General features: G+C 47.5%; 2 long non-coding RNA genes across 4 annotated transcripts; both read right to left on the bottom strand.

The window, feature by feature from the left end:
• Positions 1-26,632: 26,632 nt before the first annotated feature.
• Positions 26,633-35,166, bottom strand: LOC134481019 (uncharacterized). The gene is made up of 2 exons (XR_015633758.1): positions 35,058-35,166; positions 26,633-26,971 (listed from the first exon to the last, which is right to left on the bottom strand). It is a non-coding gene; the product is annotated as an uncharacterized LOC134481019 (long non-coding RNA).
• A 3,752-nt stretch (positions 35,167-38,918) lies between these two features.
• On the bottom strand, positions 38,919-54,411 carry LOC148002656 (uncharacterized). 3 transcript variants are annotated; one of them, XR_015633755.1, is made up of 9 exons: positions 54,291-54,411; positions 53,837-54,061; positions 47,413-47,504; positions 47,228-47,311; positions 46,033-46,119; positions 44,089-45,023; positions 43,118-43,190; positions 42,875-43,012; positions 38,919-40,543 (listed from the first exon to the last, which is right to left on the bottom strand). It is a non-coding gene; the product is annotated as an uncharacterized LOC148002656 (long non-coding RNA). The 3 variants fall into 3 exon arrangements; XR_015633757.1 differs by lacking the exons at positions 47,228-47,311; positions 47,413-47,504; positions 54,291-54,411 and having other exon boundaries at positions 53,693-54,061; XR_015633756.1 differs by lacking the exons at positions 47,228-47,311; positions 47,413-47,504; positions 53,837-54,061; positions 54,291-54,411 and adding an exon at positions 47,940-48,142.
• Positions 54,412-71,578: the final 17,167 nt, after the last annotated feature.

Here is a 71,578-nt window from a genome sequence, read left to right as displayed (position 1 = left end):
TACAAAATAACTACCACCGGGAACAGTTTCCTTTAGATGTTCTCAAGAGGCAGGGTTTTCCGTACCTCTCTCCTTCTATTTCCTTTTTGCACAGTGTTGGAGGCCCAGAATGCACTGGGACAGACATCTCAGAGGATACATGAAATAAAGGTGCTTGAATCTGAGCTGTGGGGAGGGGGACCATGTTCTCAGAATCCACTCTCAAGGCACACAGACACCACTCCATGGTTTATCAATAGAGTTTACGTTACAATGTCGGAGAAACTGCTCGTGTCACATTGTAACAAATAGTCAGCTCAGACTTAAGCTCTTAAGGAAAAACCAACAAGCAAATCCATGTCATTCATATGCAAAATTAGTTCTTCAATAAATAAAATTATCCATATACCAAAGAATTGTTTTAAAATATTTTTTTTATGACTTAGTATCAGTAGCGTTTGATTAGAATACCTGCTTTATATACTTAAATACCTAGGGTCAGGGAAACATTTGAGTGGAAAGAGAAAAAAAAAAATCTAAGCAGCTCTACCTGGAGCTGCCTGCCGATAACTGCACTGTGTGCCATGCGCATCAAGGAAGGACTTCTTGCTTCCTAGACTAGGGTTTAGCCTGCATGGGTATTCTTGAACCCTAGGACATTGACAGGTCATGTGTCCCTAGAGAACACAACATGTGGCCCAGGGAACATTGTGTCTTCTCTTAGATACAATGGCAAAGAAGACAAAGACATCCTGAACTTTCTCCAATTGCAGAAGCCCTGGGCACAGAACATTAAGGACTGTGTGGTTAACATTTCTCATCACTGATTGAGGAACAGCCCAGGAACCAAGATGGCTTGAAACGAGCCCAAGACCATTGAAACCATAGAGGATGGTTTCCCGGACACTGACTTTCTTAAAAAGTTTGTTGGTGATCAGTTGCCACTCCTGCCCACGGGGTACTTAGCTGTGCTTCTATTGGGTCACCTGCAGTACCAAGTAAGAGTCTGCTGCTTTCTAATCCAGTGGTAATGGCGGGTCAGAGAAGTCTCTAGAAAAGTCCGAAGTATCCTGAAAAAAAAAAAATGAGACTTTGGTTAAATTCCAATGATGGTTTAGAATTACAATAGCCAGGTAGTAGAAAAGGACAGGAAGATGAGTTCAGGAACTCGGAGGCTGAGCCTGTCATTCTGGGCCCCCTGCGTCAACCTTGACGGTCCTTCCCTCTTAGGATCATCAAAGGAGTAGCTGGCCTAGAGAAGACATGGAATCTGAAGCATTGTGCTGAAGCCTACCTCATTCTGAACGGCAGCCTAGGAGATGGTCTACGGTTTAGAGACATCTACAGGCTTAGAGGCCATTCCCACAGAGGGGATGAAGTGAGCTTTGTTCGACGTCAGCATCACAAAGAAACCACATCCTCATTTAAAATGCCTGGACAAGGCAAATTACGACGTCTGATTAGAAGAGTGTAGACCAAGCAAAAAGCAGAAGACTAAGAGCACCAGGCAGGAAGTCAGGTGGAGATTGTGTCCCTTTCCCACTTGCTGGGGTCCGACCAATATTTCATGATTGACTAGAATTGGTGCAAAAGAAATGAAGAAAGGGTAAAGGGGCGGGCCATTAAGTCACTTATGCTCTGAAAAAGTACCAGGGCCTTTGTGTAAACAAGTAAACATTTGCATAATCTCCATGGTGGGTGATAAAAAGATTTGAATTATTTGTCATCAGCCCAAGTTATACAGCGTTTTACAGGAAAAATAATGTTTCTTAGAGCTTTTCCAGGGTCCCGCTGTGTTGGGAGGGTTATGATTTCAGGATTCCAAATCTAGTCTTTCACTTGCAGGCAAATCAGCCCCTGTCCTGGTAGAGATTCCTTTGAAATTCAATTAATAGAGAAATAAACACTCCACATTCTTTCTATGCCCAAGGATGGAGGTTGTATTTGAGTTTGGGGGTGGTTCTTTAACCTTTTCTTAGAACCGTGATGGGGAATAGTCTTGGTGTCTTGAACTTGGTGTTCATACTTGTTCCTATGTAATCCCGTGCGTGGTTCTAACAGGTTTTGTGGTTCCCAAATGTGCATCTCGATCTACTTTAGTCTGTACTTTAATTTTTTTCAAAGCCTACTTTTAATGATGGTTCTTAAACACCTTAACCTCCCTTGTAGCCCACCACCCACAAGAATGGAAAAGAATGGATACAGGTGAAGTGGACCAGTTTAAAAATGGTTCTTTGGAGCAAACCCCATCTGCATTATCAGGAAATCGGCCATTCAGTTCATAGGTCAGCAGCAGTGGCTTGATCCATTCGCATACACTTCACAGATACACCAGCAGCCCAGTTCACTAGTATCGGGATAGCAGCAGTGGTGGCAAATGGGCATGGTCATCAGGAGGGATTTGGACCATCAAGGATGCCAGGAGAAGTTCTCAACTGTGCCTCTCTTAGCGAAGTGAAGACCAGTAAAGCACAAGACCAAGAAGCTAGCTACACAAGCAAGCCAAGCCTAGCCAAGCCCCTTGCCTCATTGTGTGAGTCTTTCTCAACTGACATAATTTTGCCAATCATCCCAAGACAGAGGAAGTGGCAAGAAGCCATCAGCACACCATGAGAAGTTTTTCGGTGCATTTTTTTCTCTATGGAGTCCCGACAAAAGCAGGTCAACTACACCATGTAAGGCGAACCAATACATGAGTGTCATTAGGGAAGACTCCATCATGTGTCCTTTCACATGCTTGCTTTAGCAGAACATCCTTTCACTGGCGTCTGCTTCAGTGAAATGTTCCTTCATGTGCTTGCACCAGCAAAACATCGTCTGACACAACTGACTTTCCAAAGAACCCTTAAGTTTCCATTTCATTAGTCTCTTTTCTGTTGCTGTGACAAACGAAGGCAATCCTGAGTTAGTGCCTTATAATTCTTTAGATCAGAAGTCTTTTGGAATTAAACATCAATGCATTGACAAAGCTGGTTTTATCAGAGGGCTGTGGAGAGAATCCATTCTTTATCCCCTCCAGCTTTAAGATTCTGCCTGTATTCTTTGTCACGTGGGCCATCACTCTAACCTCTGACTCCATCATCACATCCATCATACCCAATCCATCAAGAATAATCTCCTCATCTCCCAGTCATTAACCACATATCAAGCCCCTGTTTCCACAGAGTGTTCATGGGTTCTGAAGGTAGGAGAAACACATATCACAGGAGGCATTACTGAACCTACCATACAATCTAGACTTCTGCTAGACTTTGTAAGTACACTGTTGCTCTCTTCAGACACACCAGAAGATGGCGCCAAATCCCATTACAGATGGTTGCGAGCCACCATGTGGTTGCTGGGTATTGAACTCAGGACCTCTGCAAGAGCAGTCAGTGCTCTTTTTTTTTTTTTTTTTTTTTTTTTTTTTTTTTTTTTCCCAGAGCTGGGGACCGAACCCAGGGCCTTGCGCTTGCTAGGCAAGCGCTCTACCACTGAGCTAAATCCCCAACCCCTTCTTCTAGACTTTGAATGTTCCCTATAAGCCCGGTTCATGTGCTGAGAGAGGACACCTCTATGCAGTGCTGAGGCTATGAGAGCTAGGTCTCAGGAGCAAGACATTACTGCTGATGTCACTGCCATAGATTGCTAGTGTCAGAGCAGCTGGCTGACGACAAAGTGAGATTGCCTTACTGTTGCAGTAAATCTCCAACCTAAATAAGCCCGCGCAAAGAAAACACAACTCAATATGAATACAAGCTGTGCGCCTAGATCGGGCAGATCTACCCCTACACTACTCTATTCCCCAGCTATGAGATCCCTTATAACTTGCAGTTTCTCCAGGCCACGTGCTTCTGCTCCATTTTCCTCCTACCTTCTCCTTCTCTGTCTCCTCTCTCCCTCCTCCCCTTGTTCTTCCTAAAACTTTTCAGCCCCACCTTCCCTTCCACTGCCCAATCACCGGCTCTAGCCTTTATTTTACAAGTTAAAATGGGGAGAAGGTTCACATGAAGTCGTGTCACATGAAGTCACATGAATGTCACATGAAGTCACATGATTCACTCTTCATCTTAGGTAACCCCTCCTGGGGAAGCAGAATTAGCATCAAAATATACAGCACCAAGCCAACCCACAACATTTCCCCCTTTTTGTCCAATTAAAAGGCTCTTTTCTCTCAGATATGTTGAGTACAACTATTACCATTCTACAATTTATAAAGATACACTTAACGCTCAGTCCATCAATTTTGTCAATTAAAGCACCCTGCCATATATCCTAACTTAAAAACATATACTTCTACACCCGGCTTATGCCCTGGTTTTAGATTCTATACTATTTGAAAACCATTCTCTCAAAACTAGATCATATTTTTTAATGCTAAAGAGCTTGGGTTAGCTATGAGACTATAACTAGTCTTCAACCTCATCAGAAATTCAAGAACAACTAATATTACCTGAAATTATGAGAAGCACAAAACATAGCTTCCAAACATAGCCAAATTATAGAGACTGCTGGTCACCTGGGCAATCAGTCCCTCATTCCTCAAAGTTTGGAACATCAGTCTTCAGCCTTCTGGCCCAGGATCATCTGACAGACCTTTGTAACGCAGAATTTTGAAGGGCTGATCACCCTGTCTTGGCAGAGATTATCAAGAGCAGTACCCGGTATACATAGGTGGTAGTGAATGCTACTGGGTGAATGAGAGAAAGGGAGGTCTTTCCTTGTAGGTGTGCTGGGAGTTAGAGACACATGCTAGTTACTCTATCTGTTCTTTCATTCACTTCTCCCAAGAAGTCTTTATTAAAGCTCCTGGTTGACGATACACACACAGGCTAATCTCATTACAAAGCAGGTTCCAAAGTGCTATCTTAAGAGTTCAAAATTCAATAGGACAAAGAGGAGATATAGCACCATCTATGCTGTTGGCTTTGTGTGACTAGAGGTGGCTTCCAAGAGGAGGAAGCCTTTGACCAGGCTTAGATGGATTCCTAGTTATAACAAGCTAAGGTGCCACTGTCTCCACCCAAATTCAAGTTGGCATTTCATACTCACTGTGTGGTATTGAGATATGGGTCCAGCTGGGATTTTGAGGGGCTTTTACGAGTTGTTTATTCATGGGTTGAAGATTATCTGAAAGGTCAGTTGTCTAAGCCAATATTGGCTCTGTCTCTTGAATGTGTCGTGACACAGAGCCCCTACCAGCAAGAGGACTGTCCCCAGATATAACCCTAAACCTTGGGCTATCAAGTTTCCAAAAATCTAAGTAATAAATTTCTTTTCTGGCCAAATTACACAGCCTCAGGCTTTCGATTCAAGTAGCAGAAAACAGACCAAGACCTATTGTGAGCCTCAGGATTCATGACAGTTTCCAATACCCAGCAGCCTGACGAGGAACGGAACAGAGTCTAAGAGACCTGCAGCATCCTCTTTTGTCATGACGGCCTAAGAAGAGAAGAGACTGAAGTATCACATCTGCTGAGCAGAAGGCAGCACCTCACAAGGTCAGGCCAGACTCAGTGTCTACATGATGTTAACCCGGGAGTCGGCAGGGAGCTGGGCAGGAGATCAGAGCCTTCTTAGGGAGGGGCTGGTGGGAGCCAGGCCAGCAGGGCTGCCTGGAATCTGGGCCCTGGCCTCTTGTGAGGGCCAAAGAGATTGTCATTCAAGAGCAAGGATAGAATAACAAGCTCATGCAGCCTTCAAAAGCAACTCTATCTCTCCCTCTCTCCCTTAGTGGCCAAATCCCATGTGTTCACAATAGGATGGAGACATTGTAAAAGGACATCTGACTGATGGCCCTGGCTATCTCAGATCTGACCTTCTGTTCCCGTTTCAGGCTTCAGAGTGGAGTCTTCTTGATCAGGCTGCTGGTTCTTATTTTCTCCTGCATTCATTTCCCAGAGACTTGGGCGGAAACCAGCCAAGTGGGGACCTGGTTTTAGAACCGTATGTCTCTGCCACTGCCTCCTCCCTCTTGCTGAACTCCTGGCATCACCAGCTTCATCACGGGTTTGAGCATGTGATGAGACTAGACTGTGAACAGAGAGCTTCTGAATAGATGAGTTCCCAGATGACATGACCGTCGGCGACCCAGGAGCATCTGCATGTCTGGCAGGGGTTTCAACCCTATATGGAGCTGCAAACAAAGCAAATTTGGTGTCAGTCCAGGTGGTGGATGGGACGTGCGGGCCTGAATTTTGGGCTGTTGGCTAAATCCAGGCCTCTTCTCCTAGGGTGGCCTGGGTAATGTGGTGCCCACAGCAAGTAGGGCTTAGCTTCAACATAGAAGGCCCTTGCTTGGTTTGATGATTTCTCTGGGCCAGAGTGAACATGCTGGCCATCTTGTTGAGGTCAAAGATGGCAACAGAGCCCAGGTCACTGCCTGCCCCATTCCCACATCAGCTCTAAGCCCTACTCCCTGGGAAGGAGGCCGTGGTAAATGATCCATAATCCCCAGGGGGACCCACTTTCAGTCAGCTACGAGGATGAAGAAAGAATTTGGAGCACTGCCCAGTCATCTGATTTAGACCATTGCTCTGCCTGAGGGGCAGAAAAGTGTCCTGGATGTCACCTTCTTACTGACCTCAAATGACAGAGAATATGGTGTTCACTCTTTTCACTCACGGAAGGCTCAGTTTAAGTAAAACCTGTGACCCAGTTCTTAGTTCCCAGCTGTGTATTAACTCTTGCCCCAGCTGTGGTGGGCTGGCGTCAAATGCAGTGTTTGAAGTGTCGATGAATGACAAAGGAGAGAGGTAGCTGAGGCAAAGGCGGGAAACAAGGTGACCAGTCAGACGCTGCCATATCCCAGCCTTGGGGCCCCATGGCAGGAGCCTGAGATCGAGATCAGCTTTTGGTTCAGACTCGGTTCCAGCTGCTACATAATCTCTGTCTGTAACTGATTTTGAGGTTATTTATTTAACTCTGAAATAAAAATGAGCTAAAACACCCAAACAACAACAACAAAACACACACACACACACACACACACACACACATACACACACACACACACACACACACCCCACATCTACGAGTGCACCCACACAGTTGGAACCAGACTTCCAGGGCTCAGCTCTGCTCCTTTCTGGACCACGATGGGTGATTGACAGCTCTCTGTGACTGAATCTTTACAAAGGTGGTAACCATAGAGACCATATTTTTGAGCAGCAAGCTTGTGCAGGTTTGTGGGGTTCTTAGAAGGGCCTGTGGAGGAAAGTGAAATAAAATTATCAGGACCGCCAAACCAACCCCTAACCCTGTGCCTCTGCCGCAGCCTTTCCCTCCCCCTTTCAGCCCAGGTATGTAGGAGTAGGGCGGGTGAGAGTCTGTTGGTCAGGGTAAGTTGCTCTTTCCCTGAGCATTCCAGTTGTGGACTTGGGTCAACAAACCTCATGCCTCTTGTTCCAGAGAGCACCCTCTCTTCATAGCTCCCAGGTCACAGGTATATAGGCTGGGCCTCCATTATAGTAGCAGTTCCAGGCAGGGCACCCACAGGTTTTCGTCTCCCATTCCTAATGCTGTAAAGCTTCCCTGGGCACGAGGTGTATCCCTTGGGACCTCACAGCCCTTGGAATGTAGGAAACACTCATCAAATGCTTGATAGAAACAAAACACATCAGCAGTCCTCCCTGATGTCACCTCTCCCATTTACTTCGTGGCCAGAGACCAGGAGAAGTAGATGTCAGCTCCATCTCGGAGGCCCAGACAGGGGATATGACTGTCGGAGCATCCATGAACAGCCAGTCAGAGCACAGCAGCTCTGTATCTACTGCCTTCTTTGTGGGCAGGCCTGGTCTCTAGCTCTCTCAGTATTGTTCTCTTACAGAGAGCCCACCAGAGATGACCAGCTGTATTCCAACTGGCTGGGGCCCAGGAATAGCCCTGAGTGTCTTGAACATGGGGTGTTTGGAGGCAAAAGCCACATCCTGGCATCTTGCTCAGCAGCTGCGGGGGGAAGGGGGGCTTTATAGAAGCAAGAGTGAAACATAAGCTGAACGGTTAGCTAGCTGGAGGGACGTTGGTACAAGTAGGCAGTTTAACAGAAAGGAAGATAAGCTAACTTATCTTAGGGGCATCTTGACCTCGGGTTCCTAGAATAGAGTTTGGTAACTTTTCATGGAATTCTCCAAGGAGATCGAATTCTGCCGACTTAAACCTGAAAGGGCCTCAGCAAGAATGTGAGATGGATGGAGAAAGCTCTGCACTGTCTTGCCCTGTCGCAGTTCATTCTGGAGGCCCCCGTTCCTTTTCGGGCCTTCTCTAACCCCATCAGTATGTCCTGTAAGGAGGAGACGGTAGCTCAGACCATGCAGTGGGTCAGGACTTGGATAGATGGACTGAGTGGTCTGAGACCCAGGCTGGAGCTCGGAGAAGAAAGCTGTGACAGAGGCGTGGCCACTCAGGGCTAGCTGCTGTCCTGTTATCAGTCACAGATTCCCAGGAAGCAGGCAGTCTGTGCAGCAGACATTTGGGCTCAAAGCCATCCCTCAGCCCACCCTGCTCCCCAGCCATGGTGTGGCTGGCATTCCTGCGGTAGATGTTTCTTGGTAGTGAGGCAGAAAACAAGAAAACATGCAGAAAGAATTGTGTTCCCTCCCCCCAACCTTCCCCCTCCCACCCCCCATTTTGGCTGCAACAAAAGGTTCCTGGCTTCCAAACCGTGACATGGAGACACCCAGTCCTTGCCTGGGACGCAGCCAGTCTCTGTTTCTGGCACTTGAGGAACAGCAGACCTGAGTCAGCACCATCAGCTGTCTGAGGGGGGGGGGGGGGGGGAGCTGCCACTGAACACGTGACAGGGGCCTCAGGAGAAAGCATTGATGGTGACTTGATTGGCTGCCACCTATCATTTTAAGAGCCAGTTTCTAATCCATTATTCATTTGATCCTCACAGCTCCCTGGCTAAGATGGCAGGATGTTACCCAGAATGAAAATAGATTTTTTAAAAATTTCCCATCCCTGTAGGTGTGCTGTGACCCTAAGGACAAGCCCTGGTGTATAAGCTTCAGGTTCAGGGACCCAAAACCCAGAAAGAAATGCAGCGCTGTGTGAGCCCCTTAGCCCCGCCCAGGCTTGCCTTCTGAACAAACTGTGAGCACCTTAGCCCCGCCCAGACCTGCCTTCTGAACAAACTGGGGCAAAGTACAAACCTCCCCAGGAGGTAGGGATGAGAGAACCCGCCATCTTTAATCCCAGCACTCAGTGGGTAGAGGCAGGCGGATCTCTGAGTTTGAAGCCAGCCTGGTCCACAGAGTGAGTTCCAAGACAGCCAGGGCTACCCAGAGAATCCCTGTCTTGAAAAAAAACAAAACAAAACAAGAAGAAAGAAAAAGTAAAGAAAAAAAATGGTTTCAGCTTTACATTTAAGATAACAGTACAAGAGGTAAATTTCATGATGACTTTATTAAATGTATTATCAGTCGTTTCAAAAAAAAAATCTAGATTTGACAGTGTTGCACTGTGAAAACGCTGGGAAGAATTCCTTAAAGTGAAATGAAAATGTATAGCCTTAGAAACGTTGTACTCATTGCTTTTGCATTTAATCGTATCATTGTTCTTCACCCTCCTTTGAATATTTTATGTTCTCGTTTTGTGCATTTTTCTTTCATTCTTGCTGAAGTTACACCTAAGTTATTTGGTTGTAGATCAGTGAAAGAGTGAAATCACTAAAGCAGTAACTTTATTTTTATACCTCAAACAGATGTAAGACGACTATTTTAATTATGCTAACAATTTTTAAATCTCTGTAAGAGATATTTGTTTTGAAGTAAAGAACTTAGGAGAAAAAAAATAGTTCTAATGACCTAACTTTTATAACTCATTTATATAATTTCTGGACCTTCATTTAAAAAAAAAAAAAAGCCTTTTACTATAACTCCTGAAAGCCAGAATACAACATAGACATTCTAGCATCTGCCTGGAAGGAGTGTGAGTGTAGAAAGAGTGAACCGAGAGGAAAGAACACAGAGAGACAAGAGCCTGGGACTCGGGTATCACTGACCACTGTGCTTGCTTGGCAAAGCCCTGGGTTCCACCCTTGAATTAACCAGGCAGACACCTGTAACCCTCAGTCAGTGCTGGGGAAACGGAGGCAGGATGAGAGGTTCAACTACATAGAAAGTTCCAGCTCAGCCTTAGCAACATGAAAACCTGTCTCAAAAAATAAATAAATAAATAAATACATAAATAAATACATAAATACATAAATAGTAAAATAAAAAAACACCACTCTCTGCCACGAAGCACAGAGGGATAGAAGACACCCAGAGGCTCACCTGCTGCTTGGCCCATTTGCAGTGGGAGATAACCCCTGTGTGCAAGTACGCGGTAGAGAGATTCGAGAGAGAGAGAGAGAGAGAGAGAGAGAGAGAGAGAGAGAGAGACGCAGAACGGTTTGAGTACTATGAAGAGAGGTGGGACTGGAGATAGAGCGTGGAGAGGAAGAGCCTGAGGTGAGCAGCCTGCCCTGCCACCTGAGGTCTTGGTGAAATCCCAGCTTGTGCTGCCACTCAGAAACTTGTCTGGGTCTGTAACCATGCAGCCGCAGGTTCATGTTACCACCAAAGGCCACGAGGATGTCCCTGGTCTAGACTGCCGCCTGGGATCGTGCTGATGTCCGAGGGCTGTGCAGAGCTGGCCTGGCCCCTCACCCTCACTGACAGAAGCCCTTGAGAGACCAGGCCCTGCGCCTCATCCGTGCAGCCGGGTAGAGCTGACCTTGGCGTTGGAGGTGCAGGTGAGCCAGCCCTGAGGGTTTGAGAGTGGGAGAGCTGGCCCGGCCTCTTGCCAGCCGTGGCACTGGGTGAGCCTGCACAGGAAGTATGGGGAGCGGGCCCCGATGGTGTGGGTGTGAGAGAGCTGGCGTGCTGACCACCTCAGCTACCACTGGGCCCAGATCCAGGGCTTTGAATTGACCCATCCCAACATGTATCCCGTCTATGAACTGCTAGAGCTCATAAAGGGGTGGAGATCCAGGATTGATGGTACAGTAGAAACCAGAGGCCTTGAACCAGACCAACGACTCATTGCAATGAACATTTGCAAGCAAAGATGTGTGGACAAAAGCGTATCCTGATGACACAGTGGCATACGGCAGATTCCAACACAAGATGGGCTTTTTTTGTTTGTTTGTTTGTTTTGTTGGTTCTCCTTTTTCTTTTTCTTTTTCTTTGGGGGAATTGTAAGGGCAGAGGGCTGGTGTGAAAGGAGGGGTTGTTGAGTGGGAGCATAGTATGAAATTCACGAAGAATCAATAAAGAGAAACAAGTGAACAAAAAAAACCCCTCAGTTAAAAATAAATAAATAAATAAATAAATAAATAAATAAATAAATAAGGTGTAATGGTTTTCACTATTAACCCCAAGACTCAGGAGGATGTCTGTGAGTTTGAGGCCAACATGGTCTACTGAGTGAATTTCAGACCAGTGAGATCTTGTTTCTTAAAAAAAAATGAAAGAAAGAAAGAAGAAAGGAAGGAAGGAAGGAAGGAAGGAAAAGAAAGAGAGGAGAAATAAGGATTATTATTTGTAAGCCTGGTATAGTGTCAAACACTTGTAAAACCAGCACCCTAGAGGTAGTAAAAGGAGTTAAGCTGGGAGAGGGGCTACTGGAGACCCCATCTCTAACAGTAACAATAATTTCAACAATAAAAACCGCAGACAGAACGATTAAAGAGACTAACCAGATGGCTCCACGGCTAGCACACGCTAGCCAAACATGCCCGTCTTGAGTTTTGATTCCCGGAATCCATGTAAAGGAGGAACAAGGGAACCAACTCCATAGACGTGTACCATGGGAAGCCTGCCCCTCCCTTATACAAACACAATAGTAACAATTAAAACAAGAGTACTGGGGTTGGGGATTTAGCTCAGTGGTAGAGCGCTTGCCAGCGCAAGGCCCTGGGTTCGGTCCCCACCTCCGAAAAAAAGAAAAAAAAAAAAACCACGAGTCCTTGAGGGGTCTCGGGACCCCCCGAGGGTCTGAGATCAGAGGAAATATGGGGTGCAGGGTTTCACCATTCTGTGCACCCACTGAGCCACCCAGGGCTCTCTGCTCTCTAGACAGCAGCACAAATGTCAGGGGCTATCAGCCACAACCCCCTCTCCCCTGACAGGGGGAAATAAGGTTGTTCAGAGCCCAGGAATGCAAACACTCAGGTCACGGTGAGCCGCAGCCCACACAACCGCCACCCGATGCTTCGTCTATTACCGCTAATTCCTTTCAGGTGTCGGGTATAAAGGGCGCTGTATATAAGCTCTGCGCCCTCCTTGCAATCTTTCATCTACCAATCCAGACGTGCTTCGAATTTTATGGAAGGACCTGTGGAGGCAAGCAAGGTTAATGACTCACCAAAGGTCATGGGGTAGAGAAGCAGGAACGTGGCGACTGTGCTATGGGCCCTGACAACCTTCCCACACCCAGTCTGGCCAAGTCACAGAGCAGTGGGTAGGATGGCCTTTTTTCTTTTCTTATCTTTTCTGAAGGAAGGGAAAGAGCGTCTGAGCCAATGACCACCTTCTCAATCTGTCGATAATGTGCGGAAGTGGTCTTGGGAAGGTCGCATGTGTGGTCGTAGTATTGTCCGTGTGTCCCCGCCACAGTCTTTTAAACCAGGAAGCCCCTTAAGGTTTCTCGTTTCTTAGGTCACCAGCCCTCTTCCTAACCCAGAACCCGATGTGTGAAGACGCTAGAGGCACAAGAATGGGCTGTGAGCTTAGCCAGGCTCTCCTGTCCCTTAATACTCAGTTTGAGAGCCTGGTGACCGTTACTGTTTGCTTTACCGCCCCTTACTCTCTAACAATTCCGTCCACGGTAGACCCTCAGAATAAGGCCCTCACAAACTCCTTCAGCTTAAGAGTTTCCCGAGACAGAGAGAATATTAATTTTGTTGACAAATTTCCTTGTCCCAAAGGCCCCGATGTTAAGGCTTTGTGCAAACGCACAGTACTGTTCTCTTGCTTGCCCTGCGCCCTAATCAGTCTTGTCATGAGTTGTTCCAGTATTGTTTTAACACAGCCTCATAGCCTGGGAGCCAGAGGAACCTTTTGGAGTGAGCCGTGCTGTATTTGTGTATTTAAAAAAAAAAAAAATGGTCATCGCCCTTCTCGCCGTGGCCGCCATCATTTTTCAATGGAGGTGTTGCCATAGAGATGTTGTCCGATCCATCTCTATTGATCGCTCCCTTGAAAGGGGCCTTGAATAGCCTCTGAGGTAGGTAAATGTATGCAGTGACATTGAGCGGATGATTCTATTCTGAAAAATTCCGGCACCATTTGTTTTGTGCTTGTCTGAGGGCTGGGACATGGTGTTGGGTTTTGTTGTACGCGCTCCCCTCACAGGCCCGGAGTTAATGCAAGCCTTGTTTGGAGTCACTGAAGCAGAAATTTCTCTGCTGCCGAGGACAAAAGCTTCACAGGCCACCTCGGAGGCTGCTTGGGGAAGGCCGCATCTCCAGGGCTCCCAAAGGAAATGGGAGATAACTGGGATCCTCGCCCTCCATGGTACCCAGCCTTTCCTGGCTGCCCTGGAGCTTCTGGCCTGTGGGATGCCCTCTGGTGAGGTGCACGGCGTCACCCATCAAAGGTCTTCCTCTGTTTGCCTTTCTGCTGCCAGCTGAAAGAAATCCCCTAAAGATGTGGAACTCTTCTGTGTGATGAGAAGGGGATTCACACAGTTCCCCACCCTATCTTCACTGGTTTCCTTGCGGTCCAACCCTTGTGTAGAAACCAAGTGACACTCGGTCTAGACAGCAGGGGACTGGGGAAAGGATTTATTAAGTGCCTCGGAACAGTGCCCCAGGCTTGGGACACTGTAACACATGAACTTTACTGAGCCCAGGAATGAATGAGCACTTAAGGACATGCATCTGCTCAAAGTTTCCAGAAATACAGTTTCCACTTATTCTCCCCAAACCCCGTGACACAGTAGTTATTAACCTTTTCTTGTTTTAAAACCAGAGGATGACGCGATTTGTCCTAGGCTGCCCGGTTATTCTATGGTAGCTGCTACATGGATTTGAATCTGGCTCCAGAGGCTGCTGGGCATTGTCTTGTGGTCATGGGAGCTGGGGTGGCGAACCCGTTTTGTCTAGCATTCTTTGCCCTCACCAGCCAGCCCCTGCTTGGTGTTGAGAGCATCTTAGAAGGAAGGTGTTAACATTCCGTCTAAGTTCTGCCCCCAGTTACCTGGCAACAGCCAGGTATGCCTGACACTATAAAAGGGGCTGGTTGCCCCCATGCTCCCCACCCCCACTCCCACCCCTCTCTCCTATCTCGCTTGCCCTTCCTTTCCTGCCCCTGCTCTGTCCTCCCGTTCCCCTTCTCCCTCTCTCTCAACAGCTTCTACTCCTCTAGTTCTCTACTCCTCTTCACTCTTTCTTTCTCTGCCTCTACTAGCCTCTTGACTCCCCTCCCCATGCTCCGAATAAACTCTATTCTATACTATTCCATCCATAGTGTGGCTGGTCCCTCATGGAGAAGGATGCCTCGGCATGGGCCCACAGAGGCACCCCTTCCCCAGACCTCACCACACCTCTGTAGAACATATCCCCCCCTCTCTTTATCTTTTTATGAACACATCAGAAAGGCAAAAGGACACCTTGGGAGAATGCAAGGACGAAGGTTTTTCCTAGACTTCAGGGTTAAGTACAGGACAGTTTCTGCAACAGAGATTCTGGGCCACAGATGCTTCTCTGGTCAGCTGCTGCACATGTGTATCCCATCCCTGAAGACAGGGAGGGCGGGGGTGGGGGGAGGACTGGCTTTGTCCCAGCCTTGAAGAGCTTTTAGGGTGTGAGTTTGGGACACAGAGTTCACAACACCCAATTTTTTCCACATTCAGTCGTTCAGCCTAACTCTTTCCTTCCTTTGTCTGCCAGTGTGTGCTGCTGAGCCGGACCCCACAAGCCAAACACAGGCATCGGATGTATCGGATGCAAAGGCTACAGATGTGACTAAGGCGCATTCCCTTTCTTGCGAACTCAGAAATGTAAACTAACAAGCATAACCATTAACATCTGCCCTTCATACCTCACAGAAAGCTTTCTTGTCTCTCCCCGGTCTTTACCACGTACCACGGAGCAGGAATCTTTCCTGAACCCATTTCACTGACAAGGTGAGTGATACCTGAATTACACAGAGTGAGTGAGTGAGTGAGCGGTGTGATAAACTTGAACCCCAGTCCTTTGATCCCAAGCTTGGCAAGGAGGAATTTCCCACAATCCTCAGTCTTCTTGTTAGCATCCTTGGCTAACAAAGCCAAAGTGGCTGGGATGTGGAGGCATTTCCTCTTTCTCTGGGCAGGGTTGTCTGCTCAGGAGAGGTAAAAAAAAAAAAAACAAACAAAAAACAAACAAAAAAAATTCTTGAGAGTCTCACCATTTTAGACTGAGTTAGTGATATCCAATTTTGACGGTATAGGGAGAGTTTAGAAACACTCAGACCCAGGTCCTATTCCAGAGGCAGGGATGAAGCTGGTCTGTGCTAGAGTGTCTGTTAGCATTCTAAGCTCCGCCCCCCCAGTTACCTGGCAACAGCCAGGTATGCTCCATCCCACAGTTACCTGGCAATAGCCAGCTGTGCCTGACACTATAAAAGGGACTGCTTACCCCCCTCCTCACTCTCTTCCTCTTGTTTCCTCTTGCTCTCTTGCCCTTTGTCTCTTCTCTCCCCTTTCCCCTCCCCTCTTCTCTCCTTGTATTCATGGACGGTCTCTACTCCTCTCTCTCTCTCTCTCTCTCTCTCTCTCTCTCTCTCTCTCTCTCTCTCTCTCTCTGCCCTATTACCCTCTTAGCTCTCCTCCCCATGCCCTGAATAAACTCTATTCTATTCTATTCCATCCACAGTGTGGCTGGTCCCTCAGGGGGAAGCGATGCCTCAGCATGGGACCACTTGAGGCACCCGCTTTCCCCAGACGTCCATAGAACACAACTCACCGCCCCCCTTACCCTTCCATTAACACAACAGTGTCCATCCACTCTGCTCTGAGCTCAGTGTGCACCTGTCCTGAAGGTGTCATTGGCTGCTACTATTGGAAAGGGAAATGGGTGTCTGGGCCTGGTGTTAAAAGCTAGAAAATCTATGGGACAGTTGGTTTGGCCATCAAAAGTTCTCACCTAACTAGCAATGTTCAGGGAAGTGGGTCTGGTAACCCAGATTAAAGGTTCCTTTAGTGGCTCAGGAGATAGCTGCAAAGTGTTAAAGTATAACGTCACCCCTTCCCTATGATACGGATACAGATAGTAAATAAGCCCGTGTCTGGGAATGGAGGCTCTCAGTCTGTTAAGACAGACACCCCTCGCCCCAGGAGTTCACAGTCTGGAGGGATGTGTACACACTTAAGACACAGAGAACAGGGCGGCAGTCTCTGCCTGCTGATGAGTGTGGCGGCTTGCACTTGTAGAGCCCACCTGGCTGAGTTCTGAAGGATGGGTTGGCTTTTCCTGGACTAAGCTACGACAGCCAAAGTCCCAGCCTGAGCAGAGGCTGCCATGCTTAGGAAGAGTGAGGCACCCAGTGTGCAGCCGGGAGCCTAGTGAAGGATGAGGTCACTGGTAGAAGACTGCAGCGTTGTGCTTCCTTCTAGAGGCCTGAAGGGCAGAGGAAAGACGTCGACTGGGAGTCCCGAGTCTTGGGAAAGCATTGTAAACAGATCTGCAGAACAGGCTGGAATTGCAGGTCCCCTGAGGGACAGTGCCAGTGTTGACAGGGACTAATAATAGCTGTTGCAGAACTGGTGTATGTAGATGGCGTTGGCTGCAAGTGGGAGAGAAAGGCCTCAAGACCAGAGAAAAAGGCTTCCTTTGTCATTCACAAGTGGCCCGCACAACCTGGCACCTGCTAGCTGGTTAACCCACAGGATTCTTCCTGCGGCTCTGGTTCCACCGTTTCCCACACAGAGCTTCCTGGGATAAGTCGGGCACATCAGGTAACAGCCTCGATCTGCATCTGAACACTCTGGGTGGACCTTAACTGCAGGGGGCCTTAAAGTCAGAGCTTTTTGTGGTTGAGCAAAGGCCCTGGGCACCCTAGGGCTGAGAGCTATTAGGAAAACAAAGGGAAGTCATTTAAAGTAGGCTCTGCAAGTCCCCGAAGGGCAGGGAGGGAAGGTTCAAAAGCTCCAGCGGTTTTGATGATTAGATACAACAGAGGGAAAGTTTAAAACATCTGGATGTGTTTATGTCTTGGAAGCCCGCAGGGTTCAACACACTGGGAAACCTTCCTCTAGATTTATTTTACTTTCATTGATCCTCAGATGCCCAGGGGCATCCCAGAATACCCCAAGTCTGTGGCACCCACCTGCCTCTTGCATCAAAGCCCAGGAGTGGAGAAGGAGGTTTGAGGCTCTTAGAACATTACATTGACCCTGTCGCCCAGGGTACCACCTTGATCCCGTATTTGTTTTCTTGTTTATTTGAGCTGCTTCTAAAAATCTAAGTTACATTTATTTGTTTGTTTGTTTAATTAGTTAGTTTGGGATGGTGAGTGCCACAGCACATATATGGATCTCAGAGGACATCTTGCAGGGGTCAATTCTTTCCTTTTTTTAAAGGTTTATTTATTTTATGAGTACACTGTAGCTGTCTTCAGATACACCAGAAGAGGGCATCGGACCCCATTACAGATGGTTGTGAGCCACCGTGTGGTTGCTGGGAATTGAACTCAGGACTTCTGGAAGAGCAGTCGGTGCTCTTAACCGCTGAGCCATCTCTCAGCCCCAATTCTGTCCTTCTACCATGTGGGTCCTAGGGATCAAACTCAGGTCACATCTGATGGCAAACATCTTTCCTGCTGAGCCATCTCACAGACTCTACGATTCTTTTGTTTGTTTTTGTTTTGTTTTGTTTTGAGACAGGGTTTCTCCCTGCAGCTCTGGTTGTCTTGGAATTCGCTCTGTAGAGGAGGCTGGCCTTGAACTCAGAGATCCATCTGTCCCTGCTTCCTGCTGCTGGGATTAAAGGCTGTACCACCATGGCCCCCTGATTGATTGATTGATTGATTGATTGATTGGGGTTTTTTTTGTTTGTTTGTTTGTTTTTGTTTTGTTTTTGAGATAAGGTTTCTCTGTGTAGCCTTGGATGTCCTGGAACTCATTCTCTAGACTAGGCTGGCCTCAAACTCGAAGATATCCTCCTGTCTCTGCCTACAGACTGCTGGGACTAAATGGATGAACCATCAGTGCCTGGCCAAGCGGCATGATTCTTAACCAACATTTCACTTTATACTCGGCACTTATAAAAGTCACCAAAGCTGGCACGGAAACCAGCAAGTTTAAGACTTCCAACTAAGAATTACAAAACCCTCACCAGCTTTCCACACCGTAGAACTATGCATCTACAATGGACCCAAATAAAAGGCGCTCAGCTTTGCGAGACTGAATAGAATCCAGGTGTCCCTAGAATCCCAGAGTGATGGATGTCCTTTTCTATAAGTGATGTCCTGTGTTTTGCACTCATGCCGTGTGTTGGAGGTAGGGGGAGGAGTGCAAATGCATGAAGGGAAACAGGTTTCCTCTTGATCAAATGCCCTGGGCTGATCTTCTAAAACATTTACGTCCAGACAAGAGAGCTAAAGTACAGGAGCACCTCTCCTGGCTAATGCCACCACCACCACCCCCAACCCCAAGAAAGACTGCTTGCAAAAAGCATTTGGAACAAATCGTGCCATTTGAGAGAAGACAGAAATGGAACAGAAGCCGTCAAGCTGTAATTGCCCGGCTAATTAATGGTTGATCATCTATCCTTTTATGATTCTTGACCCCAGAAGGAAAATTTATTAGTACTTTTAGGTTTTGCACAGTCGTGCTAAATGAGGCATGTAATGCCCTAATTTAGTGCCTTGTTAGCATAAGCAGGACCTCCCCAGCCTGCCCAGTCCCCACCACAAGGCTTTCTCCAGAGCTGTGGGGCACTTACCTACGCCAGGCACACATTTGGCTCCAGTACCTGAGGAGTCACAGCCAAGATGGGAGCTTGCCCCATTCAGCCTGAGGCGGGGAGCAGGAGCTCTGTCATTTCTCTCTATGGGAGCATCTAAAGTTCTGAGCCTTCAAACCACGTTACCCCGATTTCCACCAAACTCCCAGTTTTCTAGAGGCTCACACTGTACTGCTTTTTCTTGATGTCTCCGTTCCACCCCTTTAAGACCAAGATTTGAACCCCGGGAGGGCATCTCTGTTTGGGAAGAGAATGGACAGTCAGGGATGTGTTTATAAAAAGATAAAGAGAGGATATGTCCTGGGCCCCAGGTTTTGGCACCAATGTTGCGTTTTAAAAGGATTGGGTGGGGGTATGTTCTATGGAGGTCTGGGGAAAGGGGGTGCCTCAGTGGATCCATGCTGAGGTGTCCTTTCCTCTGAGGGACTAGACACATGATGGGTGGAACAGTATAGAATAGGGTTTATTTAGAGCATGGGAAGGGAGTTAAGAGGTTAGTAGGACAGAGAAAGAGAAGTAGAAGAAGAGAGGCATAGAGTAGAAGCCGGACATGAGCACTTAGAAAGAAGTGGGGAGGGAAATGGAGAGAGAAGGGACAAAGGTGAAAGAGGGTAAGAGTAAGAGAGTGCGGAGGGGACAAGCAGCCCCTTTTACAGGGTCAGGCACAGCTGGCCATTGCCAGGCAACTATGGGGTGGAGCATACCTGACTGTTGCCAGGTAACCGTGGGGGTGGAGCTTAGACAGAATGCTAACAGTTTGTGCCTTGGTTGACGCTGCTTGTGTTGAATGCATCCAGGCATCCAGCCCAGACTTTTATCTAGTGCAGATGCCAGCTCAGGAAATGTCCAGTGTTGGCTACATTAATGTGACAGACGCCATGCCAAGCACGCCTCCAGGCAATGTAATTCGGGATCCTGGGGTAAAGGGAGGCAGTGACTGTGGAGAAGTTCCCTGGGCAGGTAGCCACCAACACTTCAGCTCTCACTGCCACCAGCTTGCCTTTGGGATTGCAGACGGCCGCTTGCCCTTTATGAACGTCTGTCTGCCTTCTGCCTCCCCGTCTGTTAAGGCTCTGTAAGCCTTATTATGTAGGTAAGGTCCCTGCAGGTTTGGCATCCCATCATTCGGCTGATGTGTCAAAAGTGGGAAGTAAGCTGGGTGGCTCGGTCGCTGCGAGGGCCAGCACCAGCCATCTGTAGAAGGTGAGAGCATCCTTCGGCAATTCTAATTCTAGAAACACTGCCCAGAGACATTTGTTTAAAAAAAAAAAAAGTGGATGAAAACAGGGTATTTCTGAAATCACGAGGGCTTGGCGAAATAAAAAAAAAAACAGTATATTTATATGTTAAGATTCTAGGATCATATTAATAATTGCAGAGTAGTACATTGTAGGCCTGGAGAGGGGTTCACGGAACTGTATGTGCAAACATTCAGGATCTCTAAGTAAGAACTCACATGATAACTTTGTAAAGATAAGCCAAAGAAAACACACTTAAGATATTGGGAACCTACAGGTTTTTTATTTGGATAGTAGGAGTCAAGGTCCTTTTTTCCTTTGTTAAAGTTTTTCATTTCTCCAATATTTAGTTACAGTGACTGTGTATCCCCCAGAGAACCAGAAAAAAAAAATCACACAAAAAATTTCAAAGAAGTAAAATATTCTTCGAAATAAATGTAATTTTTTCATGTCCTGTTTCAACTTTTAACAACCTCAGAAGGTCACAGTGGCTGGAAGTTCTTAATATAATCATTTATTGGTTATTGATTCTCGGTGAAAGCCATTGGATGGCCAGGACACTCTGGCGTCCACACAACCGTGAAGGACTTAACCCTGCTGTGGATGAAGATGGAGATGTGGGAAGGTCTTTGCAGGAAGCGTGCTGCTTGCTGGCTGGAGTCTCAGTCAGACGGGAAGTGCCTAAAGTCACAGGCTTTAACAATGACATCACGCAGATGAAAGGAACTCACACAGAGGCAGGACCAGAACTCTGTACCTGCTGTTACCTATGCACCAAAGTTGCAAGGATACCTGAGCAATGGGACCCGGCAGGTTGTGTCTTGTGGCCTGGGGCTCTCCAGTCCTTTCTTCTCAGTGTCAGTCCTAGGCTCTGGGATGAGTCCTTTCCAGAGACAGACGGGCTCTGAGTCTGCATCCCTCCCACAACGGGCATGATTGGAAGCCAAAGCGGCCACAGCTCTCCTGCCTCTGGAACACCAGGGTTTGGGGTCTAAGCACAGTGACAGTGATAAGTTTGTCTCTCAATGGGATGTTGCTCTTCTGGGTTAACTGGCCTTTGGGAAGGACTGCAAAAACCAAAACACTGGATATACAATAGAACTCACAAGTCACTTGGACACTCACCCGTACCTATGTTACTAAGAAATTCCTCTCTACTGGAAACTACACTGGGTCTCTGGGCACACGGATGGGGGGTAAAGAAGGGCCGGATGTTGTGAATGCTATACTTGCTGTCTAGCACTCAGAACCCCGGAGAGGGGGAATCATCAATGGACACAAACAGATACAAAGGCCAGCAGAGCTCAGAAAGGGTAAAAGCCAAATAAATCCCAGATACCCAAAGCAGATTCTGTTGAGTTTAGAACGGGACTATTTCTAGAGGCTTCCGGGAAAAGGTGGCATTTGAGAAAGGGCTCTACATCGAAAGGAACTACTAGAGCACACAGGTAGAGGAACCAGCATTTGAGGTTAGGAAGCAGGAAGTGACAGTTTGACTGGCAAGCACTCAAGCATGGAACTGGTGTGGTTAGGGACAAGGACAAGGCATAGCCTAGCACATGTGAGAAAACAGTAGGCAACGCGGTGTGGGAAAACGTGTCACGAGGAGCTCAAAGCCCCGGAGAATTGTTCTGGTGAGTTTCTGAGATGAGTTGCGCAGAAGAAAGACCTGCTGCTCCACCTGAGAGAGAGAAGACAAAACAAGCCCGTCGTTTCAGAGAGAAGAAACGGACAGAAGCAGCAGGGACATTCTGGTCCCTGTCTTGCTTCCGAGGTGGAAGGAAGAGCCGCATCCTTGAGTTCTTTCCGTTTTGTGCTCCGCCTCCCCCCACCCACCGCTCCCACCCGGGGCAGAGAAGCATCCAAGCCTCGGACGGCCAGGTATTCTGGCAATGTTATCAGGAAGCCAGGGAAAGTTTTCGGTGTCTGTGAGCCCTCAGAGGCAGATGGAGGGCTAGTGTCCTCCCCACCACCTTCTAGGAAAGACTTTGCTCCCACGGTACAGCCCTAGCCTCAGGGTGGTTCTGAGTCGGGGCCGTGAAGCCACATCGTTGGACTAAGGGGCTTCTTGGGAAAGTTTCTCAAGATTTATGAGGCAGGAAATGCTTTTGGGAGAGAAAAACAGAAGAGGTGAGGTAAAGATGGGGCAGGGCTGGGCAGGGCAGGGCAGGGCAGGGCAGGGCTGGGCTGGGCTAGGCTGGGCTGGGCTGGGTCGGGCTGAACAAGTCAGGCAGGGCAGCAGCCCCAGTAGCCTCCTGGCACAGGTGCTGGGTTGTACTGGTGGAGGGGACTGATCACCAGAACTCACGGTGGAGAAAACTCTAACAATGATGTAGAAGTATTTCCTCTTTTGCACTTTTCTTTTTTAATTAGACTTTTGGTTCCTTCTCTGCAAAATAGGTTCCTCACTCCGCAGGGAACCTGTCGTTTTCAGGATGGGCTTTGAGTATACTGCCGGCCGGCCGTACATTCCCCTCATGAAAACTCCATTTGCTGAGATCCGTAAATCTCACGCCTGGGCTGGGTAGTAATGATGAGTGGACATCTGGAAATTTCCCTTGGAGTGATACACCTCAGCTAGGTTTTCTTATTTACTGACTTCACTCTGGAGCAAAAACACGCCATCCCAATGCACTTTCCAGCCCACAATCTCAGCATGCAGTCAGTCATCATGTATAAATCTACAGACACCCAAGTCCCAGGCACACACGCACTTGCACACGCACGCACGCACGCTCTTTTTTCAATCCTCTGTCTGCTAAGCAGTGAATCCTCTCTAGTATGAGAGATCTGAGACCAGACTTAGCCCTCTTTTGGGTGAATTGCTGACCATCTTTGACCTCCCTTTCTGCTGGTCTCTGCCAGCAGGTGGCGCTCACAGCTCTCAGACGACACAATGGGCACCTAGGTTCTGAACTTCTGGCCTTCCCCCCACTCCCACCTTTGGAATGGCATAATTTGGGAGTCATCTATGGGACGACTGCCAAGGTCTTAAATTTTCTACGTGGGGTTTGGATAATTTTCTCCAGACGGCTTGGAGCACTGGAGAGAAGGAAAGGGGGCAGGGGCGGGGGTGGGAGTGGGCTGAGCCTCAGGGTGGGTCTGGTCAGGGCCAGGACAGCTTCAGCTGGGGCAGCCAGGATCCTTCTGAAAGCCCCACCTTGAGGGATATCTGAGGCGGGTGAGGATGGGTCACACCCCGTGAGGGGGAAATGCTTTCACTGGTATGAAGACGCAAAAGGATCACAGCACACAAATAGAGCTAAGAGCTTCCAAATCCTGCCTGTCCCTTCCACTCCTCATCTGGCACGACTTTTAACCCATGACAACCTCGATTGCTACACAGCACCATCCTGAATTTATGCTTATGAATTAGTCGCCGGATCCTTTTTTTTTTATTAATTTTTTATTCTGAAAAATTCTAAGCAGATACACGCATATAAATTTTTTTTAAATAATTTTTTATTCTGAAAAATTCTAAGCAGATACACGCATGTAAAGAATGATTTAACAATCCACTTACATCCGTCACCAGCTTCAGTAATTATGGTAATCAGTCTATCCCTCAACCTTTTCTGGAATGTTTTATGGCAAATTCCCGACATCATGTCATCCCACACCAAACCACCTAAGACTCCCCCACCCCCACACCCACCCCACCCCCAGTGTTGTATTAAAGAGACCTTCACCCCAGTCAGCTCTTATTTCTACCTAACAAAGACTGTTTTCTATTTACCATAACCATTGCCTAAAACTCACAGGACGTTAGTTAGCGTCACCCAGGCCCTCGGTTGCACACCTAGCCCTTCTGACATTTACCACTGTCCCAGCCCAAAACTATGTCACCACCCACCCCATCCCCGCACCCCCACCCCATCCCCCGCTACCCCACTCCATCCCCAATTGACTGTGGCCACCTCCTGAGCATGGACTGGACATCACTTAACCCGGAGTCCCCATGGACCCAGAACACCACCCAAAGAGTCACAGGAAGGACTTTCATACTCAGAAGACACCTTTCTGATCATTCTGATCAGCACCAGTCGGAGGAAGCGTGACTTAAAAGACCAGACAGACTACATTTGCTTGTCTCCTTTGCTCTGGAGCTGGGGCCACAGGCAGGGAATGCAAACAATGTGGCCATGCCAGTCCCTGAGAGGTCTGGAAATGCTTTTCTAATTGAGCTGCAGGCTGCCTGGAGGGGAGACAGGGATGGAGAGCAGTGAGGGCTGGAAGGGCAAAGAGGAAGAAGGATGTCTGGTACCTGCCTGGGTGCTTTGAACCCTGGTGAGCTTTGAGACACCCCCACCCTAAGGCACCACCTATGGTGGTGAGAGAAGGGAGGGGCAGGGATCTGTCCCTGTTAGAGGTTAATCCCTGAGGTGTTTCCTTCATTGGAGCTCCTGTTTGTTCCCATTCATGGGGCCACCTTGAACCAATATACTTGCTGTGACAGGAAATGTGTATAGGGATAAGCTTGGAAACTTCTGCAGAGTGTTTGTGGAGCGCTAGACATCCCACCCCACCACAAACATGGGCGGTAAGGGGACTTACATTTTTAATACACTAGGATACACACACACATTCTACTTGGGCTCTCTCTCCTTCTGTTTTCCATCAGACAGCTTTAGCTGGTCTCTGGCTCTTCAAGGCCTCTGGTCCCCCACTCTTGTTTGTATTTTGGGGGCGACATCAAACAAGAGTGGCGACAATTGGAGCATGAGTAAGATGACGCCCTGCACCAGCTTAGTAGAAGGCACAGCTTGGGAGGACATTTGGCATGGCTGGCTGTCGAAGATTGAGGGGGTCGCTGTAGCAGAGGTGACTCACAAAGCCCCATGGGAAAGTGTTGCAGTCTCAATAGGTTAGAAAGCGGTTCCTTACACTCACAGGAACTCACAGGGCTAGTCAAAGCTTTCCCCTCCCTTTACCTGGGACCTTCTTAAGGAATAACTATTCAGACAAACTTTCTATTCCTCTGTTCCTCTCTCAACAGTCTGAGGAGTATCAACTGCCCAGAACGAGGAGTCTGGCTAGCATCAGGAGTCTAGCATCAACTAGCTTAGAACCAGGGGCCAAATTAGAGATGAGCTTCCTCTCCAAATCTGAAGGGCCAGGGACACTCAGGAGCAGAGAACCAGAGGCCAGTCATCAGGACACTCACTGAGCCATGCCAATACTTAGGGTTCCACAGTTTATTTATTTATTTATTCTTTAAATATTTTATTTATTTATTATATATGAGTACACTGTAGCTGTCTTCAGACACCAGAAGAGGGCATCAGATCTCATTACAGATGGTTGTGAGCCACCATGTAGTTGCTGGGATTTGAACTCATTACCTCTGGTAGAACAGTCGGTGCTCTTAACCACTGAGCCATCTCTCCAGCCCGGGGCTACACAATTTAAATACCACATTTAGACATTTAAATGTTTGCTGTGTGAGCCAGGCTGGCCCAGACTCCCAGCACAACAAACAAAGGGTTAGGATAGCAAGGGTCTTTTGCCTGGAGTGGGGAAGTGGGGGTGCATCCAAATTTAGGGTGAAAGCTTTCCCCCATGTCCTCTGGGGCCTGGGACTAGAACAAAGTCACCAGAACCTTTGAAAAGAAGATGCCCTTGGGTCCCAGACAAGATGGTGAGCACTAGACAGATGTGTTCAGATTTGAGTGTGCACCTCAGGGATGAACTGGCATGGTTTTCCTTGAGGAAAGGCCCAGAGGCCTGGCTCAGAATCACCTGCCTGCCATTAACTTTGGGAGAGATGATCCCACAGATAACATTTCTCCCTACCAACAGTCTAGTCCTGTGTAAGAAGCTGAGGATAAGCTCTTGGATCAGATGAACAGCACACAGCAGCTCTCTGTCTTCCTGCAGAGGGAAGCCAGTGTCCCCAAGACAAGGACTGTGGCATACTCCCACACCCCTCTCCAGACACATAATAGCAGGTGTGACCATCTTCTTATACTGCCCTTATAGCTGTTTCTTAGGAAAAGAACTTGGATCATTAGGAGAGGAGACAGGGCTACATTCCCAGCCATTCTTGCAGCTGGAGTGGTCAATGAGATGTGAGCAGAAGTCACCAGGTGGTCTTCAAGGGGGCTGACTTATTGGATGGGGCCTCATGGCGACCCCTGCATTTTCCTACTTCCTTTCTGGAAAGCACTGAGAAGGCAGGGGCTTATGGTCATCTTGGCCCATGAAGCCATAGAGCCAAGAGCTCTAGGATGCTTGATGATCCTGTGGACTGCAGCCTCTCTACACATGTATTCTCAGACATCTCTGCCAATTGTGCCTGAATCTGGCAAAAATCATGGTGACTAGGATGTGGTTGGTCTGGGCCAGGCAGACTTCCTTACACACACTCATACACAGTGAACCCCTGATGCCTGGAGACGCACACAGGTTGTCTGTGGCCTAGGGGGTCAAGCTGGGGCTGAGCCTGGCAAAGGCAAGATGTTAAACAGTGAGTGTCTGTGCTTTAAAACAACAGTCTTAAAAGAAAGAAAGTCTCACCTTAAATTAGGGATCAGTTTGAGCCCTCTGGCTCTGAGGTAGGAGCCAGAGATGTCCTGGCTGTCCTGGGTGGAGGTGTGCGGGGTGTTGGGAGAAGTGGCTTCTTGGGCAGCCTCTTTCAAGTGTCTCCATCCTTTGGACCCATAGGGGGCACTAAGGAACTGTGGATCTTGTCTTCTTTCTAGCCGAGGTCTGTGCTAAGACCTCCAGACCTTCAGCCATCCCTGGAGGAGCTGTGGAAGAGGGATGAGGGCTAGCGCAGGGCATGACTAGGTTCTAGTAGATGGAATGAAGTCTTCTCTCACCTCCCATCATGCTTAACGATCTAAAATGTAAAAAGGGGAGAATATGTGATTCAAAAGCCCGAAGACAAAACCACTGACCTCCCAACTCTGTCACCCCACCATAGGGGCGGCCTTCTCCCTTCCAACCCCCACCTTAGATTAGGAAGAGGCCTGGGAGACCACTCACTTGGCAGCCGAGGAAAGAGAAGGCCCGCAAGGCTAAGCAATGAGTGCAAAGTGAAGCCAGCCACCAGCCGCTGCTCTGGGACGGTAATCTCGGTGTTCCAACTTCCAGTCTAGCGGCGCCCCCACCCCCATGCCCAACACGCCCCCTCCACTGCCTGGGCCACATTTGTTTTCTTTTCCGGGCCCTGGGGGACTCTGGCAGGGCTGGGGGTCTGATGTGAACTGGAATCTGTTCAATTTCACCTCTCATTGCGCCTGCCAGCTCCGCTGACGGAGGCAATTAGAACCAGACATCCCACAAGGGCATTCCAGGAAGCTCTCTTAAAATTCCACAGCGGCTGGGGACTTGCCTTTTCCTGCAGGGATCATCTGGTGTGTAAATAGCTAGTTGTGTAAGACACGGGATGGAAGGAGGGAATCTCTCTCCCTCTTACACACACACACACACACACACACAACACACACACACACACACAGACACACACACACACACACACCCAATACGCATTCATCCACAGAGAGACAAAAAAATCCCAGCAACCCTATTACTTTTAACCTTCTGAAGGGAGAAGTTAGGAATTTACAGGCCTCCCCTGGGAGCATCTAATTGCTTGCTTCCTGGGATGGCTGCCGTGTTTGCCTTGGACGGTGGGTGGCAGGGACACTGGGGAACTAGGGCAAGACGTCCCAGGCTCTCTTCTACCCACTGCAGATGGCTGTTCCCCACTCTCTCCCCCGACTTCTCAGGGATAGGCTTGTAGGGGTTGGAGGTCAGTGTAGCTAGTAGTCATATATAACTACCCGTGGTCACGAGGAAGCCACAAAGAGGAAATGGGAAGGTGAAACTCTGGCTCAGAAGCTGTCTATTTCCTCTAACCCACTTTACACCCCTGCATTGGAAACGGGGCAGCCCCGGGGGCCAGGAGCCAACAGGAGCCCTGTTTTCCAAGCTCCCATTTCTCTGTTGTCACTTGAAACCTGGCTTTGGCCAACAATGTGCTACTGTGTAAGCAGACCCACAGAACCTTTTGTGGGAGGCACTGAGAAAGAGCTTAAAGGTATTGGGAAGACAGCTGGGGAAGTATGTCTACTTCCTCTCACCCACGGGGGGGTGGGGCGCGGGGATGGGAGGCAGCTTCTCATAGGGACTTAGACGAGGCTAGCAGGGATGGCCTTCTGTCAAGTCTACATTCCCCAAGCTATAGAGCCCATCTCTTTGTTCCCCAGCCTGGGGTGCTGTCATCACCAGAGCACAGCCCCTCCCAGCTCCTCCTTTGACACTGGATTTTGGTGTAATACGGTATCTAAGTAGGAACAAAACAATTCTAAAGAACTAATTGCTATGAGGCTTAACAGACAAGCTAAAAACTCTGACTGCCTTCACAAAGATGTCCTGGGCTTTGGGATGAATTGGTGACTAGTCACTAGTTGGGGGTGGGTGTCTTCCTTTTGAAATAGGGTCTTCGGTGTGTACCCCAGACTGGATCTTCCTTCCCATCCCACACTCCCAGTTCTGGGGTCACAGATGTGCCACCAACCCTAGCTCCGGAGCCTGCAATCGGTGACAGCATGTTACTGATTGAGTTTTCCTCCGTGCTTCCGGTTCACCGGTGATCTCTGCTTCCTGATGTCTCTTAGGTCTCTGTCTGTGTTCCAGATGCAGCCGGAATCACCAGACCAGCACTCAGGGAGGGAGGGGAAGAGGAGGATTCACTGAGCCAATTAGCTGGTGGTTTTGGTGTGTGGAAGGGAAAGATTGATTTATTTGTTCACTCGACTCCAAAGACTTAATGTTGAGTATTGTGTAGGGCAGAGAGGAGAGGGTGACGGAGGAGAGGGACACAAGGCTTCATCGTGAGGAATTCAAACTTAAGGGCTGGTGGGTGGCTCTAATTAGCTCTAATATAGAGACAGAGCCTTACAAGGAAAGGAGGACTAGAGGTCAGGACAGAGGGAATCACTTCTGTTGACAGTAAGTGAAGAAGGATTGCTGGAGTCCGTGGCATTGGAACTCTGAATTGGTCTATGCCATGCAGGAGTGGGTGAGAGGACAATCCAGTGTGGGGTGGCAGCAGGGAAGAGAGTGATGGTTGGTTAGGTGACCACAGAGGGTCACATTGGTTGGTTAAACTGATTGGAGTCAGAAAGAGCAGTTTGAGCCATCAGGTTTGGGGAATCTGTTTTGACTTTGTGAGTGGACAACACATGGGCACAGCTACCCTCGGGAAAGGTCAGCAGCAGCGTGTGCAGGGTGCATACACGCCACCCTAAAGCATGGGGCGGGGTTGTGGACTATCTGAGCTCTGCTGAGTGAACATCACTCCTCCCCTTTCGGCATGAATCTACAGCTCTCAGAGAGAACTGTGGTCCTGGGTTTAAATGGGTCCGAATCAATAGTGGTCCTCAGCAGGATGGAAACCAGGTGCCTTTTCTGAGGGTGGGTGCCCCTCTGAGGCTGAGGCTGGGTGCCTCTCTGAGGCTGGGTGCCCTTCTGAGGCTGAGGCTGGGTACTCTTCTGAGGCCGGGTGCCCTTCTGAGGCCAGCCAGCTCTTTTGCTCTTCATTAATATTTGTTTTTAGTTTATATTTATGTGTCTCTCTGTGTGTGCTTACACACACACATATGCATGTCCATGGATACCAGAAGATGGTTTGAAGCCCCCTGAAGCTGGAGTTGCCAGAGTCTGTGGGCCACCTGATGCAGGTGCTCGAACCGAACCTCAGTTCTCTGGGAAAGCATGCAGTGCGCTAAGATCGTGAGCCGCCTCTTGTTTTGTTTTGTTTTTTTTTTTTTTGTTTCTTTTTTTTCTGGAGCTGGGGACCGAACCCAGGGCCTTGTGCTTGCTAGGCAAGCGCTCTACCACTGAGCTAAATCCCCAACCCGTGAGCCGCCTCTCTAGTTCAGCTTTACGCTTCACTTACGTCTTTAAAAATCCATACATACGTGAGTAACAGCAGCTAATGAAAGAAGAGGGCATAAATTTGAAAGAGAGCAGGGGGAGTAGAAGACAGGGAAGAGGGAGATGGTGTAATTGTATTAGAATCTGGAAAAGTAAAAGAAATAATTTGTTTGTTTTTTTTTAAAAAACAAAGAGGTAAACTTGAAAAAGTTGTTAAAAACAAACAAAAACAAAACAAAATTTTAAAAAAAACGAAGAAGTTCATATAAACTGTCATCGGTAGAATATCTAGACAGTGAGTAAGTGGTCTTCGGCCATCCTAATGCTGCCACCCTTTGATATGGTTCCTCACGTCATGGTCACCCCCAACCATAGCGTTATTTTTGTTGCTACTTCATAACCGGGATTCTGCTACTGTGATGAACTGCAATGTAAATTATCCGATATGCAGAATGGTCTTAGGTGACCCCTGTGAAAGGGTCATTTGACCTCTCTAAGGGGTCACAACCCGTAGGTTGAGAACCTCTGACCTAGGTGGTGACTCCATTTTCCCCCACTGCTCCTCTGTTAGGAGGCTGTTTATCAAACGTCTCCAGTGAGGGAGAGCTCACTTCCTCATGGCATAGTGCAGGAGCAGGTCGGGCCCCACCAAGAGAATGGGAAAGACCCTCTCCCGTAGCTATGACCCACGCCCACACCCCTGCCCACTCATGCTCCTCATTAACTCTGAAAGAACACCTGGGTATATTCGATAGCATTTGAAGGGGAAACCCCCCTTTCCCTAGAGCTGTGAGTGTCGAAGATTCCTAGGGTATAGATATAGAGTAAAGGCTGTTAGAAGTGTTTACTGCTCATGCAGAAGATCAAGGTTTCATTCCCAACACTCAGAACCTCCTATAATTCTAGTTCCCAGGTGTCCTTATCCCTTTTCTGACTTCTGCCGGCTCACGCACACGCAAGCTCACATACACACAGATAACAAGTAAAGACATAGTGATATGATCCATTTGAGCGGCACCGCTCAGCTTCCAAAGCTCTCTCACGGGCTTTCTTCGTCTCGAGTTCACAAACCTGGTGTGAGCAACTTTGTGTTTCGGGAAGCACAATCCCTACAAAGGCTTACCCCGGGTTTAAGTACCCAGTTAAGGTCAAAGTCAGGCTCCTTGTCCCATTTCTTCTGATGTCAAATCCCCAACTTCTAAGTAAACCAGGGGACAAGGGTGTCCTAGTTAAGGTTTCTGTTGCTGTGACAAAATGCCATGATGAAATCCAACCTGGGGAAGAAAGGCTTTAGCCCAGCTTGTGCTTCTGCATCATAGTCTGCCATTGAAGGATCAGCCGAAACTCACAGCAGGAACTTGGAGGCAGGGACCCAGGCAAAGGCCATGGAGAATTGACACTTACTGGCTTACTCCTTATTGATGCACTCAGACCACTTTCTTATAGCACCAGGGATGGCACCACCTACACTGAGGGCTGGGCCCTCACACATCAATCACTAGTTTTTAAAATGCCCTGTAGACTTGCCCACAGGCAAATCTTATGGAGACATTTTCTTGAGAATCTTCTTCTCAAAGGAATACTAGATGGTATCAAGTTGAGGGAAAACTAGCCAAGAGGGAGGGAGAGGTACCCCTAGGTACCAACCTTCAGGTATTGTTTACCTTTGTTTTATGAAGTTCATTATGGGTAAACAATTAGTTTAATCACACACACACACACACACACACACACTCTCAGGTACAAACATAAACCCAAGGGGATATTTCAGATTAAGCAGAAACACATGACTAGCAGGGTTTTTATTTGTTTGTTTGTTTTTGTTGTTCTTGTTTCTGTTTCTCTGTTAGAAGTATACCCATGGTCTCAACCTCAGAGAAGTTGCTGCAAAACGGGAAAACTAGAATGCCCATAGCTTTCTTATTTGAACAGTATTGTGTGCCAGTAGGGTCAGGTGATCACAGGCCTTGCCCTTGATAAGAAGAACACTACTTTGCTGGTTCACTCTATGTGACAAGGAGAAACACTTTCCAACCCCTCCGCCCCCAGACCCTGAGAATCAGGCAAGAATCAGTCACATAGAAAGCTTCTAGATAACACTGTCTAGGCGGCCGAAAAGGTCAAAGAAGAATATTGAAAGGAAGAGGGGAAAGACAGCAAGCAGGGTGAAACTGTGAACTGGGTGGGAAAGAGTCAGATGCTCCAGAACAATGGAGGAATAGCAGGACTCTATCAAGCACTTCCTAAGAGGGCCCAGGATGTGGAGGCACAAGACCTGGGTTTAAGTCTGTCTCAGCACTCGTTAGGTAGATGACCTTGAACCAGTGTGGTGCCTTGGGGAGACTCACTTCCCCAGTGATAAAGTGAGAAGACTTCTTTACCCTGCCATGTAGTTGCGTTTTGTGAAAATGTTTAATATCCTTACCTGTGTTGATTAGTTTTTACTTATGCATGTAGCTACCACGTGTTGTACAAGTATTGTGCACATGGAGAAGGCAGGCAGCCCTATTTAAAGAACAAAGTTTGCAAGGTATGGAGGCACAAGCCTTTAATCTCAGTACTCAGGAGTAAGGAGGGGGCAGATGGATGGATCTCTGTGAGCTGGGGGCTAGCCTAGGGCACCAAATGACTTCCAGATCAACCAAGGCTGCTACATAGTGAGATCTTGATCTATACCGAGGACAGAGGGTTAGAAAGCGAATCCACATTTTGAAGTCTGGAATAATCTGTGAGGGCTGCTGACATTGGTAAATGAAGCCATCAACAAGATGAATAGGGGATTTGCTATTCATCATTTTGGCTAGCTGTTGATGGAAAGTTCTGGAGAGCACACACTACTATCAAGATTAAGTGGGGAGGGGAGTGAACAGACACGATTCAGAGATAGTAACTCTTCTTCAAAAGAGAGGGGTGGCAGCCTGAGGCTTGAGACATCACTGCTTGCGATGGGGACTACCTGAGCTGTTTAAGAATCCTTCCCTTGCACAGAGCTGTGGGGCCTTGTTGCCTTAGCCAGAATACAAGACAACAGAAGGCTTTTCCAATTATGTATTAGCCAATCTCCTCCTCTACTGGGAGCCTCAAGATTCTTAGGGACTGGTGAATGTTGCAGGAAGGATTGTGACTTATTTAAAAAATTCCAAACATGCCCTTAGGGAACAATGTGTCCTCACAATGAGCCTTTATGCATGTCATATTGTGTCAAGTAGTCATACTGGTCAGAGGTCCTGCTGTGAACTTTGATAGACATGAAGAGAAGTGAGAAGGAGTGCACTGCTCAAGTTCAATGTGCTTAGAAGCCAAGTTCTCCCAGACACAGAGCATGAGGAATGAGAGCACAGGAATGGCCCAACAGTTGAAGGAGCCTGGCACCGAGCCTGCCCATCTGAATTTTATCCCAGCGCCCACTCTAAGGGAAGTGAAGAAGACTGACCACCACAGACATACTATGCGTTTCCACCCTATTTAAATAAGAGTTGTAAAATATTTTAAAGAGGAAATCAAAAACAAAACCCTAGGACTGGGAGATGACTCGGCAGTTAAGAAAGAGCACTTGTTGATTTTCCAGGGGACCTAAGTTCAGTTCCTAGCACCCATATCAGGTGACCCACAACAACCTATAACTCCAGTTCCCAGAGGTCTAAAGACCCTGGCCTCCTATAGCATCTGTGTTCACACACACACACACACACACACACACACACCCCACACACTCACACTCAGATATAGACACCTACACATAATTAAAATAATAAAAATAAATCTCTAAGTAATAGAAAAACCCCACAGATCGTGTCTAGAACAGTTACAGGTATCATAAAAAAATTGAAGGTGTAACTGAAAGAGTTGGTAAATCTCTACTCGACTCGAACACCTTTTGCAATTGAAGAACAGCTAAGTGGGTAAAGAAACCTGACTAAGATCACAGGGTCAGGATGTCAAGGGCAGACCTAGAACAGAGGACACTAGGCCCATGGGCAGGTCACTGTGCTCGGTATCCTTGATAGTCTTGAAGTCTGCCACCTGGGCCAGAGGAACAGGAAACCCACATTGCAGTGACAGACAGACCGATTAGCCAGCCTTTTCCTTGGGCTTTGTTGGCCTCCTTGGCTCTCAGGCCTCCGACTCACGGACAGCTTGTGTTTGGGGGAAGTTTTCCCAGGCAGCAGAAAACTGACAGTAGGAACACCCTGGAAATTCCAGGTTGAGGGGATGATTCAAATCAAATGTCCAGTAAGGGAGACAGCAACGCTTCCCAGAATTGAGGCTGAAGAAAAACAGATGACCTATCAGCCTGCCATCCCAGTCCTGACACCGGGAGGCACAGTCGCCAGCGGAGGCTAAGGAAATCACTTGTCAGTAGCACTAAGCGTCAGCAACAGTCTGCAAATCAGGCACAGCATAAATCATTGTCTCCAAATACAGGCGTTCTGCGTGGAGGCTCAAGCCATGAGCTATGGAAGAAACACTCTTGGTTAGAGCGCACCCAAGGTTATCAGTAAATACGGGCACACACTTTAGCTTTTCATTAGGTATATGAACTCTTGGGAGGGTCAGCAGGGTAAATTTGAGTTCACAGTGGCTCCAGGGCCTGTGTTTTCGCTTGCAAAGGCTAGAGGTTCCTAAAGGTAATAACAGCGCATGTTCCCACTGGGGATACTTAACTGCCTTCTCTGCTTGGGGGCTCTCATAATTTAAGAATGTATGGCTGAGCCATGAAGGCCTCTCCTCAAGTCTCCAGTTTCCTCAGATCTGAGAGCCATGCTGGCTCTACTTTCTTCCAATTAAGGCAATGCTCTCTGGTTCTGGCTGCGTACGATGAATAATTACATGGGCTTTTGCTTGCTTGTGTCCTTGCTTGCATTTGTTCGCCTGTTCGTTTGTTTTGAGACACAGTTCCACTAAATTGCTCAGGTCAGCTTAGAATACACCATGTCATAGGGTTTTTGCTGCTGTGAGCAGACACCATGACCAAGGCAACTCCTATAAATGACAACATTTAATTGGGGCTGGCTTACAGGTTCAGAGGTTCAGTCCCTCACCATCAAGGCAGAAGCACAGCAGTGTCCAGGCAGGCATGGTGCAGGAGGAACTGAGAGTTCTACATCTTCACCTGAGGGCTGCTAGAAAACTGACTTGCAAGCTGCTAGGAGGAGGGTCTCTGAAAGCCCGCCCCCACGGTGACACACTTCCTCCAACAAGGCCACACCCCTCAACAATGCCACTCCCTCTAGGCCAAGCATACTCAAGCCACCACACTAAGCCACATCTAAGGCTAGACTCAAACTCACGAGACTCATAGTCTCCCTATCTAAGCACAGTAAGAGCTGGGACCTGTATCACCAAGCCTGGCTCAAAACACAGCTATTGCTTAGAAAACACAGAGTGGAAACAGTCAGCACAGCTGCACATTTGAAGGATGTAGACTCTGAAAACCTGAGGTCTACTTGAACCTGACAGCATCTCTGAAGATAGGAATGACCTATAAGGATCCTGGGGTGGAGAGAGGTCACTCGGTTCCACAAACCCCAATCTCCAACTGTAACCCAGGGGAGGTATGGCCCGGGTGGTACAAAGATGGCGCTCGGGATACACTGTCCTTCCTTATACTAAGTGGGAGTGGTCTTTACTTTTCAATGGCTATGAGGAAAGCTGCAAAGGGAGAGGTATTTCCTGCAGCGAGCAGAGTTCTGAAAGTCATCCAACAAACATCCAATATCAAAAACTACTCCCCACAAAACTGTACTGCAGTGGGGTTGGGGATTTAGCTCAGTGGTAGAGCGCTTGCCTAGCAAGAGCAAGGCCCTGGCAAGGCCCTGGGTTCGGTCCCCAGCTCCAAAAAAAAGAAAAGAAAAGAAAAGAAAAAACTGTACTGCAGTAATCTTCCTTGAAGTAGCGACCACTGGTCTTTTTCCACAGACCCATGTGCCAGTGACGCGGAGGTCAGCCAAAGCTTCAGAAAAGCAAAACCTTTTCCTGCTTTGACCCCTTGGGGCCTCCCACTGTCCCTTCCTTGGCCCCGATGGGTCTTGCATGGCCTGGTATCTCCCTTCCTCCTGGACCCTGATCTTCCTGGTCCAACCATGCTCTTCTCCCTTCGGGCTCACCTTCGCCAAGGTTCTTCCTCCCACAGGATCCTTCAAACATACCGTTCCACCAACAAATACCGTTCTTTCTCCTCATAACCCTATGCAACACTTATTTGTCCCTTACTCCTGAGTCACCCCAGGGAAAGACATCTTCCACGTTCAGCCTATATCAAGCTCTCTCTGTATAACCACGTAGTGCTCCACTCTGTCTCCTTCACAGTGTTGGAATAGACCCACTTTAATTTTGTGTGCTGTTATGCAGTTAACCTGTGACTCTTCTAAAAGACCTCGAATCATGACCATTGTGTAAAAGGGACTTTTAAATACATTTGTCAGAATGGAGCGAGGGGCCTCATGCTTGGCCCCTGGAGGGTGCCTATTACAGCAGCTGAATGAGGTAGAAAGGAGCAATAGACCCAGGTCAACAGAGCTGGCACCGGTTGCTGGTTCTTCCTTGGTTCCCTGGCAAGGTCTTGTCTTTGGAGGCATGAGGTCTCGTGCCCAAGGAGGGACAAGCCAGCCTCCCATGCTACTTGTAGATGCTAACTTTGTGTCTTCACGGCTGTCTGGTTTTGAGCCTGCTCTCTAAGTCTTAGAAGTTTAGAAGTCTGCAAGGGCTCCAGCAAACCCAGTGGCAGTGACAATGGAGGGGAGGCAGAGAAAAAGACATTCAGGCAAAATAATGACCGTCTTTCTCCTAGTGTGGTCCCTGTACCACCAGCGTCATCACTTGGGAACCTCTTGGATGCGTACACCTCCAGTCTGTGCAGATAGAGTTATGAGGGTGGGCCCAGGACACTGCTAGGAATCTCTCCAGGATATTTTGATACAAGTTCCAATTGGATTAGAGGCCAAGGGCACATGAGGCAGAGAAGGCACAAGAGGAATGCTGAGAACCCAGGGTGTTAAAGACCTTCACCTCCCTGTCTCTGGTAGCATAGGGTCCTGACTTATAGGAGCTCACTTTTACAGGGGGCATTTACAAGTTTCGATCACAGAAACTCACATCCTGATTTCATGAGATGTCTCAACACAGCTTGAAACAGGACGAGGAACAGGAAATGGAGCCATTCTGTGCACCTGCGTCCTGAAACATCTGGCTATCCTGGCTCTAGGGTGTGCAAGGGGGGTAGCAAACACTACTAAGGAGATCTCCTGGTTTCCTTTCTCCGGAAACATCCCGGGCCTGGGAGATCCATTTGCACCTGTGAGAGCCTTTTCTGTTCTTGTCAAATAATCCAAAGATTTAGTATGCAGGTCCTAGGGGGGCTGAGCAACTCAACCCCTTCAACCCAAAGGTTTGCACAAGAACCCAACATCTGGTTCCTTGGCAGTGTCCTTACCAATGGGATGCACATGAGACCAGAGCTTGGAGTCCAGTCAAACCTTTGCCACACTTTTTGCACAGCCTTTAGCCATTCTCTTTTCCCGTTTGCTTGATTACTGTGTTACACACATATCTGTTGACAACTGTAACCTCTGTGTTTTAATATTTTTTTGTACAAGTCAAGTGTGAAGTGGAAGTGTTCTAAGCAGCATTTGTCACCATTGTCACCATCATTATCTTCGTTCTTATTTAAAAGCTACTATTCAGAGATGGATAGATCTCTGGAGGGCGAGGCTAGGGAAATAACCATTTGGTTGCACACTGTATTTATGGAATACCCATTAAGTGTCAGGCATTGCTTTGGGCACTGGAATGCTGGGGTAAGAAAATCAAAATGTCAACTCTCACAGAGCTAACAGAATCTATCATCTGTAAGTAAATAAATAAACCACCACCACCACCAACAACAACAACAACAAAAAAACCACAATATGAGATTGTTACCCATGCTAGAAAATTAAGCAAGAAAATAGAGTAGTAACAGAGCTGGAGAGATGGCTCAGCTCTTAAGAGTGTCTGCTGCCCTTTCAGAGGACCCAAGTTTGTTTCCCAGTATTCACATTGGGAGGTTCAGGAACTCCAGCTCCAGGGAAGCTAATGTCTGTCTGTCTGTCTGTCTGTCTGTCTGTCTCTCTCTCTCTCTCTCTCTCTCTCTCTCTCTCTCTCTCTCTCTCACACACACACACACACACACACACACACAAATAAAAATCCAAGATGGGAAGGTATCTTAGGATTTCTGTTGCTGTGAAGAAACACTATGACCACAACAACTCTTATGAAGAAAAACATGTAACTGGGACTGGCTTTTGATTTAGAAGTTTAGTCCGTTGTCATCATGGTGGGAAGCATGGCAGCTCATGGACAGACATGGTGCTGGAGAGGGAGCTGAGAGTTCTACAAAGAGTCCACAGGCAGCAGGGAGAGAGGAGAGAGAGAGAGAGAGGAGAGAGAGAGAGAGAGAGAGAGAGAGAGAGAGAGAGAGAGAGAGAGAGAGAGAGAGAAGAGGACTGGACCTGGCTTGAGCTTCTGAAACCTCAAAGCCCACCCCTGTGACACACTTCCTCCAACAAGGCCACACCTACTCCAACAAGACCACACCTACTCCAACAAGGCCACACCTACTCCAACAAAGCCACACCCACTCCAACAAGGCCACACCTACTCCAACAAGGCCACACCTACTCCAACAAGGCCACACCTACTCCAACAAGGCCACACCTACTCCAACAAGGCCACACCTCCAATGATGCCACTCCCGTGAGTCTTTGGAGTTATTTTCTTTCAAAGCCCCACAGAGGGACAGAGTGGAAGGTGTCACCTTTTACTTACTGGGTAGGGAGGGAATGTCCTGCTGTGAAAGAAGCGAGGGTGCGTGTGCTGACCTCATTTACCTTGTTCTGATCACAGTACTGGACAAAACGACTCAGGGGAGGAAAGGTTTATTTGGGCTCCAGGTTTCAGGGGATTTCAGGTTGCAGGGTCTACTTCTCCCACCTAGTCTTCTTTCAGTCAACTTGTGGAGCCTCTCTGGTGGAACAGCGCCACCAACTGAAGGCAGAACATTTAGAGCATGAGCCTGAGGGAGGGGGAGGGTGTTCCAGTACAAATATCAGGGTGGGCCCTGCAGATATGCAGGAGAACAGTTTCCAGAGAGAAGACTTTGAGGCAGGATGTTGTCTGCGACATGACCAGACCCTGGAAGGCCGGAGTAGGGAAAGAGTCCTGGAAACTGGGTTTCCACAACAGAAAAGCTAGTGGAATGGGATTTGCCAGCCAAGCAGAGACCTGTGCTCAACACTGAGCTGAGTGTCGGGTATGAACAGGGATTGCAGAGTTTAACCCCCCACGGTGACCAAGAGCTACTCAAGTGCTCCGTGAAGGCAGCAGTGGCAGCCATAAGGATGCTCTTGTTATCCTTCAAGTGGGAGATGGGAAACTGAGATCAGGATGAGAGCACAAGAGATGGTGGGCAGGGAGGGCTCACTGGCTGGTCCTCTTCAGAAGGAAAGGCGACGATTTCCTGGATTGGTTCTAGAACAGACTTCAAGCTTTCTGCCCTGTGTATTGGGGTAGACTAAACCTCTGTAGTCGAGGAGGGAAGACTGAAAGAGGAGTTAGGGAGAAAGGGAGCCCCGCAGCTCAGTGTGCAGAATCACATTGGCAAGCGGTACATGCCAAGGCCAGACTTTGCAGTCGTACCAGTATGTTTAACACAGCAGCAAGGCAGACGCTTCGGTGATGCCCTGGAAAGCTGACTGAGGGAGATGGGGCCGAGAATGTGCAAGGAGCTATGTCCCATGAAGCTAAGAAGGAGACCCAAACAACGGCAACATGGGTGAGATGAAATGTTCAGGAGGTGGAGACTACCAGACAAGAGGGCACAATGAGGTGTCGAGGTCAGATCAAGACACGAGCCCAGCAAGGTCATAAAGAAACAATACATCACCCCAGACTGGGACATGAGCTCCTATGTTCTTTCTAGCTAATGAGTTCCATCTTGAATCATGACAAAGACATCCATCCTTGAGAGCTGGTGTTTTCAAATTCTGACTAAGGATAAATGCAGAGTCATGCTGTGGATCTGAATGTTAACTAGTAACATAAGTTATTAATGCACCTACTGGGTGTTCTGTGTAGGTACAACCTGTGCAGAACACAGCTATCCCCCCACCCGCTGTGTGCAGCCATCGTCTGCCTCTGGCAGGGACTTACCCTGCTGTTAAAACCTTCAAGCATTCTTTCTGTGCCGTATCCGTTACACCGAGCAATCCATAATGGACTAGACAGGATTATTGGCCCAAAAGGCAATACCAGATGTGAGATGAAGAGGGCTTTCTAGAACCACACGCAATATCTCTAGCCTCAAACAGCTGTTCATCGTGAAAAGAAGATCCACATGGGGCCTTCCACAATCGGTGATTGGGTGTACAGACTCGAGCATGCACATTCCACAGCAGAGGCAGAGAGGGATCTGTGGGTCTCAGCTTCTGGCCCTGGCCCCTCTAGCTATGGCTTCAGGGTTGTAATTTCCAAACTGTGGGTCCGTTTTCTAGAAAGCAGCACAGAAGAGAAAGACTTCTGTTACATGGGTCTTTCTGACTGGACACATGAGTCTACTCTCCTGGGTATTCAGTATTGGGCTGCCACCTCCAAGTCTTGGGGACTGGGCCACATTGTTTCACTATTCTGAATTTCTATATCTTCATCTATGCAGTAGAGATAGTATCCTATTGTTAAAATGTCTGCGTCAGATTTTTTCCCTTACAGTTTATGTTGGTCTCACAGAATAAATTGAAAAATGTTGTTCCATGTTCTAAGAATCTGTGTGAAATGTGTGCTATTGATTCCATAACGATTTGAACAATGGAAATATTGCAAACGTTTGTGAATTGATTTTTCTTTAAATGGAGACTATACCGTGTATATTTTCTGTTCCATCTCCAATCAGCTGTTAAATTACCAGGCAGCCTCTTGGTTCAAGAAGCAGAAAATCAGAAGGAGCAGAAGCACAGATACAATCCTACTCTAAAAGTTTGAGCATTCTTTGGAAAGTTGCTGGCGTGGTCCATGTTGAAAGGCTGAAAGAGCTGGCATTTGATCCACACAAGCAATCGTAACAGTAGTAAATGTGTACACTCAGGAGTGTAGGCCCAGGCACTCAGGAGAACAAACGCATGCATCACCCAGAAGGACAGACCATGTACTCAGGAGGGTGAGACATAGGTACCCAGGAGGACAGACTTATCCATTCAGGACAGATTCATGTACACGTACAAGAGAGTAGACCATGTACCCAGAAGTATAGACCTGTGTACTCAAGAGGGAAAGCGCATGCACTCAAGAGGAAACAAATACCCATGCACTCAGGAAGAACAGAGAACGCAGGCACTAGGTGACTTTCTCTTACTGCTATTCCATGAAGGCTGCGTCCTTGACTTTAATTACTGTACGCTCCCTGCTAATCCCTGCTGGAAAGCCATACCCGAAGTTAAGCTTTATAATTCTAGGAATCTCTCAGTCTGAGCTAATGGAGCATTAAGATTAACCATCGCAAGTATTAATAAAGGCTGATACATTTTATTAATGTTTTCTTGGAACCAATTTAGGGCTTTGCCAGCTTTTCTCTTCCTTTTTTATTTTTCTAGTTCATTATTTTTATTTTATACATACATACATGTGTGTGTGTGTGTTGTCTCTATGTACATATGTGTAGTACACGTGTGGCTTGGTGCCTGCTGAGGCCAGCAGAGAGTGTCAGTTCCTTCCAACTGGAGTTATAGATGGCTGTGAGCCATCTATACTGAGAACCAGACCCTGGTCCTCTGCAAGAGCAGCAAGTGTTGACACATCTCTTTCAGCTTTGTTTGTTTTCTTTCTTTCTTTCTTTTCATTTTGTTTTGTTTGTTTGTTTGTTTTTTCTTCATTTTGAGGCATGCTTTATTTTTGCTCTCATGGTTATTGTTTCAACTCTAACAGGTTCCTTTTAAATTATAATTGTTAACTCGCCTTGATTGTATAAACCAATGGGCTTCACTGAGACTTTCCTTGATCTTTATGTCTGGTTTCTTTGGTATACGGAACTCCTTCTTTAAGATTTCTTGCTTAAAATGTATTTTGGTTTATTTTTACAGCTTGGCCAATGTGTGACGTTGGTTAAGTGTCTGTTCCTAATTGACAGGGGCTCATACTGTTGGATACTGGGTGGCTCTATAAATGTCCATCGCGAGGTTGGGTTTATATCTTTACTTTTGGTTATGTTGTATACTGACTATATGAATTGCTAAGAGAGGGGGTAGGACAGACTTTTGAAAGCATGTCAGAAAATAGCCTTCCCAGTGAGCCATCCTCCAGTGTATTTAAAACAAAGCTTTATAAGACACGTCACGGTCTAGTCTATGCCTTCTCCTGAAATCAAACCTTCAGGCCCCAGTCTTTTCCCACTAAGATATAACAGCCATCACACCCTTTCCTAAATGACTCATACCCCAGTGCCTTGGCATTTGGGAGTCTCTTTGACTAAAGTTTCTATCTCCATCCAGGTAATTCACATGACTGGCTCCTTCACACCTCATATGTTCTCCTTGACCAAATGTCACCATTTTAAAGAGGTCTTCCAAAATCTGAGAGGCTTTTAAAAAAAATCCCAGCATCCTATCCACACTGGGATTGTTCCCTTTGCAGAACGTTCCTTTATTGGAATTAATTATATTCACTAGTTTCTTAGTTTTGTGTGCTGGTTCTGTCCAGGATAATAAACACAGTCTTCTGGATGAACAGATGGCCGATGGAAGAATTATCTGAATTCTGCCACTCAACATCATCTGTCCTGCTTTATAGATAGTTCGGAGTGGGAGATCTTTTATACAAGACTCCTTCTTACCTTTTTGCTATGTCTCTGGCCCAGTACAGCTATTGCTCAGTAAGTAACTACAGAACACAACACAGGCAATTCTCGAGCTTTCGGAATGCTCTGCAGTTGCTTCACTGTCGCTCAATCAATTAGCATCTGGCACGGAGTCTGGAATAGCAAGATAGGAAAGAGCTTTGTCACATCCGGTTGAAAGCACCGTCTGCAAATCCAATTCACCCCAAAGTCAAAATGTGACGAAGAACGCTTTCTCACCTGTCAAGGTCACAGGACTTCATTTCTCCTCCCATGTTCCCTCCCATCAAAAGCTGAGGACATGGGTTGACAGCTTCAGAAAGAGAGAGATGGCTCATTAGTTAAGAGCCTTGCTGCTTTTCCAGAGGACCCAAGTAAGGTTCCCAGGAGGTACAGTGGGCAGCTCATAACTTCCTATAACTCAGCTTCAAGGGACAGGTTACCTTCCTTTGGCCTATATGAGTAGTTTTCCTCCTATTCGGTCAGACATGTATAAAAAAATAAATCTTAAAAAATAAAAGGAAGTTATGCTGTCTTTCTGCATGGCCCTGCATTATAGACAAAACGTCACAGCGATTGGCCAAAGAACTAGTGATCGGGTGCATCCAGGAGAGAGGGGATGACAGGGTATAGGCCACTCTTTGACCTAGAGTGTTTCTTATTCCAGATAGTAAGTTACCAGCCAAACCATTACAGACTATCGGGTCTTTCAGAAGAGTGGAAGAATCTACTGCAATTTGGCTTCCTTCTACCGAGAGGTATAATTTTGGAGAGGTGTGAACATTAGGACAGATCTAATTCAGACTATAAACCCCTGCTGTATTAGTAATAAAAGCTGCTATGTCCTGTACGTAGAAGTAATGGCTGGCCAATACCCAGCAGCCACAGTAGACAGGGACTACAAGTGTAAATTAAAATCAGGACTCAGGTGTCTGCCACCCACCCATCAGATCCTAATGACATGCTACTGCGGGATTCACTGTAGAAAACTCTCTGCTATTATGTTGTACAAAGTGAGGCTGAGGATGATGAGTGTGAAGACTGAGAACTGGCCCGTATATGCTGTTCTCTATGAACTCCTAAAATGAGCATCTTAGTATCTAGCCTGTATATTACATTCCAACTCAGCAGCTCCTTGCGAGATTAAAGAGAAGCAGAGGTCAGCAAAGATTAAAGAGAAGCAGAGGTCAGCAAAGCTAGCGTGCATGCACCTTCACAGTCTTGTGGTCCCACGCTGTAGAGTAAGCAGGTTGGCCTGCAGAAGGACTTCCGGTGCCAGCTCTTGCATCAGAACCAGGTCCTGCAGGCTACCACATCAGCTAGCAAGTTTATTAATCAGGCAGCGTGCCAGGTTCGTCCCTGGAGCTTCTGAGTCAGTCCACTAAGTCTGGGAACCATTAGATTTGAGGAACTCTCTCAGATATTACACTCAAGGAGGTTGCGATTCGAGGCTTGTCCTTCTCTTCTTTGTAGATGGTCAGAATGAGACTGGAAGTGGCACTAAGTCCCACCTGTACTGTAACTGAGCTTCTGTGCCATAAAGGTCGTGGATCGCCAGCAGTCAACACTTCTGTTTGTAGGTGAGCCGCCATCTTTCTGGTGCCAACAGGATATTAAAACTCCAGACATAATGACTCCATCCATCCATCCAACCCATAAACAACCAATGAATGCCAACAGTCAGTTCTACTGAGAAGACCAATGAAAGTGGCAAAGTATACAGAGAGTAGAGAAAGAGGAGCATATGGGGGGTCATCTAGAAGGAGCACCTTGTCTAGATTTGGGGGAGTCCGCTGATGCAGATGGATGGCTGGAAGTTGGTCCTCATGACAGAGAAAGACTTACCCTCATCTGTTTTCTAGGTGAGTGCATTTCAACTCTGGACTAAAAGAAAGGGGAGAATATCTGAGCAGGCAAGTTCACAATCCAGAGGCCTATCACAGAAGGCACAGAAATGGCTCAGGACGCAGCGGTAATGCCTTAGTATCAACGACAAACTTTGTAGGATGCTAACACTGGGGAAGCTGGGAGAAAGGTTTACAGGAATTTTGTGCAGTTCTTTGACAGTCTCTGCAAATTTCAAATGTAGTTAAAGTAGTCACTCAGAATAGCAAACATCCAAGGTAGTTACAGAGAATGTATCTTCCTGAGCAAAAAGAGAAGAGAAAATAGAATATAGTTAAGTGTATATATACATAATCCGAGTGAATAGTCCGACTCTAAAGATTTATTTATTTATTATATATAAGTACACTATAGCTGTCTTCAGACACACCAGAAGAGGGCATCGGATCTCTTTACAGATGGTTGTGAGCCACCATGTGGTTGCTGGGAATTGAACTCAGAACCTCTGGAAGAGCAGTCGGGGCTCTTAACCACTGAACCATCTAAAAGAACATGTTTGCATCCCTAGTTTCAGAAGCCCCAAAGCCCTTCTACTACTTCTATAAGAAGCATCCCTGGGACACAGGTGTCCGGTAACAGTTCAGACTAACTCATATGCTTACAGTATGAGTCTCCAGAACTGTTGGGACAAATTACTACTGGTTGAATAAAAGACTACTTCTCAATTGTAATCACAGTATTGATATGGCTGGTTCCTCCTCTTGATCATCCATGCTTGATCATCCCCATGGCTTCCTGAGGCTGTTGACTATTCCTAGTGTCCCATGGCTTTTAGATGCATTGTTCAAATCTCTAGACTGTCTTCCTATGGTATTGTACCCACTGAGTCATGTCCTCCTCTGATAAGGACAACAAACACTAAAGTGACCTCCCTGCCAATTGCATCTGCAAAGACCTTATCTCTGAAAAAAAAATCACATATGCAAACACTAGAGATTAAGACTTAGACTTCTCTTTGGGAGAGCTGCAGTTCAACTTACAAAGCTTCCAACAAATCATTTTATCTTTCAACCCTTACACATGATTCCCTAGCCTCTGAGAGAGAGCTAGAACAGGTTTCCAGACACCCTATATTTTCGTACCTCTATGCCTGTCCTGCCCTTGGACTTCACACAGGCATGTTTCTCCATGCCTCCTTTACCTTGGGAAAACTTCACTATCTTCCGAAACTCAGCAGACATTTCTTCGTCTTTGTGAGCCTTTTTCTCCCTCCTACCACAGGTTAGTTTTGTAGATCTGTGACAAAATACCTGGCATCGATGAGACACTCTTGTTCTTTCAGAGGTCCATCCAGGTACCATAGGCACGGAGAAGCACAACAGCTCACACCTCGGCAGCTGGGAAGCAATGGGAAAGAGGAAGATGTCAAGTAAAATGTAGCTCCAAGGCCAAGGCTGTACCCCAGTGACATACTTATGCAACTACCCATACCTTTTACCCCTCCCAACAGTGCCGTCAAACTATGAATGAATCAAGAGCTGAGTCCACTCAGTAGAGCCCTAAACTCCCAGGCTGTAACCATGAAACAGCAGAACACAGCCTTACCATCCTGTCTCATAGGTGTTGTGGACTCCCAGCAAGTTGGTCAATGCAGTCAATTATATACCATCTGTCAGAATCAATTTCTGGGTGCCCCTCAAGCCCACCTACATCCAGAATGGCCTTTGGCAAACTTGAACATGGCCACATTGCTGTTTCTGCTCTTCTCACTGGATTGTAAACTCTCGTAAGGACAGGGAGCAAGGATTCTAACTTATCTCCTCCCTGGAAGCCGTAGGCTGGTGCCCTGCATTAAGAAGAGCCTGGGATAGGAGGCAACCTCACTACAGTGTGTTTGTTTGAACGGCACAGCCTGTCTGGCCTGACCAAATTGTGACATTCCCTTTTCTCAGGTCAGCACTTTCCATTGGGTCAAGTGTGGGCTGCCAGTGAATTTCCAACCTGATTTCCTCTGCTCTGGTCTCCCTGGGAGGTCCCTGGTGCTAGACATAGTCTGGCTATGCCTGGAGAAAGCTGACAGCTCAGGCTGCTCACTCCCTGGGACTGCTCTGATGGACTCTGCAAATAGCCACTTCTGCCAGAGGCTGTTCCAGCACCATAATGAAGCATTCACTGGCTGCTGCTGAGTGAGTGAGCGCTGGAGATTCACAGGACAAGGCCAGCACAACTCTATAACAATCTAGGTCTGTGCAAGGGCCAGCCTTCTTTTCTCTCCTTATTAGCAATTTTCTTCTTAGTCATCTGTGTCTCAGAATAAACCCTTCCTTCCCTCCGCCGGGGATCTTTCTCCTCTCATGCTCTGACTGGCACACACAGCAAAGTCAGACGGCATGTGGAAACAGCGGAGCTCTTTGAAGAGGATCTGGCCCCGTCTTCCTTCCCACAGGTGGGGAAACTGAGGCCTGGGGTGGATGGGGGATACCTGAGATCATGCAGAAAGCTGACCTGACACACAGAGGGAACTTAAACCCTTAACCGCTCCGTAAATGGCTCTTCTCTTCCTCTGCACTTTCTTGTTGCAGCCTGGCCCTTTCAGGATCAAAGAGAGTTCAAGCTTAATTAACATTTGGTCCAGTAACAGACTCTGAAGAAGGTTTGCCCAAACCCCTGCGCTGGCCCTGTCCACTTACTAGAACATTGACAAATCAAAGAGGTACTGTCCCATCAGAGTGCTGTCTGCACGGGACAGAAAAACCTTGTTTGCTGTCCAGAGATCACATTCCTATGGAATATTAGAGGTAAAAATAGGTTTGGTTATTGACCACACATTCAAAACGAACTAACTCAGTTTGACTTAGCCTTTGATTGAAACAAAAACCGGTTTATGGTTTGTCATTTGTGTATAATTAGCCCACGTGCTAATTTCGGTCGGTGTCTTACTACAACGGAGAGGTGCTGGAGAGACGGCTCACTGAAGAGAAGGCCACATTCTCATCGGGAGTTTGGTTCCCCCAAAAAAACCATGTCAGGTGACTCAGAAGCGTGCATCTCCAGCCTCGGGGTGTCTGACCCCCTCTTCTGGCCTCCATTTACACCCGCAGATGTGGGCGTTCACTCACACGGGTACACGCCAGCCTAGTCAGTGTTCTGTGGCTATAAAGTCACATCACGGCCGCAGCAACTCACGAAAGAAAGTATTTAATTGGGGCTTGTTTACCGTCTTAGAGGCTTGGTCCATTCTCATCATGAGAGCATGGTGCCCTGGAAACAGACCCGCTGTGCAGAAGTAGCTGAGAGTTCTGCATCTAGATTCACAGGCAGCAGGAAAAGAGACACTGGGCCTGACATGGACTTCTGAAACCTCAGAGCCCAAGCCAGTGACACACTTCCTCTACTGCCACACCTACCCCATAAGGCCACGCTCACCCTAATAAGGGCACACCTATCCCATAAGGCCACAACTGCTTCAACAAGGCCACACCTCCTAATCCTTTCAAAAAGCACCACTTCCTAGGCATCCAAATACATAAACCATTCTTGGGGCCATTCTTTTTTTTTTTTTTTTTTTTTTTGGTTCTTTTTTTTCCGGAGCTGGGGACCGAACCCAGGGCCTTGCGCTTCCTAGGTAAGCGCTCTACCACTGAGCTAAATCCCCAGCCCCCTCTTGGGGCCATTCTTATTCAAACCACACATACACACATATACACAGGAAGAAATAAAGCCTTAACAAACAGGAAGAAGAGACGTTTATATGGAATCCCGCTAAAACTCTGTGTCCTTGTAATCTTAGTATTTAGGAGGCTGAGGCAAGAGGTTTGCTACAAGTTCAAGGCCAGTCTGGGCTACAGAGCAGAATGTTGATTCAATACAGACAAACCAAGCTCCAAATGTCTATGTGGCGGAGGGACCCAGAACTACAGCGAGGTGGGGGTGCCACTTGCCCTCATCCCGCAGCGGCAGCTCCCTGGGTTTAAAGCATCAGGTTGGACTCTGCTAGTATTTGTTGTATTTCTGGTCGTGGCTCTAAGCAACATACTTCTCTCTGCTAGATTTTAGTTTTCTCTTTCAATGACAGGACCCTGACCTTCCCAGGTTTCCTAGGCTCCATCCAAAGGTAGCATGAGAAAACACTGGCTTGCAAAGTCATCATCACCAAAGGGGCATGTCAAAAGGACAGTAAATGACAAAAGTGGTGGAGAAGTGACTGTCAAGTGTCTCTTAGTTAAGATGGCTGAGCCTTATGGAGAATTACAGATGGCAGTCTGGCTCTCTCGTAGGAGAGCTGCACCTCTAATGTTTCCTTGTACAAACAGAAAATGAAGGGACCTCTCTGATAGGGACATCTGTTTCTCTGGACGGGAAAACCCTATCCACACTACCTGGAAAGCAGCAACCTGCATAGCTCAGAAAGTACGGAGGGCTTGTCATTTACTGTCTTTCTGATATGCCCCCATGGTGATGATGACTTGGTAAAGGGGGCTGGAGCATCCTATGGGGATAGAATCCTGATGGACAGACCAAAAGGCCCCTTGGATCTGGCCATATTTGTGTTACTGTGCTGGAAAGACAATGGGATTGAATGCCGAGAGTGCCTTGGTTTAAATCCATGCTCTTCTCAGGGTGAGACAGGCTAGGCTGACTCCATGATAGGCTTCAAATTGGTAGTTCAGGACACTAGGCCTAAATCTCTTTTTCCAAGAACTGGGCAAGTCCAGGCCTCAGAAGCTGCTCTGTCACCTGGCCTGAGGCAAGGGCAATGGGTCAGCAACACTTTCCAGACTTCCCCAGCAATAGTTTCCAGGCCCCCAGGCCCCAGCAATGGTTCTGGAATGTCCCTAGAGATAGAGCCAAGGATTAGCATAGAGGTCATCTACCAGTCGCCAGGATTCCCTTAATGTGATTTAATTTGGGCCTGTGAGCTCACTGGGGCGTCTCTACCTTGGTAATGAGAGACCCCAACATGCCAGACTTCTGCAGAATAAAAAGCGCTTGGCTCTTGTGTACTGTTTGAGTCCAGGATAGCATTCTTCAAGGAACCATAGGTCCTTACAAGGGAACGCAAGAGAGATGCTGGCCCTCTTACACTCTCCCATTTTCCTTGTCTCCAGAGTGTGAAGACCCCAGGCAGTGACAATAAGGATGCAAAGAGTGATTCTACGGCCCGGAATTATAGCATGAGACTGGGTTTGCGGCTAGTCTGTCTTTAGAAACATAGCTCTTCAACCACTTCCTCTCAGCCATCCAGTCCTTAGCACAACTCAAAGGGACAGGCCTCTTCCCAGCAGCTTTCGGGAGCCCTTTCCCAAGCATCTGCACGGGCGAGTGCAATCAGACAAACGAAAGCCACAGTTTGTGAGAGTTGGTGTAAAGGGACTGCGGCACTCTGGTGTGGACACCGCTCCAGTGCAGATCAACTTAGCGGACAAAGATTCATCCTGCTTGCCTGCTCCTCTGAATCCTGCAGTCGAGGTACTGGCGGGCTTGGCTTTGAATGCAAGCCAAGATTTTGTTGTCTGACTTGAATTATGACTAGGAGAAGGATGTATTTAAACCAAGAAGTGTCTCTCTCCTGCATTGCACCCCCATGCTGGGCAGGCATGTGGCAGGGATGGGGGGGTGGTGGTGGCAGGATGTGTGTTTGGGGCAGAGGTGTGAAGGCAGAGGAAGCTTGGTATTGTGTATTAGGAAAAGGCAGAAACATCTGGCCCGGGCAGTTCGGCCTGCGTTGACTTCATCTGCTTTGCTCTTATTCAAGTGCTAGACAGAGGCAGAGGGAGCGCCTACGGGAGGCCGGTGGGGGAGGGGCTGCGCCACGAAACAAACGCTACGTAGGAAAGAGGGCCGCGCCGAGCCACACTGTCTAGTGAAAAGCAATCAAATTAAGAGGAAGGTTGCCATCATCTGGCCTCATATTTCTAGGACTAAGCTTCTAAAGGCGTCGTATGCATCACACGACAGCCTGCAAGGGGAAGCCAAGGAAGTGACCACTTGCGATCTGCATCTCGGGACGATGGGGACGATTCTTGCCTGTACTCATTCTCACAGTCAGCGGCCGCGCTTCTGAAGCCCTGGCTGTGTCTGATGCTTTCTTGAATTGTCCTTGGCTCTCATGGGTATCTGACATGCTGGAGGGCTCTAGCCAGAAGCTGGAGAGTGAGGAAGGAAATCACAGATGCTGCCCGTGCACACTCTAGGGGGCGAAATCAAGAGTCCTCAGTCACACAGTCGGTACCTTTTGGAGCTGCTTCAGGCTGATTCCTCTGAGATATTCGAAACACTCCCACTCTGAAAAAAAAAAAAAAAGTCCAGCCTCCAGCATGGGCAACGAACGATCTGCAGAGCACACCTAGCTGCTGTCAAAAATGATCAATAACATTAAAATATTTGCTTGTGGGTGGCCTCAGATGGTCCAGCTCAGACTGTTAGGGTGGACACAAGAACGGCTCCAGAGCCTGCTTGTCAGGATTCTCTCTGACTTTCCTAGTCCAGGACTCGGAACCTGCTGCATTCCCAATCAGCTGACTCGCTTGTAGCCCGCAGGACTCAGAACTACTGCACTCACACCCTCTGACTTGTGCACAGCCCACTTGACCCGATCACAGACTTCTCAAGCACTCCTGTTTCACCATCTCCTGGTCTTGGCTCCCAGATGAGCGTCCCTTGTCCTGTGTATGTTCAACCATCAGCCAGCCATAAGAGTTCTCTCCAAAGGCTTTGGCTAATCCCTTTACTTTAGATTACTCTCCGAAGTGCTCATGGGGGCTGGTGATTGTCGCTCTTCAGATTAGAGGCTTTGACAGGGCGGTAAGGTGCAGTGCTCCTCTGAGATTTCCTGTGAGCTTCATCAGAAAGCTCTATGGAGCCAGTGGACACTGGTATTATGTGGGACAATTGATTTATCGTGGGGAAGGGGATCCTGGGGTATTTAGTTCAAGGTGTTGGATGTCAAGATGAAACGTAAGGCAACTTTAACTCAAAAGCCTGCTCTCTATAGAGAAGACCTGCAGGCCAGACAAGGCAAGCTGCTTAAGACTGAGAACGTCCATGATGACCCTCCTTGGCCCCAGTCTCATGCTTCCTCCTTAGTCTGATAAGGTTTCAGATGATTAACTTCTAGGGGCTGCATAGCACAAGAACTCCCAGCCATCATGCCAAGTAGGCACAAAACCCAGAGCACCCTACACTTTCTGAGTTGTGGCCTCAGATTGGTACACTCGCCCAGCAGATATGGCTGCAGTGCCTGGACAAAAGTTCCAATGACTCAGTCTGTTATGTTAAAGTTATAAAATGAGATTAAAACAGTCACTGAAATGTATTCTACCTTCCCATCTTAAAAAAGGCGTGTTGTAAGAGCTAAAAACCCAAATTCTGGTTGGGGATTTAGCTCAGTGGTTTGGTCCTCAGCTCTGGGGGAAAAAAAAAAGTTTAAAAACCCAAATTCTAGTTTTAAATTCTCAAATTTTTACCCTGGAATTTTGCCCCAGAACTTGGTAGCACAAGAGAAACATGCCTCTGGCCCACATACCCAGGCCCTTTCTTTTCCCTCCTCCCTCAATATACTTATCTACAAGAAGCCTCAGGTGCCCACAGAAGAGCACATCTGGACATATACTTCAAAGTCAAAGCCATTTTCTAAATCCCTTGAGCATAGCTGCCCCTAATCTTAGCAGCGTGTACCCCTGTAGCCCAGCCCAAATTCTCAAAAACAGACCTGAGGAAAGGCCCAGGCATGTCCCGTGCAAGTCACCCATCTCTGATTCATTGGGGAAACAGAATGCGGGAGCCCTCTGTACACAGGAGAGGGTCCGGAATACGAACCTCGGGACTTACTGACTCCTTATGTCTCGTGGAGACAGTATGATCCTGCAAAGGGTGGGGCTCATCTCACCCAGGCCTAAAAGTGGAGCTACTGCACTGACTCCAGCCTTAGGATTAAGATGTATCGAGGGGTTAGGGATCAGCAGTGTGGACCTTTGGAAAGTTGGCCTTCCTTATCTACCCAAGGCCAGACGATGACATTCAGAAGGTTCATGGCTGTTCCTCTGCCCAGCTCTTGGATGGCAGGAGCCTTGTCTTGTCACTAATGATAGCAGCTAGCACTGTCAGGGCCTGCATGTTCACAAGGTGTCATCATCATCATTCCTGCTGTGGTATGTTAAGTGAAAGCAATATTGGACTCAGGCCTGGTCGCAACCCCCCAGGCCACACAGTTCTCACGCATGTACAGAGACAGCGGAAGCCCTGAGTGACCAAAGTCTTGAATGGATGTGTACTCTTGACACAGGCACAGTCATGTCTAGGACCCCATAGCCTCAGACTCAGAGAGAAATGGCAAAGCCTTCCTCAAGGAACCAAGCGTGCAAGTGTGAGCATTGACAGCGTGTGCAAAAAATCATCCATCATAGCCGCCCCCCCCCCTTCAGATACTCATGGCTTGAAGACGGCTCCCCTCTAGAGATTGTCCTACGAATAATAGCTAAACCTACCTCCTTGATGAGGTTGAATACCATAAACCCTGTCTTCTTATTCAGCTATATGAGATCAATAGCCATGCCTCCCTGACGCTCTGTAATAAGCATGCTGGATTTCCGAGGGACAGTGGCTTCTCCAGCAGAGAGCACAGACCACCAGATCCCAGTTCTCAGTGTGCCCATCCGTCAGACTACTCTTCATTCCTCGATGCCACTGTCAGGTCAGTTCCTGAAGCTATGTTGGCCGTGGCAACCATGAGCTGAACTATTTCCAACGTCACAGAAGCCAGTGATTTATGCTTCCCAAGAGCCTCACTTTTTCCTTACCAATCACAGGTTCTCAATTTTAAAAAGTTCCAGCACCCTGACCCTCCTTGAAGGGACCCCACTCAGTTGTTCTGGGATACTGCAGGAAATCTCTCTGGATTCATGTCATGCACGGCCAGAGTTGGGAACAGCAGTTGGAACAGAATGGAACCCCCACCCCCCTGCTACTCACAGTCGAGCAGGACAGATGCCTGGCCCAGACATGCAACAGCTGTAGGCCAGGCTAGACACCCAGATCCACGGCGGGGGTCCTCTGCTTACTCTCCAGGAAGACAGGAATAAACAGAGCCAATTTCCTGACCTCCCAGCTCCTCACCTCCCCATCCAATTTCCCAAGCTCCAGCTGAAAGCCCAAGGGAGAGGAGGCAGAACAGGCAGCTGTCTAATCTAGGTGGATTTTCTCAGGGGTGGGGGAGGCTGATTTTGGCTCCAGTCTTCCTCTTTCCTCACAGCTGGAGCTGGAACAGGCTGAGCAAGTGGGGCTGCGAGCCCAGCTGCTGGCTGTTGTTCTCATGTTATCTCTCTCCTGACAGCTGCAAATCTGTTGCGGGGTGTATATGTCCATCCAAGTGTGAGAGCATATTGCAGGAGAGAAAAACAAGATGAGAGCGTGAGGTTCCCTGCTCCTCCAGAATTTGCACCTCTTAAACCCTTTCTGAACCCCCACCACCACCACCACCCCCGCTTCCTCTAGCTCTTCCTTCCGGCAAGCATCCATGAGCACCCAGCATTCCTCCCTTTCACCGAGATTCAACAGTGACCATTGTTACCCTCTGGCTAAGTAAATACTATGTAATCGGGTGGTTTCCTAAGTGTTGGAGGCTGGTGGTTCGATTCAACTCTCAGAACAGCTCTAGGATGGCGGCATTTATCAGTATTCCTAAGTTGTATGAGGAAACCAGGAACAGAGTCAATATTTAACATGAGATCGCATAGCTGCAGAGACTCCGATACAGACTACAGCCCTGCCCCAGTTCCGTTCCGCCTCCTGACAGCGATTGATAAGGAAGAACCACTCCGGGAGACTGAGATCACTCTCGCCTCCAATATTCCGTCTTGCTTAAGTTTGTTCTTTATATTGGAACTCTTCTTGGACAACACTGGCTGAGCCTCTAAGCCACAGAGAAGAAGCACCTGTCATTGTCCCCCAGGGCTCTGCTTCTGAAGCACTGAAGGACTATTACCTGACAGGAGAATGATCCAGTGCAGCAGTGTGGGACTGGTCCCCAGAGATAACAGCACTATGCGAAGGGACATGACAGAGCCCCTGATGGTTCAGCAACATTCACAGGCCCATCCCTCCCAGGTGCTGGCATTTGCTCAGCAGAAGCTTCTGTGCATCTGGACAGTTTGTCCAGGGTTTGCGAGGTGGCGTTGAATGTCCATGTTCCACTGTCCTCGAGGAGGACTCAGAGGGACATTCCCAAGATGGCAGGAAGGAATCTGTGTGCAGCTTGTCATCCAAGTCTTTGAAGCTTTTTGGTGTTTTCTGCTGAGCGTACTGGCCTAGGACATGTATGGGTGCTGGGATGGGGTCATCTGCTGAGAGGAGACTGACAGTGAGCAGACAAGAGCTTCACCTCAGCTACCCATGTCCTGAGGAAGGAGGCATCAGTCAAATGGAAGCCCAGACCATCCGCTGGGCAGTGCAGCTGATGGCTCCCTGGCCACCTCATTTAAACCAAAATAGCCTTTGAACGTTCTTTTCTGTCTTGAGTGAGGCTTCAGTCCCATTTGTTTAGTTCTCAATGGAATAGACAAATCCTATTTCTCCCTTACCAAGATCTAAAGTTTCACTCATCAGCACACTGATAGAGGAATTTTTCTTTCCCTAGAGGTAAAAATTAAACCCTGCTTTGCAAAAATGGAATTTCTCTGATGTATCAAACATGAATGCTCATGAAATCTCCACTGGAAGAAAGATTCTAGCTCACCTGTTTGTCCTGAGTACAAGCTTTTCCACTTTAAAAGCAAAAGGAATTGATTTATTACTCATACACTGTTCTCCCTGCACGTACACCTGCAGACCAGAAGAGGGCATCAGATCTCATTATGGATCTTTATGAGCCACCATGTGGTTGCTGGGAATTGAACTCAGGACCTCTGGAAGAACAGCCAGTGCTCTTAACCCCTGAGCCATCTTTCCAGTACAGACTGCCCACTTCTAACAAGCTTCCTGGCAATGCCAATGCTGCTGATCCCCAGGTCACACTTTGGGGTGCACAATTATCATGTGCCTATGAGACACATGCAATTGATCTAAAGCCTAGAAATCACAGAGCCATTCTCAGCTCGTGTATGTACTCTGAGCATATCAAATGGCCCTACAGGAGCCTTCAGCGGCCATACCTGGTTTCTTGTCCTTGGAAGCTTAGCCCCAATCCCAGTGCACCCCTAATCACAGCCCTCTGCTCCTACCTCTGCTTAAGTTCATCTTTCCCTGAACCTCTGAGACATGTCTGCAGGGAAGCCTGAGCTGGTTGTAGAATTCTCCTCCTGTTTCATGACGCCTTAGCTACACCCCTAGTAACCTGCTTTCAGCTGTGTTTGGGGAGAAACCCCAGCATGTATTACAACCAGACACACACACATGCACACACACACACACACACACACACACACACACACACACACACACCACTGAGGACTTGCCTCCTCTGATGCCATAGGGTAAAAGTCTTTCCCAGGTGACCTGAGAGTTTGGTCTGTTTTGGTCTGAGGGCTAAGTTTACTTTCTAGAGAAGACGTGGACTTCAGAGAAAGAAATGGGAAATAAGAAAAGATCCTGCTTAGGGAGACCTAAGGTCTTTGAAGGACCTACCACAGTTCCTTCTTAATCACAGTGGACCATATAAAACTGTTTCTCTTTGAATGAGAAACCCACTTGACTACTGGGAGTCTCACAAGGGTTGACCCAACACTGCAGTCCACTGTGAGGCCAACGTTGGTGTACTCAGGGACACAGTGTTCCATACAGAACTGTGATGGTTTGAGTGGGAATGGCTCCCGAAAGCTCATTTACTTGAATGCTCGGTCACTGTGTCCTACAGATCAGGATGTGGCTCTCAGCTACTGCTATAGTGCTATGCTTCCCGCCATGATGATAATGAACTGACATTCTGAAACTGTAAGCAAGATCCCAATTAAATGCTTCCTATTGCAAGAGTTGCTTTGCTTATGGTGTCTCTTCACAAAAATAGAACAGTAAGACAGAAGTTGGTACCAGGAGTGGGGTCTTGTCCTGAGGTCACCACTCTCTTTGTCCCAGTTAGCATCAGACTTTTCTTTAAACATTTTATCTCCTTGAGCACTGGACAACTCCATTACAATTCCTGGTGCTCATTTTCTGCACAAATTACATTTTTTTCTCTCTTTCTTTCTTTCTTTCTTTCTTTTTTTTTTTTTTTTTTTTTTTTTTTTTTGGAGCTGGGGACCGAACCCAGGGCCTTGTGCTTGCTAGGCAAGCGCTCTACCACTGAGCTAAATCCCCAGCCCTCATTTTGTATTTCTCTTTGTCCAGCTTGCTTCTTTCAATAGATAGATAGATAGACAGATAGATAGATAGATATAGATATAGATATAGATATAGATATAGATATAGATATAATGATTGATTACTAGTAACCACACAACACTCAAGACTAGGCTGTCTTGAAATCTCCTCTGCCAATATCATCAGCCAAAACTCCTCCATTTAGCCTCAGGCAGATTTTTAAGATAAGGGTACCCTATTGTTTGCCAAAATATCACACAAATGGTCTTTAGACTGCTTACTAATATTCTTCCCCTTTGAAGCACACTGAGCCAGGCTGTCATAATTTACATTGCTCTCAGCACCTCTGTCTTCCATGTTCTTACTAACATGGCCCATTAAGCCCCTGTTGAAGTGTTCAACTACTTTCCTAATCCAAAGTCCCATAGTCCACATTTCACCAACAAGCAGCATGATCAAGCCCTGTCACAGCAATAACCTGCTTCCTGGTACCAATTCTGAAGCTAAGGAATTATTGAGGCCAGGGGTGTCATGGGTCCCTGCCCAGAGGCTCAGAGAATCCATTGCAAGAATCTGTGAAAAAGTAAACATGGATTTTGTTGGAGATCCCAAGATATTGGAGGTGCCAGATTGCAGGATATCTGCCAAGGAGAGCTGTAGACCAGGAATGGAACCAGCCCAGGAGAAAGAAGTGTGTTGCAGTCAACAAAGCTGAATACAGGAGATCTGAAGAGTGTTTGATGTCAGACATGGAGATGCAATATTTGCAGTTTGCCAGGCTGGGTTTTGGTCTTGCTTTGGCTCAGTGTTTCCTCACCATGCTCTCTTTCCTCTTTTGGAATGGTAATGTATATTCTGTACTGTTGTATGTTCAAAGTGTGTGATCTGATTTTTTTTAATTCTAATTTTATAGGAGATTATTGTTGGGGATTGGTTCTAATGATTTGATTTAATCAGGAATCTGTGTGTCCAAATGCTAAAGGTCCTTGTCCCCAATTGGTTTTTCATCAATCAATAAAGAAGCCAGTGGCCAATGGTTGGCCAAAGGGAGCTGGGGCAGGACCCTTAGATTTGCGTGGGCTAGGCCACAGGAGAAAGGAGTAGAGAGCAGAATTGCCATGTTTCAGAGGGAGACAGATCAGATTTAGAGCCGCAGAAGGAAAATCATCCAAAAATGTAGGTGAGAAGGAATGTGGCTCCCCTCAAGGGCTGCCCGGAAGCTTCTTGGGCAGCAAAGGCAAGGGAGCTGCCCAGAAGGAACAGGGCAGCAAAGATAGATTATAGATTTATAAGGTATTGAGGAATACTGGAGGGAAATCTATAATAGCTGGACAGAGGATTAGAACCGTCCAGTCTTTAAGCTAGCCAAGGCATTTGAAAAATAAGCTTGTGTGTGTGTGTGTGTGTGTGTGTGTGTGTGTGTGTGTGTGTGTGTGTGTGAGTATGTGTGTTTATGTGTGTATGTGTGTTTATGTGTGTGTGCGTGTGTGTGTTTCATTCACAGACACAAAGAGCTCCTGGGTGAGTGACTGGTGGCTAGAAGCTGGAGACCCCATCAGGAGCACAAAGTGGTGTAGGTAAACTCTACTGGAGCAGGAAGTGGAGAGTAGAGATGATCATACTTCATACTGTTCATGTCTGAGATTCTCTGACATAAAGAAAAGCAGGTACAAGCATGCTAACAGAAGTCAAGGAAGACATCATGATCCTGTTGGCATGAACTCTGTAAAGAACTGCAAAGCTTTAGTGACAAAGCCCCCAGAGCTGTTGCAGGGGCTGGAATCACACGTGAAGACACAAGGCAGACATGTCACTGGCAGTGACAATGTAATCTCACTGCCTGTAATTGAGCTATCTGTACACATACACACATGCCACGGTGAATTTGTTTTCAAAACCTCTTTAGCATGTAGGCCAGAGACGATGGCTCACATCCTTAGGTCCAGCACTTGGACGGCAGAGCCAGGAGGTTCTTTGTGACCGTGAGGCCAGCTTGGTGTATACAATGAGTTTCAGGACAGCTAAAGAGCTACACAGTGAGGCCCTGTCTCAAAACACAAAAAGCAAATAAAAGAAATCTTTCATATATGAAGTTTGCTGAGGAGGAAAAAAGTCAAAGAAAAGATGAAAGAAAAGAGAGGGGGAAGAAATAGGGGGAAGGAGGGAGGGAGAAAACAGATCTGATTTATATTGGAAGCCTGAAATATTTACATTCATTGCCTGAAGTTACTTATTGAATGATTAATGACATTGAAACTTGGCTAAGGGGTTTCTTCCCAGGACTGCGCTGTGCTGTTTTGACTTCCAGCCTCCAAGTATATACGCTAAAGAAAACCTTCTTTCATAAACTGACTTGCCACGGGCCTTTTGTTATAGTAACGAAAATCTGATTAATTCACACGGCTTTTGTTCGTCCTAGTATAATCATCATCCGAGTTAAATGTTCAAGTTAGAGTAGGAGAATCAGATATAAATCAACTACCAGACCTCGTCTTTCTACATAAAGTCTACCTGCAAAAATGTCTACATTTTGTTACAGAGCTTGAAAATTTTCAAAAATTTTATCGACTTGTGCAATCATCACCAAATCGAGCTATGGACATACCTATCTTTTGAGAAACTTCCCGCAGCCTCTTATCACACCCTCTGCCTCTCCTAAATTGCTCATTTATACTCACTGTCTCACGTCTAATATTATGCATTATGGGTTTTTTTTTAAATATGGATTTTGTTAATGGGACCCTGCAGTTTTTCGTATCTTGAGTCCATTCAGCCAGAGCTTACCCCATGAATGGGGCGTTCTCTCTCACAGCTTGGCAGTGTTCTAGTATGTGGACATACCACAGGCCGTTTATGCAGGCCTTTGCCTGTGGAGATTTGCATGGCCTCCAATTTTTTCTTTTGACTAAGGCTGCTATAAACATTCTTTGCAATTTTATTGGGCACATGTTTTTCTTGTATAAATCTTTAGTATCCTATTTTCTTGTGTAAATACATAGAGGTGGACCAGTTAATCCTAGGGTAGGCATATATTTAAGTCCACAAGAAACTCTCCAAATGTTCTCCAACATGTTTCTCACATTAAAAAAAAAAACAAAAAAACAAAAAAACCCAAAACTTTAAAAAGTTCTTCCAGATAGCAATGAGTAGGCTTTGGTTTCTCTTTGCATTTCCCTGATAATGACTGCTGCTGTTTTATTTCCTGCTGTGCCTGGCTATAAACTGTCTATTCAAGTCTTTGGCTCATAGTCTCCTGGGTCATTTATCTGACAGTCTGGTCAATTCTAAAATCTTAAGAATTTTTTTCCCCTTTGTCGATGATTTCCATCTTACTACACCTATGCTAGCTCAGGTGCCTTCCCTATCTCAGCAAAACTACAGCCGGGAGAATCCAGACTACCTTCCTGGACACTAGCCCCTTTGTACATTGTGTCTTTGAGACAGGCGAAAGGTCTCTCCAAGCCAATTCATATCACTCTTCAGTTCCCCATTACTCAGAGGGTTCCGTCCAGCGTCCAAGGGGACAGCAGGCGCTGGTATCCGGAGTGATGCTTAAGCCCTTTTCTCTCCACTGCATAGAGTGATCTGCAGACTTAGTGTTGAGTCCTAGTAGACACCTCTACCTTGTACCTTCTCACTGCCAGTTCGTGACTGAGCTCTTCCTCCACCTGCCATGCCGGCCCCATTCTCTCTCAGGCCTGTCTTGCATCCATGCACACTTGCAGTCACTGCATTGGGAAGGCTGAGACAGAAGAGTTGCAAGTTCAAGGACAACCTCAACTACTTAGTCAAGACCTGGTTTAAAACAAAGTGTGATCGAATCATATTCAATAGGACTTTCAAGGATTCTTCTCTAAGCCCCTCTCCCCCAAACTGAGGCAGCCCGCCTCCTGTAGTCTCATAACACGGGGCATCCGTGAACCCACTTGCTCTTAGGGACATCTTCAGCTGCTGCCTTCTTCTCAGTTCCCCAGTGCTAAGTTCTGCATCCTGGAATTGAAATTCCTACCTGTGGCTGGAGTAGCTGGCTAAGAGCCTGCCAACTAAATGAACCACTTCCTTCAGAAGCCGCTATTTCCCAAAGGAGCATGTTGTTGTGTTTTATAAAGAAGAAAAAGAAGCCAGGGATATGTTTGGAGGCACAGTATGGTGTGGGGGAAGGGGATGCCTCTGTGGGCACAAGCTGAGGCGTCCCTTCCCCCTGAGGTACCAGCCATATAGTGGAGTATAGAATAGAGTTTATTTAGGGCATGAGGAGGGGAGTTGCTGGGGTAGTAGAGGCAGAGAAAGGGGAGAGAGAGAGAGAGAGAGAGAGAGAGAGAGAGAGAGAGAGAGAGAGAGAGAGAGAGAGAGAGAGAGAGAGACCATGAGCTTGTGGAGAGAGTGGGGAGAGAAGGAACAGAGGGAGGAGGGGTAAGGCGATCAAGAGAAGAGAGTAAGAGACTGAGGGCAGAGCAAGCAGCCCCTTTAAAAGTGAGTTAGGCAGACCTGGCTGTTGCCAGGTAACTGTGGGGCGGAGCCTAGAAGGAACGCCAACAACACTTTGGGAGAGAAAGGAAAGCAAGAGGAGCTGACGTGAATGAACCACTCTGCTGGAATCAACCAGTTCACTGGGGCCAACCCTACAGAGCTGTGCTCGCCGCCTTCACTACACTGACAAGGGCCGGGTGTTCCCTGAGAGGATAAGGACCGAGGGAGCTGAGGGCTGTGCCCCAGCTCTTGAGGAAAGACACAGGGAAGATACTAAAACACTCTCCTTCCTGCTCAGGAGGTCTCGGTGTCCCCTGAGGTCAGAGGAGGCACCTTCCGCCTCAGTCAACTCTCAGGCTTGCAGGAGGACCAGTTTCCACAAATTCCCACTCATTCCAGAGACCCCGGGAGGAGTCTGTTATTACTCTGCCCACCTGTGGTGCAGGTCCTCCCCATTCACGGCCAGGCCTGTTTGAATAGGAAGCCAGGTGTGGGTGTTAGCAGCTCATTAAGTTACAACAGCAGGAGGAGAGAATCCAGGACTCTGGGCCGAGTGCAGCCTGGAGGCTCAACCCCAGCTCCCATGCTGGCTCCTCTCCACTGCCAATTTGTCTGGTGGCTTCCTGTCTCCATCTTAATTTCTTCCAGTGACAGGAACCCTCTGCCCCGAGCTCCTCTTGACCTACCTCTTGGACGTCTCTGACAAAAAGAAACACTCGACATTTTTTAAAGTGCAGGTTTTATTTATATATTTTTTAAAACATGTTTCATTCGTGTCTACTAGTTGTACAAAATAGTAGAACTGTGAACTTTCAAAAGCTGCCGGGCTCTGGACTCCTCCCCACTCCACAAAGTCAACGTTCTAGTCTCTTGAGTCACAGGGAGCAAACGCAGGTCCTCGCCATGACAGTCCCTCAGGTATGCACCGTCAGCCCTCCTGCCCCCCCAAGCCCTTTCTTCCCCAGGTCAAAGGTCCCCAGCTCCCACTTGTCTTCCCCGTGTCGTGGTTGCAGGTTCCCTCAGCAACCGCCCCGTGGTTGCCATGTCTGTCCTCTGCAAACTGTTCCCAGTCCCCGGGGATTCAGACTTTGGAGATTCGAATCATCCTTCAGAGGTTAGGACTCATGCGGAATCTGCTTGCTGGGGTTTGGTCTTGACAAATAGACCCTGGCTACCAGCTTACTCAGCTGCAGTCTCAGCAGAAAGGACCAGTTTTTTCCCAAGCACACTCTGAAGTCCTTAGGGATGGTGGATGCTAAGGCCGTGTCCGTGGCAGGGAGCAAAATGAAGAGGGCAGCTTATGCCCTCTGACCGGATCTTTAAAGGCCCCAGCTATCTCGCTGCCCCCAGGGCCATGCTACCCGTAGCAACAGCTCAGTGGGAGGGGTCCACCAGCTAAGTTGTCTTGCCGCTCATCTGCCAGGGGCCCTCTGCTGCCCTAAAAGAACAGAGCTTCCGCTTTCCCTCACTGAACCCAGTACAGGAGTCACAGCCTGACCTCGTATCTTTCTTAACACGTGGCTCAGATAATGTGTTTAAATAAGTCTGGGGACCTCACGCTTAGATTTAGGATTCCCGCGTGTATTAACGACCACGTTCAAGGCAGAGAGTTGGTGTCTACCTGTCTACCTTCCTGAGGGTGGGTTCTTTCCCTGGAGATCCGTGGCTCCCATGATGCAGCTGACCGTGGCTCTGTTCCAGACTCACCTCTTGAAGATGATCTGTCGGGAGGAGGAGCAATTGAAGCAGGCCTCACAAACCTTGGGGACAGGGGTATGTGACAGGCTGCCCCTGTCCGCAAGCCAAGCTTCCCAGACAGCCGTCTGTCCTAGTTTTTGGTTTTCTTCCACTGTGATAAAACACAACCAAAAAGCAACTCGTGGGGGTTGGGGAGGATTTATTTCAGCTTTTGGCTTCAGTCCATCAAGAAGGGAAGTCAGGCCAGGAACTCAAGGCAGGAACCCGGAGGCAGGAACTGATGCAGAGACCATGGAGGGACGCTGCTTACCGTCTTGCTCCCCATGGCTTGCTCATCCTGCTTTCTTATAGGACCAGGGCCACCAGCTCTGATAAGGTCCTGCCCACGGTAGGCTAAGCCGTCACACCTCCACCACTAATTGAGAAAATGCACTACAAACTTTCCCACAGGCTAGTCTGCTGGAGATATTTTCCCAATAGCTTCTTCTTCCAGATAAACTCTGGCTCGTGACAAGTTGACAAAAAACACGAACCAAGACTGTCAGTTCCCTTGGCGACCTTTGGCCTTTCTGTCTGGAACCCAGGCCCCAGGTTTGCAGTTGACCCTGATGCTTCTGAAATTTGACTTGGGCCTTTGGGTTCCCAGACGCACAGTGAGGAACTCACTACCAAGGTTTCAGAGTCAAAAAGTACCCTTTCGTGCATTTACCTATCGGCCTTAACCTTTGTAGCAGAGTGACATTTCAGGACTACCTGGTGAACAAAACGTCACGTGCGCTAGAAATGCAGTTGGCGCTAGAAATGTCTTTTCTCCCTCTCCCCTTCTTCTTCTGTCTGTCCGTCCCTCCTCCTCTTCCTTCCTCCCCTTTGCTGAAGTCACTGGAGACACCTAGGAAAGCTGGGCTCAGAAAAAAAAAGGTCTCAGGGGCCCATTTCAAATATATAACAAAGAGCCACGTGAGTTCACCCAGCCTCCAATGCCAGGACGAAACTATCCTCCTATTCTCCCAGCAGAAAGTGAGTTTCCTCACTTCTCAGATCAGTGCAGGCGAGCGATGGACAAGCCTGGGCCCACCGGGGTCATTCTTCAGAGAAGAAAGAATGCCCTTTGTGACATTCAGGTTGCATTTGCGTGCGGTTCCCACACATACCCATGGAATCCCGGAGATTAACTGTGAAAAATGACCTATTTTAACAGGTGCACACTTGTGTGTAAGCGGGATTTAGCCGAGCGTGGAATTATTTTACCATGGAAATAAGTGCGGGCACTGAAAAGCATCAGTCTTCTGACCACACAGGAATCAGACAGAGGGTCAACACCAGGGAGTTCCTTGGGCCTTGAAACGGATGTGTTGGTTGGATTTTTCCAGAGGAAGCTGCAGGACCACAAGGAAATGAACAATAACACCTACAAAACATGACTGTTCCTGTTCCAATTCCCTCCTTAAAGTAGGCCCACGCTCTCCAAGGGGCCGGGAGTAAAACTTCATTGACTCCATTTGGAAAAGATGCTTGCAAGAACTGGGAAGCCCAGCAGGGAGGCAAACCCACGTTTTACTGCACTGTCTTTAAAAGGTGCTGTGGTCCAGGGGGTACCAGCTAGGCCTGAAGCAGAACAGGAAATCAAAAGCCTCTAGGCTCTGCCTATCTCTCCAGGACCTGCCAGCCCCTGCCTCACAGGACCATTCAAACAAGCCTGCAAGGTCTCTGGGCCTGACCTTGTAATCAAAGCTGCATGCCGGCACCTTGCAAGATCGAGGAAGGACTCCTACAAGATAAGGAAGAATCCCAGGAGCGCCTTAGGGCAAAATAAGTTTTGAAGGCAGCAGCTGGCCTTTTCTGTGACTGAAACTTTCACAGGAATCTGTTCAGGAGGTGGGGGGTGGGGGGGAAGGCATTTCCTTAATGGACTAGTTCATCCCTCTCTCCCCAAGATGACTCACTGATAGCTTTTCCCTGGGGGCTGGAGAGATGGCTCAGCAGTTCAGAGCACTGGCTGCTCTTCTAGAGGATCTGGGTTCAACTCCCAGCACTAACATAGCAGTTCACAATGATCTGTAACTCTAGTTCCGGGGGGGTCTGACACCCTTACACCGATATACATGCAGGCAAAACAATGTATATTTAAAAAATTATTAAGAAAGAAATTAAAAAAAAACAAAAAAAAACAAACCGAAGACATTCTCAAACAGCCCCGAAGGTACTCGAGTTCCAGGTCTGCTAGAAAAAATGCCTTAAAGAGATGTTGGCTGCAAAGCACCTTCTCTGTGTCTCGTCTGTCTGAAGTCTGGACTGTTCCTTGTTTTCTAAATAATCTATTTTCTAATTCTCAGGCCCATGACTCCATCCATCTTTCACTGGCTGCGAGACAAAAAGCTCCTGGACCCCTCCTCCTGCCCCTCTTCCAAGCCAGCCACCCCAACGCTCAAGGTGTTCGCTGGACCTAAAACAATGGGAGTAGAAGAAAGGCCTCCACGGGGCAAAGCTCTCAGACACTCCCAGTGAGGCTATACTGAGTTCTGGCTCTGGACATACAGAGGGAAGGCCTGCCTGGGCAGAGCAGTGGGAGCCCATACCCCCACCCCCAAACCCCTCACTGCCTTATTTATCATTGCCCAGACTCCCAGCCTGGCCTGTCAGCCCAGGCCTGCCCACAGCCTTGGGAGGCATTGGGGAGGGGAAGAGTTTCAGGTCTGATGAAAGCCACCGAAACCAGCTCAGAGCTCCCATGAAAGGAACCCAGAGGAGGCATGAGTCTGTTTGACTGCTGGGTGGCGGGCGTGACCAGACTCGTCTTCCTCCTGAGGAGAGGGAGACAAAGACGGAGTCATCCCCAGAGGCAGTGCCTACTGTGCTTCACCACTGCCCCCACACAGCCTCCTTGCCTGGAAGATGTAACTGGCCTCTCTGAGTCCCCACCAAAGTACCCTGGAAGCACAGGCCACCTGTACTGCACACCGCAGTGTCCTCAATGTGGAGAAACAGTGTACAGGATAAGTGGAGGCGGCAGCGTCGATTCCTGTCTAGACTGGAGTTCTGGAATCCAGCCGTTCTGATGAAAGGATCCATTATAGAGACAGGATATAAATCCACCAGGTCAACAAGACCATATTCACCTAGGGTTATTTACACTTCTTTCCACTCTCTGGTTGGTCATTGCCTGTCCTACTGCCATCTGCTTTCAAATTTCAATGAGATTACTGATTGCATCAAGTAGCCACTCACAGCTGATTTCATTTTGAGGGGCCTCACGCTAGGGCGACATGTTCTCTCCTGAGCCCCTGTAAGGCATCAGTTCTTTGCTCTGGACTTTAGAGAGTGTTAAGAAACCACCGGAGGCATTGACACCTGGCAGGGCAGGGTCACCAAGGGTGTGTTATTAATTCGATCTTCCCTGCACCCTTAGGCCCTGCCCAACACCCTTGTGCAGTTAGTCAAGGATGTGGGAGGGAAGCCAGCTGACATGGCCCATTTCCGAACTGCCAGGCTGGGATCCTTGGTAACTGAAGCATTCTGTCTAACCATCAGGGAAGGGCACACACATCACCGAAGTTCTACTAGAGCAAAAGGTTCCAGACATCGCTACGAGGCACCACCAATACCAAGGACTTGGGTTGGGTTTTCTTCAATCTTGAGTCCTGTGTTCTTAGCTTCGAGAGACTTCTTCACCCGAGTGATCTCTGCGTGTTTACAGCTTAAGAGCACAGATCCACTTTCTCTTTGGAGTCCTCTGTGTTCTGTCTCTGCAGGGAGAGACGTGAATGTCAGCCCTGTTTCTGCAGTTGGACTTAACACAAACATGTGTTCTTAAATCTCGGTTCATTTTCTTTCCCCTTTCCTTCATTGAATACCTTTTATTTGTTTTTGCTTTTATTGATACCAGTTTACATATAATCATATATAATTATATATATTCTAATATAGAAATTATCATCTGAGATTATGATTTTTTTAAAAGATTTATTAAATTTATTATATATAAGTACACTGTAGCTGTCTTCAGATACACCAGAAGAGGGCATCGGATCTCTTTATAGATGGTTGTGAGCCACCATGTGATTGCTGGGAATTGAACTCAGGACCTCTGGAAGAGCAGTTGGTGCTCTTAACTGCTGAATCATCTCTCCAGCCCTGATATTATGATTTTGCCCACATATAATAAACCAAATTTTTAAAAAAAATGTCTGCTAGCATGGGTAACAGTACCCTAGGATAACAGTAATGCTGGTACAGTGGTTCACTGTTGTCCCCTGGATGATTGTTCCCAGGATTCCCTGAGGATCCTAAAATCCTCAGATGCTCAAGTCCCTAATGTAAAGTGGCAGTGTCTGTAGATACCTACATCATTGTCCTACGTTTTAAGTCCTTTTCTGCTTACACAGTCCCTGATGCAGTGTCTATGCTGCTGACAGCTGCTACACCCACCTGATGGCTGAAGGAATAATAATGGGAAAACAGAGGTCCATATATGTTCCCCACAGACACATTTGTTAGTATTGTTTAAATCAGTGGTTCTCAACCTGGTGGGTCACAAACCCTTTGGGGGGCTCAAATGGCCCTTGGCCCTTTTGTCACCTAAGACCATCAGAAAACATAGGTATTTGTGTTACGATTTATAATAGTAGCAACATTAGAGTTATGAAGCAGCAATGAAAATGATTTATGGTTGGGGATCACCATAACGTAAGGGACTGTATTAAAGGGTCACAGAGTTAGGAAGGTTGAGAACCATTGGTTTAAAACAATGTCTTACTACATAGCACAGGCTAGCCTTGAACTACTGCTCTTCCTGCCTCTGCCTCCCAAGTGCTTCTATTATAGGCATATATGTCTGGCCTGCCTCAGACGTGTGTGTGTGTGTGTGTGTGTGTGTGTGTGTGTGTGTGTGTGTGACCAGAGATCAACATCAGATATCTTCTTCAATTGCTATTCACCTCAGTTTTTGACATGGGGTCTATCACAAACCTAGAGCTCACTGATTTAGCTTGACTGGCTGCCAATCAAGCCCAGGGATCCTCCTGTCTCTGCCTCTCCAGTTCTGGGATTACAGACACAAGACCAGTGTTAAATATGGCTCCTGTAGATTCAAGCTCACATCTGGATTTGCTTCTCAGGCTCACTAGATTCTACTCCAGAAGGCAGAGCTTAGAGTTGATTTTTTTTAAACTTTTTATATGTTTGTGTACATGTGCAATGAGTGTGTTCTGCAGAGTGTTTGAGTGTGGAAATCAGTGCCGAGTATCGTCCTTGCTCATTCTCTACCTCATTTGTTTGTTTGTTTGTTTGTTTGTTTATTATTTATTTATGACAGGGTCTCTCACTGAACCTGTCTAGACTGGCTGACCAAAGAGACCCTTGGATCCACTTGCCTCTTCACCCCAGCCTCAGCACTGGGGTTATAGCGTTCATACCCCTGAACCCAGATGTGGATCTGAACTCTGTTCTGCTTTTGTCTCTCAAGGGGCTACTACACGTTTTGTGGGTGACTAGAAATATATCCCTACACTACTTCATCTCTCTCAGCTCACCAGAAACACAGAAAACACCAGAGTGAATGGTTTTAAAAAGATAAAATGCCCCTCATGATTCTGAAAGCTGGAAGTCTAAGACTTGGGCCTTTATTGTTTTGGTAACTGGTGAGGGGTCTGTTTCTGGCTTGAAAATAGAAGCCTTTGGGCCGTGTTTCCATTTGGAGGAAAAGGACCTTTCGGTCTCTTCTTCCTGTGAGGGCACCAAATATAGCGACATCGTAGTCTGGGGCTTCGGCTGGGGAGTGTCAGGGGAGGACACAGGTCTGTTGAAAGCACCACTGATGGCTCATGCCTCAGAGAAAGTCAAGCTAACCTAACAAGGCAAATGGGTGTCCGAATGAATAAACCCAATCAGCTGTGTTTTATAGTAAATTCATGAGAAATAGCTGCTGTCCCTTCGCTGCATGGATAGCTAGTCCCTGAAAGTCTAGGGACACAGTGGTGGCTTCCTCTGAGTTTGTGGTACAGATCCTGTGTGGCACTGTGTGGCTGTGGCACTGTGCGTCCCTTCCTCGAATGCTTCTGCACTAGGCTCAGTGTGGGTCCAGCTGTTTGATCCCAACCTTTCTCATGCTGAACTGCATCTTTTTGTCAATTAGGAAAGCACCTCCATTTCCTCTTCGTGGAAATGCCTGCGTGAGCAGGCTGCAGCCATTTCCATGGCTCGAGACTCAGAATTTTAACCGATACAGAGAATACCTAAAGGTGTTGGAAGTCTGTGTCCTGAAGCAGGGGCATTGCAGGGAGTTGCTTTATCTATGCCATCTGAAGGGCTGTCTTGGGGAAGGGAAACAAATTGATTTCAGAGGTAATCATGGCCTTTGAAGAATCTTGTGTGTGTGTGTGTGTGGGGCTGTTCTTCAACTCAGTAAAAGGCAGAGACCCTTTAAAGATGTGGACCATTTTGCATTTCTCTAGCCCTATATTAGAATTCTGATTTGTCTCAGAATCACCAACATGTTTTATCCCCCCCCCACCCTTTTTTTTTACAGCTTTCTTGGTGGGCCTGAAGTGTTTTTTATTTGCATTTACTTCCCAATGGCTACTTAGTATTTTTCATTGTTTTTATTTATTTATTTTTTATTATTGTTATGATTTGGGGATTTGCCTGTTCTAATACTTTGCTTACTTTGAATTACATTGTCTTTTCATCATTGAGGCATTTATTTATTTATTTATTTTTATTATTGTTTTTTTGTTTTGCTCTGTTTTTTTTTTTTTTTTTTTTTTTTTTTTGGTTTTGAGAGAAGGTCTTACTATGTAGCTTTGGCTGGCCTGGAACTTGTCATCTAGATCAGGCAGGCCTCAGGTTCAGAAAATCCACCTGCCTCCTCCCCTTGAGTGCTGGGATTAAAAGGTGTGCTCCATTGTGCCAGAGCTTTATTGAGTTTTAGGTTTTACACACACACACACTCATACACACACACACACACACACACACACACACACACACACTCGGAGGCTAGAAGAAGGGGCCAGATCCCCTGGAACTGGTGTTGCAGATGGTTGTGAACTACCATGTGGGTACTGGGAATTGAACCCAGATCCTCCAGAAAAGCAGCCAGTCCTCTTAAGGTTTGCAGCTCTCTCCTGTCCTTCATGTGTCTTTGTTCCTCTCCAATGGTGTCCTTGGCAACACCAAATATCTTTGATATGGATGAACTCTGACCTGCCTAGCTTTTCTTTTGCTGGTCACACTTCCAGTGTGTACCCCAGAAACCATTGCCTAGTCCACAGTCATGACAACTTTCCTTCCATGCTGTCCTGGACAGTTTTGTGATCTTAGTTTTAAGTTCAGGTTTCTAGCCCATTTTGTATTGGTCTTCTGTGTGCTGTGAAGGACGGGAAATTCTTCCCACGGCCCTCTCCTGGCTTCTGGCAGTTCTAAGCATTTCTGGGCTTGTGAATGAGTCATTTCACCCTCTTGCTTTCCCCTGAATGTGGTTCTGTGTTTTCTCCTGTGCTTTGTCTTATCCTGGGCGATCTCATCTGAAAGTCCTACACGTGATTACTCTGCAAAGATCTGATTTTTAAATTTGGTTTTAAAAGTCACATCCATAGGTACTGGAGGTTGACACTGGGCCATATCAGGGAACAGCGTTGACTTGTCCCATCAACTTCCTGTCTTACAGGGCTACTCCTCTGTTCACGTGTTTGTCAGCTAGGGAGATGGTAGGGACGCATACAGGGTCCTCGTCCTTGTCCTGGACAGTCCCTCTGCCTACTTGGGACGCACAGGATAGAATACCAGGAGGAGGCTGGGAAGAGCCTTGAGGTCAGAAGCCAGAGAAGAAATGGAAGTTCAGGCTTTGACGAAGAAGCCAGGGGAGGGATCAGGAACACAGTTCGGACAGAACACATCCCCTCTCAAACGCCTGCCAACCTCAGCAGATGGGCTGTGTGAGGGGAAGGAGCTGTCACTGAGAACTCAGGCCCCAACCGCTGAAGACCGTTTCAGAGTATGTGAACATGGGTTGGATCTGTTTGCAGGACAACCTGGCCATGTTTTTAGCAGCCCCTGTACTGGCCTGGGTTATGTTGAGCTGCCCCGGCAGTTGGAAAATGAGGGCTCACTATTCACTGCTTCTGTTTTCACTGGAGCCTCTTCAGACAGTTCCCCGGAACCCGTTTGACTCTCCATGCCTCGCTCATGCCGAAGTCACCAGCATCTCACTTCCTCACTTGGCAAGGCAATCTCGATGTGGCAAAGCGATTCCCACGCTTCCTTTCTTTCACACAGCTTCTTGCTACAAACCCTTGCCCTCATAAACAGGACAGTGAACGTGGTCGGCCTATGTGCCACGTCTCATTTAGAGGTGACCGTGGAACAGCTGCGGTCAAGAAGTGCTTTTGTTTCCACATCCTG

The sequence above is a fragment of the Rattus norvegicus genome, chromosome 11, assembly GCF_021556685.1.
Source record: "Rattus norvegicus strain SHRSP/BbbUtx chromosome 11, alternate assembly SHRSP_T2T, whole genome shotgun sequence".
Taxonomy (NCBI): Eukaryota; Metazoa; Chordata; class Mammalia; order Rodentia; family Muridae; genus Rattus; species Rattus norvegicus.
This window is presented reverse-complemented; position numbering and strand designations above follow the sequence as displayed.